Genomic DNA, 72,089 nt, shown 5'->3' with positions numbered 1-72,089 from the left:
TAACGCTTGCATTACAACACACTTTTAGCCCAAAAATTCATTGTTCCAAAAAAAAAAAGAAACAAGAAAAGAAAAAAAACCAGCAAGACCGCGAGACATTAACGAATGAAAAATGCAAGTAAGTTATTACCTGTTCGTGGTCAGTCAATAGCCGCGTGTGGTGTCCAAGTTTGTAAATAAAGACTAAATGATAGCTTCTGATATATTTGTATATATTTGTATTTATTTCATTCATCTCCCTCTTGCTGGTGTACCTTAATATTGTGTGACATAGTCCAGTGAAGGCGTGTTTAGAGCGTGTTTTACAGGAGTGCCGCGAGGCATGATTTCGGCCTCTGTGCTCGTGCTGGCCAGTGGAACAGTGGCTAATGGGTGAAGATGGCAGAAGAAGACTGTACATTCGCGAGATGGACGTATGTGCATTACTTATGCGCAACCTCCAATTGCACTTTATACTTCCTGAGAAAGCATAAGCTATGTTCATCATGCACACTTTGTTTTGTGTTGTGAACCTCTTAAATTCAAAGAGAGTAAAAGAATGGCAACAATAAGAAAAGAACAAATGTGCATCTTGTCATGGCATTAGAGTTTACATACAGTTCTGTTGTGTCTAATATGAATAGACCCAAGCTATTCCCAGATATTGCCAGATAAGCACTTTACCTCTACCATACTTTTAACAGACTTGGATCGTTTGTGATTCTGTCTGTCATCCTTTCTTGCATTGTCTTGAGCCTTCACTCTGTCAATTCTATGCTATATTGTTAGTAGCCTGGATAGCCCACAGTCATTATACTACATCATATCGCCTTCTACTGGATGTAAAATGCTCTGTAGTACATTTTTCATTTTAGACTTCTGTAGTTATTTTGGTGAAAGTTACTCAAAAGTAGACTATAATAAGTAACAAGTAATCTATAATGTATTACAGTTTGGAAGTAACTTGCACAACACTGTCCTTGGTACAGTACAGTAGGTGTGATAGAGACCCGAGCTGTCACAAGGAAAATAATGTAATACTTTAACCCTTACCCGGTCTTTTTGACCCCAAATTACTTTTATCCAAATGGCATGATGACAACTGCAAATGACAGTTGTCAACACTTTCTAGATCTACAGGGGGGAAAAAAAGGAATATCATGTTTTTATGTTAGTGTGAAAAAAAAGTCATTTTTTTATATATCAAAAGAGCGAGAGAGAGAGAAAAGTTATTGATTTATTTGTGCATTTGTTATTGCTGTTCAGTTCATTGCATTTTGATGTTCATGTTGTGTATTTGTTCTCAATATGTGATATAACTGTTCATTTCTGTTATTTTGTGTTCTGTTACAGTTAGTAACTGAAGTGTAGATTAAATTTGTACAATTATATGAAAAGCAGATTGAAATAAATGATAAACTGTAAAGACTCTAACTTTCCCTTTGTTCCCCAGGTTTGATTCTAATAATAATGTAACATTATTGAAAAACTTATTTTTTTCAGTACAAAAAAATGCTAAACTTTGACAAAAAATTATTTCATAATATTTAGATTTATCCCCATGAACGAAAGTAAGAAATATGGGTATTTTATAAAGTGAATTTTACATAAATTTTCTGTATAAAACCCATTTAAAAAAAGATTTATTTATTTATTCATATAAATTTAAAAGGTATCATAAATCCTCCAAAATCTGCACAAATGTGGAGTAAAAACATTAATAAAAAGAGTAAAATTACATTTTGTTGCCTGGGGTCTTGGAAGACCCCAAGACCCTGAGTATACACCCCAAACGAAGACTGCATAAGGCAAGGAAGATCAAAAGGTCCATAAAAACAATGGATAAGATCAAAAAATTAAACAAAGGTTACAAAAACAATCCAAAAACTAGAACTGTTGAGGTACTAAAACTAGCACCATCTTCTCTCACTAACTGTTGGAGACCGTAGTTTCTCATGCTCAAGCAGCATTAACAACCTTTGCATTAAGCTCCATCCCCGCCTCACTTCTGAACAACCTTAAATACAACCTTTTCCCGCCTTTAGTTAATTGGAACATACTATTTTCTGTAAAACGAACCCTTGACTCTATACATTTCAGCAAGTTCCCTAAATGATAGTCAAGACACGAATTTGTAAAAACAATCAATAAATACAACACACAAATATTGTCATTTGCACAAGTGATATTCCCTAAATTAGTTAAATCGAGCATTTCCCAGCTCACAGGGTGTGCACATCCCTAGAGGTTAGGCCCACTCTATGGGGTTAGAATTGTTGCATTATTCCAAATAAATAGATTGAGATTCACAAACAAATGTAAAGAGATTCACAAAAATGTATCAAATTCACATATAAATAGATTAAGATCCACAAATAAATTTAAAGAGTTTCAGAAAAAATTATGAAACTCACAAATAAATAAAATGAGATTTGCAAATAAAAAAATTAGAGGTGGGCATAGATTAATTTTTTTAATCTAGATTAATCTAGATTAATCTAGATTAAAATGGCTCATTTGAATTCTGCCGAAGGCATTCAGAGTATGTGTGCTACCCAAATAATGACTATAAAAGTAAGTCTTTGAGAACGGGTTTCTCAAGCCAGGTGGCGCATTAGACCAGGGGCTCATCTCCTGTTTCCACAATGCATCACAAACTGCTTGAGAAAGCTGTTCCACTCATAGACTTTAAAAGGTTACTACTGTACTGTTACCGTCCGTAGGCAACATTAGGTAGGCCTATGTTATTATCAACTACTATAGGCTATCAATTAGGGATGGGCGATATGGCCTAAAATCCATATTGTGATATACATTGCAGCCTCTTGCGATAACGATATTATAATAAAACCATTTCAGAACAGGTTACACAGACCCTGCTAAACAACTGCTAAATGTTTTTTTTTTTTTTTTTTTTTTTTTTAAAGGGTGTATGTAGTTTTGAGAACATATATTGTGCAAAACTGTAAGTATACAACATCATTTTGCAGATAAATCAAATTTAAGTACACTAGCTGCAGAGACTTAAGTAGGTCTAATGTTTATTATGGCTTGGAGCTTATGAAACCCCAAATTTAAAATTAGAATATTGTCTAACTGATGTCTTTTCAGTTAAAAAGAAACACAACAACGATTCTTAAAATCGGGCGCTTTTAATAAAAAGAGATTATGTGCTACACCACTCACTAAGATATATTGGGAATAATACGCGCGCGCTGGTATTCAGTGATATCATGTTTCGTTTTGAATTTGAGGTGGTAGAACGGATTAGTCGTGTGTTAACTTACCGAACTGTTACACCACACAGTCTACGTCGGACGGCTTAAATACAAACCAAGTCCAAATAATGGATGTTGCACGGATCTTTTACACCAGCTTTCACTTTCAGCCGTGTTTACTTAAGATGACGACGAATATGATGCGTTGCAGCCGGGTGTTCCTCGCGGCCGCGGGTAGATTGCGTCATCATAGCTTGTGTAGCTTGAGCCAGCTCCCAACGCTCCCAACCAGTGCCGTCGCAGGTGGGGTGCGAGGCCCTGTGCGAACTTGAAATGCGAGGCCCTGCTCTTTGATGTGGATGCTCAATTGCGCATGAATAACGGTGGACGTAGCTATTCTAGTTCTATTGCGCGCATAATCTCGCTGCAATAGGTTTTTATCAAGTAGTAGAATAATACAGCATAATCATGCACATGGTCTCACCTATGACTTTTTGATATTTATTTCAGAGGGAAAAAAATCAACTGTGCAAGGAGTGGCTTTACATCAAGTCAGCTCGATAATTTTCGTGTGAATACATAGATCCGCCTAATTAAACAACGTATCTTAATGGTCCAGTGGTAGAACTTTCGCCAAGCGTTTCAGAGGTTTTAGGTTCTAAACTGAATTCGTATAGTTTTTTTTCTCGAATGTTTTTTTTCTCATCAAAACCGATTATGTTCATCAGTGGTTGTATATCAAGCGGGGACACATTTGTGTGCATTATGTTTTGTGAGTAACCGCAACGGATTGAAGCGTGCGTCGAGTGAAGACACGAGAAAACACTGTATCCGCGCCACTGATCGCAGCGGCAACGAGCACTTTGATCACTTGATTTAAAAAACAACATTTCAGCGCTAGATCGTCTCTTATTTAAAAAACGAACGATATGAATGCTCTGCCAGTTAACTGGAGATGTTTTATTTATTTGTAGAATTGTTACATTCGTGCCGCGAGATGTTTTAAAAAGTGGTGGGGACAAAAAAACAAAAAACATTTATTTTTTTCAAGAAAACAAAAACAAAAAAGTAGGATTGCGAGGCCCCCTAGTGGCGCGAGGCCCTGTGCGGTTGCACAGTTCGCACAGCCTATGCAACGGCTCTGCTCCCAACCCAATTTGGAGAATAGATTAACGGCGATATTTTTTTTATCGCGCGATAAGATAATCGCAGCGCGTTAACGCCGATAACGGCCCACCACTAAAAAAAATATATTTACATGTTTTTTATGCCACAAACACAACTCTGCCTGGCATTTATTTGTGAACCGCTTTCTGTGCATTTGTAAATCGCTGCACGCATTTGTGGAATTTGAAACACTTCTAGCGTCGAGGTGCAGACAAATCCACAAATAAGTGGACTCCAACCACCGTTTACTCAAGCCAATCAGATAACGGCCACATTGAGCTTACCAATCGTAGCACGCTCTCGCTACAACCAATCACGTTAGGCTTTACAATCAGGCTGGTCTTGCCCTCAAAAAACTTTGCTCATTCATCTGCATTGGCTCAAATAGGAAGTGTAAGGCAAAGGCCCATACAATTGCTTCAGTAAAATATGTTTCAAATTTGGATTTCATTAGAGTTATGGATTTCGTTATACCATTAGACTGTGTATCAAGCCAAGACACATTTTTATGAGCCTTTGAAAATGCCGCTTAAATCTCTGTTATGAGAACAACACATTATGGAAGCGTCACGTTATTCATGATAGAACAGAAAAGCATCAATAAGTTGCCGACTAATGAATAACTGGATTCAACCTTGTGATAAATACGTGAGTTTGTGTAATATAGGTGAAATTACTGTCACAACAGCCAACAACTTTTCCCACTTATTTAGAAAAGTTGTAAATCTAAGCTCCATGGATCTAATGATCTATAGAGCATTAAATATGTTAAATGGTATTTTAAACATTAAATACCTGTACTACGATTCCCTTTGTCTGTAGAGAATATATAGGTGTGTTCTTTTTAAACATGTTGCCTTCCAAGATATATCATGCATTTAAAAGTGAAATGCCCAGCAGACAAGCGATTTGCATTTATTTATCCGTTAAAACACTTGATCACACAAATAATATTTCATATGAATCAGACTACATTTTTTTACTGTAAAAGTTACTTACAGCATCCAAAATAAATGCAAAGATGTATTTTTCAGCATTGCATTATCCACTCAAAACCCCAGTACAAGCTGTTGCTCATAATTACATCTTCATTGATGGTCATTTGGGCTGATGTCTGGTATTATAATATTTATGTCCTATAGCTAATTGTTATGAATTTTCATGTAGCCAGCACTAGTCAGTAAGGAAGATAATAGACATCATGGGCAACATTTGTTAACATTGCAAACATGTTAGTTTTACATTATTTGAAACTGCTACGGCAGCAGGGAAGATAATGGGGCTATTTGCGTTGTGTCACGCCCCTTGAGTCCGGTGTAGAGAGGGTGTTCTGATGCTCGGGATCTGTGATGATCATAATTTGTGTGTAATCCTGAGTTTATCTTGATAGAAATATGAAAGAAGCCTTAAACTCCAACAATCTTTTGGAAACAGGGTGTTTTAACCACACAAACAGTTCAATTTGAATGAAGCGCCCATAGATTACAGCTCCATTTCAAGGGTGCAAATATCTTCAAAATGAAACAGATTCAGTTATATATATATATATATATATATATATATATATATATATATATATATATATATATATATATATATATATATATATATATTTGCAAATCTCATTTTATTTATTTGTGAGTTTTATAAATTGTGAAACTCTTTACATTTATTTGTGGATCTTAATCTATTTATTTGTGAATTTGATATTTTTTTGTGAATCTCTTTACATTCGTTTGTGAATCTCAATCTATTTATTTGGAATAATGCAACAATTCCAACCCCAAACCACTCCTCTAACAACAGGAAATAGAACAGTGAAACCCCACATGAACAATTACAATATGTATGATCTAAAGAAAAATAAGGACACAGTTTTGAGGGATGGAGAAGCAACACTTGATCTCCATCACAGAAGGCAATATTGCTGCTGTTGTAGAGCACATTGTAGTGAATTGTTTGTTTTCAAATGAAACTCACTGATGGACAGAGGGTCCTATTTTGAGCATCTGTCTTTTTGTTTTATTTTCATTATTTTCTGTTTTGTTTAATTCATCAGTTATTATGTAGACCTGCGTTTGATTTGTTCTTGATAGTTCCCCTATTTAACTAGATGTACCGCATGGCGGTACAAAATATGACCGCCGCTCAGGCCTGCACTGGCTTTCCACAAAAAATATACTTATACATACTAAGTATGAAAAATCTGTGATTTTTTTTTCAAAGGACCCTCCCATTCAATTTCTACAAACCTCTACCAAACGGTTGAGGTACCTGTTGATGGTAAAAGTCAGTTATCTGACTTTGGCATGGGTTTGTTGTGTTTTACTGAAATAAAAAACATTTTTTCCCCAAAAAAGTGGTTTTATCTTGTAGCCCTGGTCCCAGAGTTTTAAAAAAAACAATGTTAACAAAATTAAACTCATTCCCACTGTACCTAGTAGAACACTTAAGTAAATGTCCCATTGAAATTAATGGGATTTTATGGATTTAGGTGAAGAAAGTGTACACATAATACATTTTGGTCTGTACCATGAAGAGAAAACTGATTCAACTATATAAACTATATATTTTCTGAAAGCGTAGACTCTCAGGATGTGATCTAACATGGCATGAAACATGTCCCACCCACCTCATTAGTATACTGCCCAAGCATAACACATTGGGTATTGGTAAACCGGGTATATGGCTGATACCTAAAAAAAAGTAGTAGTATGTGCATGTCTGTCTGTGTGTGTGTGTATGTGTGTGTGTTTGTGTATGTGTGTGTCTGTGTGTGTGTGTGTGTGTGTGTCTGTGCGTGTATGTGTGCGTGCGTACATGTGTGTGCGCGTGTGTGTTTGTGTGTGTGTGTCTGTGCGTGTGGATGTCAGTGTGTGTGCATGCTTGCGTTTGTTTGTATTCCTGCATGTGTGTGTGTGACAGTATCATCCTAAACCAGCAACCCTTCGCTCAACAGCACCATCTACAGGCCGATGAGTGTACAGTCACTAAATGTGCACATAAATGAATTTATTTTATACCCCCCCATGGATGAAATTCTACGAAACTTAGCATACCCCCAGAGGATGTCAAGTTAATCATACACATGAAATATGGTGCAGTTCTGAACATCTCAACTGAAGATAGGGGCGATTAAAGCAGAATAATATTGCATTTTCATTTTTTATGGGAGGGGAGCAAATCACAAATGAGTGATTATGGGCTAGATTGATGTGGGCCCTTAAGAGCAACATACCATAAAAATTTCTTCATCCTCGGTGCCACGGTTCAGGTAGTTATTTAGGAAAAACTGAATTTTTTGGGTTTGGGGGGGCCCAGTGCGGGGGGGGAGTGGCCCCCGGGGACCAAACGAAATTTTTCCGTAAAAGTCTAGTGGGGCTACATGCCCACCAAATGTCATGTTCCCCGGTGTTTCGGTGTCCCTGGTATCGTTGACAAAAAAATTCAGTAGATGACGGAAAAAAAAAAAAAAAAAAACTTTGACAATCGATTATGGGCTAGGTTGATGTGGGCCCTTAAGACCAACATACCATAAAAATTTCTTCATCCTCGGTGCCACGGTTCAGGTAGTTATTTAGGAAAAACTGCATTTTTTGGGTTTGGGGGGGCCCAGCGCGGGGGGGGGGAGTGGCCCCCGGGGACCAAACGAAATTTTTCCGTAAAAGTCTAGTGGGGCTACATGCCCACCAAATTTCATGTTCCCCGGTGTTTCGGTGTCCCTGGTATCGTTGACGAAAAATTCAGTAGATGACGAAAAAAAAAAAAAAAAAAAACTTTGACAATCCCTATATGACCGCTTTCGCTAGCTACGGTCATAATTACTCTTGGTTTGTTGGCTCACTACTCAGTCTTGAGTTTAATGTCCCTTTGCACACTATGATACTTGTTAGTAATCCCATTGTTATTATAGAAAACTTTTGTTGCCTGAACCTAACCAACCAAAACTGAAACTCAAGTTTGGTTTTTAAACTTAGGTAGGACTCAAGAACCAAATACACAGCATTAGAAGGTACTACAAGGCCAATCGGAGACTATTCCACAAATTTCACAAACCCTGACAGAGAAAAGTTGACAAAGACATCAAGACCCAACTCTCAGGTTCAAGGCTCACTACAGGTGCCTTACTACACAGCCAACTACATCCTTAAGGGTTTTGCAGTTACCAGTTCCAGAATGCTACTGTGAGGATCCAAGCAAGTGCAGGGACGTCCTAGTGCAATATAGTCTATTTCTTGTGAATGTTTCTCAACAACTGATCAACAGTTTGTATCATTTACTCACTGAGAATGACTGCATTTTGTAGTATTTAACCATGTTGAGTAGTTAACCACCCTCTTCAAGATCAGGAGGTCTCAAACGGTCTTCTCAAACTGCGTCAGAGGAGTTGCATTGTGGCTGAATCTGCAGTTAAGTTCCAGCCTTTGGCTGCGCAGCCACAAACACCACAGCTTACTTTCAAAAGCTGTTTGGTCATTTTGAAGGTTGATTTGACAGGTTCTCATTGATGTACAACCATGATCAAAAACCATGTAGGAAGATTCAGCATGGGCATATTCCAGAATGACAATGTCAAGATTCATCAGGCTCAAATTGTGAAAGAATGGTTGGGATGAATGTTTGAATGGTTGAAGAATAATTTTCACACATGAATTAGCACCTCTGAGTCCAGACCTTAAATTCATTGAAAGACTTGTGTGCTGGACGAGACTTTACAGAGTGCTGAACTCTTGCATTGTCAATACAAGATCTTGGACAAAAATGTATGCCCCTTTCGAAGGAAATAATGTTGCATCAATTTTTGGTCAATATCTAGTTTAATAATAATTTTTGTAATGATTTGTATTGTAGTTATTGTATAATGTTCTTCAGCCGAACAGATATTTAGTTCACTCTGGGTGTGAACAAACCATTTGTTTGTGATTTAGCATCACATTTGGTGTGAAAAGATCATCATTTTACTACGTTATTATAATATGTCTGAACTGTGCAGAGAATTGTATGAATGTTCACTGCATTGTTGGAGACATAATGATTCAGCTCTTTCATTTTTTAAAACCACATGGTTGGTTTTATGGCCCAAGTTGATTTGAATAGTTTCTGACAGTTAATGCAGTTCTTTGTTTCTTCATTACTTCTCTCCCTTTCTATTTTCTTTTTTTTTTTTTTTTTTTTACAAGGGAAAACAATTGCTGAACTTCTGTCTCTCACCTTCACCCACTCAAGAACTTGCACACTGAAATGTGTCTAGAGTGTGTGTGTGTGTGTGTGTGTGTGTGTGTGTGTGTGTGTGTGTGTGTGTGTGTGTGTGTGTGTGTGTGTGTGTGTGTGCGCGTGTGTTTAACCCTGCACCTCCTTGCATAAGCCTTTCCAGGTCTAAAGCCCTTCCAGCTGTGAACCTTCATACTGGATGGCTGTTTCCACAAGTGGAGCTCTATGATCTGCTTCAAATCAGTTTAAGTACAACAATGGCCCTATTCTGAATTCAAACTAGTCTTCTCTCCAGTGCTCTTCAAATGATCCAATCACAAACATTAACATGTGCTCTGAAGAGCTGTGACCCAGTTAACAAGTTAGGGCTTATGTTTTGTTTGTGTTGCTACGCAGTTGGCAAATTATCTCTTACTGTTGTTTTACATGATAAAGAATTTTTTTTTAACATTGTGGGCAGGGTGTAAAACTAACACTTGCCAAAATCCAAATGTGAGAAAAAATGGATTTAGTGAGGAAATAAACAGTTACTCACCAGGTGGCTGGAACTGGAACATAATTCAGCAACACAATTGCTTAAAATAAATCAGAGGATGCCTAAAGTTTTCTTTCTCAGGAACTTTATATGGTGACATAGTACATCAATTACTGCATTTCTGCACCAAAACACAAACAATAAACAAAATTACAATGTGACTTTTTCATGTTTTATGACAGGTGCAGGTTTAGAGATGTAAACGTACCCGGTTACTAATGTAACCTCTGTTCCCTGAGATAAAGGGACGAGTAATGCGTTGCTAGATGCAGTGGGAAAAGAAATGTATCTCCGATTTACCAAAGCTTATAGAATCACGCAGTGTAACATGAGCCAATGGTCGTGCCGCAGAGTTGGACGATCCAATGGCTGAGCAGCGTGGCTGCACGAACCTATGGCGTAAAAGCCTGCCAGAACCCGCCAAGATGGGCGGGGCTACCCCTCTATATAATGCGGGCATTCTGCCATAGGAAAGAAAACCAAGTCATGCAGCATGATTGCACGGCAAGTTACGCAGCCCTCGTTCCCGTTATCTCAGGGAACCGAGGTTATGTGAGTAACCGAGTATGTTCCCTTTTAACCCTTGAGTGGTGTTCATATTTTTGTTATTCAGCCATTGTTCATGGGTCTGGTGGACCCGCTGCATTTTTGGGTTTTTAATTCAACATAATCAAACAATTTATGTTAAAATACTCAACAGATGTTTACTTCATCCCAATTACAAGCAATATAAACAGCATATATGGTTAATATTTTCCCTTTATTCCCTTATTTTACCTTTGTTAGATCACATTTAAGAATTGCAACCTTGTGCGGGAACGGCAGGGGTAGAAACAAAACTCACTTTTGCACTCACACTCTCTCACACTCACGCACAATCTCTCTCTCACATGCACGCACGAACACACTCACGCACACACACATACACACAACACACACACACACTCACGCACACTCACACACACTCACGCACACTCACTAACACACACACACTTACACACACTCACTTGGATATGTGGTTTACAGGGACTCTCCATAGGCGTAATGGTTTTACTAATGTACAAACTGTATAATCTATCCCCCTACACTAACCCTACCCCTAAACCTACCAATCACAGAAAACTTTTTTTGAATTTCAAAAAACACCATTTAAGTATGTTTTTTAAGTCGTTCTGTTTATGAGGACACAGATGTCCTCATAAACCATGTTTACGTTGTAATACCCATGTCATTATACACATTTGTGTCCTCATAAACCATATACAAGAACACACACACACACACACACACACAATATAACAGCAAGCCCTGACAGGAGGAGGACAGAGTAAAGGTACACAGGACCTAAAATTTCCACACTTTTATTAGCCCCGGGTCCCGAACCATTAAGAGACTCAGACCGTATGTCGGAGCGACAAGGAAGGGTTCTAGTGGGTTGAGCTCATGTAGAGGTCAAAGCCCAGCTACACAGATAGGACCCATGCTTGTAGAGCAGGGACACCCAAGTTATAAAATCTGGCCAAAAGTGGATGGCGACTTTGTGAGTGCTTCTTGCCTTGAGTTTGGGCCTAACGACTGTAGAGAGCACTTGCAAGTCGCCCACTCGCATGACCGATGCTAGGGCAAGCAGAATGGCAGACTTTAGAGAAAGGGTTGCAGTTTGGCCGACTGGAGAGGCTCGAAAAGAGGGCCCTTGAGAGGCTTGAGGACCGTAGATAGGTTCCATGTATGAACCGTGAGGGGGCGAGGCGGGTTCAGCCTTCTGGACCACTTCAGAAAGCGAACCATCATGTTGTTCCTGCTTACGAAGTGGCCAGCCACAGGAGCGTGGAATGCTCCTATTGCCGCCACATAAACCTTGAGCATGGAAGGGGTATGACCCTTGGTTGAGCATTGGCTGAGGCGCAGGATCCAGCGTTATCTTAGGTCAGGGACCTTGCTGCTTCGGAAAGGGGTAGCGCTTGCCGGAGCAGGAACGCTGTCGAGGCTCATGCTCTGGCTTAGGCTGAGTGGTTGAGGGCACAATCTTCGCGGGCTGCTGAGCCGGCATACTCTTCTGGTGACTGGAAGCAGCTGCAGAACTGGAGCGATTGGGCAGGAAGTGGTGTAATGGAGCGCTTGGGCAGGAAGTGGTGTAATGCCCGCACTGACTTTTGAAACAATGCAGCTTGAAATTTGCTCAGAATTTGCTCTTTTAGAAATGCTGGAAAGCCGCAGGGGAGATCGCTGAATCAGCTTGCTTGGAGCGCGACAATATGCTAGCTTGCAGAGCGCCAATCAGTCAGCTTGATCCGCTGCGAGGCTCTTCGATGGCCAGCAAAGAGAAGATGTTCGTCACTGGAGGAAAATTAATCTTCTTCAGAGTTCCTGAGGCAGAATGCCCGCATTATATAGTGGGGTAGCCCCGCCCATCTTGGCGGGCTCTGGCAGGCTTTCATGCCATAGGTTCATGCAGCTACGCTGCTCAGCCATTGGTTCGTCCAACTCCGCAGCACAACCATTGGCTCATGCAGTTACACTGCGTAATTCTATAAGTTTCAGTAAATCGGAGTAAAAGGAGTTTACCCAATGCGTCTAATGACGCAGTATGAGTGAACCGTATCGATAGGGAACTGCAAATTACAACGTCGCCTGAACGGTTTAACTAGTAGTGGGAAGTTCGGATCATTTTACTGACTCGGATCTTTGAATCTCTTTCATCAAAATGAACGAATCTTTTTTCGAGTCATTTTCGTTAAGAAAAAACTTTAACACAGTCGTTAAGAAAAAACTTTGAATGCAAGGAATAGGCCAAATTATGATAAACAGAAATGATTAAGGTCTTCAGGCTATGCAGTCTGTTAGTTTATCTCGCCTCTTGATCTAAGTCGTTCGTTCATCTCGTGACATCCCAATAAACTGAGCTTTGCAGTAGTTTACTTCACCTCCCGATCTGAGCCGTTCGTTCATCCCGTGACATCCTCATAAACTGATCTACTGTATGCAGTCTGTAGTACCGAATACAGAATTGATTAGTTCATCTTTTGAGTCTTCGGGTTCAAGTCGTTCATTCATCACGTGACAGCCTCATAGGCTGAAGCTATGCAGTCGGTACCGGATACAGAATTGATCAGTTCATCTTTTGAGTCTCCGGGTTCGAGTCGTTCGTTCATCACGTGACAGCCCCATAGGCTGAAGCTATGCAGTCGGTACCGGATACAGAATTGATTAGTTCATCTTTTGAGTCTCCGGGTTCGAGTCGTTCGTTCATCACGTGACAGCCCCATAGGCTGAAGCTATGCAGTCGGTACCGGATACAGAATTGATTAGTTCATCTCTCGGGTTCGAGTCATTCGGTTTAATGTCACGTAACTGCATGTTGATATTGGGCTATATATAGGTATCTTTATCAAAGTGATTTTCCCCATCATAAATAAAGTTTAAAGCATTACCAACTCTTTAGTACCACCTTCATATGAAAAAGAACCATCATATAAATTGTAAGAAATTAAGAAGCTATAATTTGAGACCAAAAACGCAGCATGTAACTGAACCCGAAGACTCGAGAGTGGAACTAATCATTTCTGTTTCCAGTACAGAACCCATAGGATGTTGTGCATGCGCGGTCAACACAAAATGAACGAATCACTCTCTGAGACAACTCGGTTGTCCCGAGTCAAAATGAACAAATCGTTCATGACCGACCCATCACTATTACCAACATGAAAGGAAGAACAACCAAATGATCACATTCTCGCAACTGTCTCCACCTTATTGTGAGATGCTGAAGATAAAATTCTCACAAATTGTCAACTTAAAAGTAATTTTTTACATTTTCTACATACCTGTAACTACGAATATAAATATTTTAGTGCAAGATTGCAATCTTAACTTAACTAACCTTAACTAAAATATGCTTTCATATACTTTCTATTGAAACTTGTACGTCATGCACTTCTTTTTCACAAAGGTAAGAACTGTTCTGATAGCACACATACCTTGAGATGTCTTATTGATGTGCACATTTTCATCTGGAAGATATACTTTAATTTTTAGGGCCTTTTCTCATTTGCAGTACATTTCTAAAAGATTTTCTCTCAGATGTTAAATGAACATTAAGAAAATGTCTTTAAGATGTTCATGATTTAGAATGTATGTAAAACTGCTTTTTTTTTATAAACAGTAAATGTTTTCCAGATGAAGTGCTCTTTAACAGATGTCTTGTACAGTAGATGTATACGCTCTATCTGAGTCGGCTGCATTGGGCACGTGAAATGAATTAAAACATGAACGAGCGAGCTAAATCAACCACAAGACAAGGCATCAGGATTTCTCCCTGATACCAGGTGTGGCAAAGTAAACAAAACCTTAGACAAATCTCACCTTAATGGTTTTCATAAAGTTGTCCAAGCATGTTAGGCTGCACGCTGCCCATAAAGCACATTTAGAGTCACCATGAAACCAAAATTGACAATTATTTTTTTATGGAATATTGCATACTGTGTTTATTATAAATGATTTATTAGTACAGATCATTATTTTATTTTAATTGAATTCATGTGCCCTCATAATCTTTAATCAAAGTAACTTCCCCTCCCTCTTGCAGCAGCATCTTTACTCTTCTCTGATGATGCATTTTCTAGCGTGAGCATGGGGCAACCTGTCACTCACATGAGTTTCACAAATAGCAAACCACAACCCTCCAATCAATTCCCAATGGACAAAATCATGTCCCACCCAACATTTTAATCTTGTTCAAGAAGCCTTGAATCATTGTAATACAAAATTTGGCACAGGCAAGCACCATTTCCATTTCCAAATATATCAGTCTCCATATTTTACCTTAGAACCCCACATCAGACCCCTCAATGTAGGGATGGACGAGAGGATCTGGTAATATTCCATTCCTGTTTTGAAAGATTTTTGTTGACAACGCCACATAAAGAAGCTATTTCCTTGGCAACTGCCCAACCAGCAAATTCACCCAAGATGCCATTGGATTATCTATTTCTGCAGGGTATTTTGCTGTTGTTACTTGTTGTAAACATTGTTGACAAGAGTGTTATTGATGCTATTGCTTTGTTTGCAGTTGTTACTGTCATTTATAAATAAGGGAAAACATTGAGGCCATAAAGATTGCACCTTAAAAACAACGACTCAGATGCATTTTTGAGGCACATTGAATGGAAAACTCTTTCCAACATATTATAGTGTTCTTCATACAAAAGGAGTTATTGATCATGATCAAGTCATGATTTAGTTTATGATCATTTTCCAAACTCTCTCCGGGGTCACCCGTGTAAAAAAGAAGTGTGCTTAATTGCACAGTTGTGGTCAGAATTAATGGCACCCCTGGTAAATATGATCAAAAATAAATCTTCAGAATAAATAGATTTCTTTCATCTTTCATTAAAAAAAATAGCAAAAAAAAATCTAACCTTTCATTGAAGTAAAGGAATTGAAAGTGTGTGTGGGGGTGTGGGGGGGGGGGGGGGAATCACATTATGAAATAAATGTTTTTCTCCAAAACACATTGGCCACAATTATTGGCACCCCTAGATTTTTTTACGAGTAAATTATCTCTGAAGTATATTCCCATTAATATTTACCTTTTTTTTTAGCACACCAGGGTGACTAGGAACATGAAATTGTCTAGCTATGACTTTTTGTTTCAGAGGAGTTTAAATATGAGGAAACACAAAGGCCAAATTCCCTTAATCATCCATCACAATGAGTAAAACCAAAGAATATAGTTCTGATGTGCATCAAATATTGTTGAGCATCAAAAAAGAGAAAGTGGCTGTAAGAAAATAGTTAAAGAATTGGGGCAACATCAGGGCAATAATTAAGAAGTTCCAATCAACTAAAGATGTTACAAATCTGCCAGGAAGAGGACGTGTGTCTATATTGTCTTAATGCACAGTGGAAGGAACAGTGAGAAACAGGAGGAAAGTTTGAGTGGCCAAAGACTCTCCAAAGATCACAAATGGAGAATTGCAGAGATTACTTGAGTTTTGGGGGGTGAGAAAAAAAAAAAAAAAATCACACAACCCCTACATCACCACATGTTGTTTAGGAGGGTTTCGAGAAAAATCCTCCTCGCTCGTTCAAAAACAAACTCCAGCATATTCAGTTGTCAGACACAAATGGATCTTCAAAAGGGACTGGATTGTATGGTCAGATGAAACTTTAAAAAAGAGCTTTTTGGCAGCAAAGTCACCAGATGGGTTTGGTGCAAAAAGGGATAACAAGTACCCCATGTCCACGGTTAAATATACCGCTGGATCTTTAATGTTGTGGGCCTATTTTTTTGCTGGAGGTCCTGGACTTCTTGTTCAGATACATGGTATCATGGATTCTAGCAAATACCAACAGATAAAATATCCCAACTTTACGCCCTCAGCTAGAAATCTTATAATAGGCCGTGGTTGGATCTTCCATCAGAACAACGATCCAAAACAAACATCAAAATCAACACAAAAATGTGTTACGGAGCACAAAATGAAGCTTCTGCCATGGCCGTCTCAGTTCCCTGACCTGATGAGTGGAGTGAACTGAAGAGAAGAAGCACCAACATGGAGCTGGGAATCTGAAGGATCTGGAGAGATTCTGTTTGGAGGAATGGTCTCTGATCTCTGTCAGGTGTTCTCCAAACTCACCAGGCATTATAGGAGAAAACGTCTCGGTTACGTATGTAACCCTCGTTCCCTGAGTAGGGAACGGAGACGTTACGTCGGATGACGACGAATGGGGTTTCGCTTAGAAAGCCTCTCACCTTCGAGTATATAAAACGAGCCAATGGCCATAAAATGCCATGGGTCTGCAGAATTTGCATAGCGTATCTCCGCCCCACGCCGGGGGTATATAAGGAAGTACGCCGGCAACATGCAGATATGTTTCTTCGCTGAGGAGCCGAGACTGAACTCAGGCGTTCCAGCGGTACAGCGGAAGTGGCAGGGAGACGTAACCGAGACGTTCCCTTTCGTAGTCACTCCGAGTTACGTCGGATGACGACGAATGGGGTTCCCAGTGTAATCACGCCACCTCTCGACTGTCTTCCAGTGCCCTGCGTAAGTCTGAGCTCCCTGTCGTGAGACTGGCACGGACAAAGGACTCCTACTTAACACAGGAATACCAAGGTACACTGGGAAGCATATCTCAGTGGAAATATGCAATTATGCCCAGCCCGAAGGGGGGGGGAACTTGGAATACACCTATGACCCCGGGGGGCTGCATATGGAGTATCACTGGGGTGTCCAGCCGCAGGTGGAATATTTCAACCCCAGGGGTGGCAAGGTGGCTTGCCAAGGGAAAGACACATGCTCAGAGAGGCTTACAGTGGAAATACACATGTGGGGGTCGCCCGGAGGGGAACCATGCACATGGAGGCACCTAGCCAAGCGCGAAAGCTGCCGGTGGCATAACTCTGGCGTTGACGTCGTCAGTGCTGGAGGAGACTCAGGGCTTATTAGGCTCACCTGAGGAGAATATTGCACGTATCCCGTCCGTGGAGAGGAATGGCGAGCAAGCGAAGACACCTGAGCAGAATCTAGTACCGGCTAGTTGAAGCGAGTACATGAGAAGAAACTGGCTCCACTCGGAGATTGTAGAATCTCGCGAATGTGTTAGGTGTCGCCCAGCCTGCAGCTCTGCAGATGTCTGTTAGCGAGGCGCCATGCGCTAGAGCCCAAGAGGATGCCACACTCCGAGTGGAGTGGGCCGTCACACCAAGGGGGCATGGTCGACCTTGCTGCTGGTATGCCAAAGCAATGGCGTCCACTATCCAGTGTGACAACCTTTGCTTGGAGAGAGCCTTTCCCTTCAGCTTCTCACCATAACAGACAAAGAGCTGGTCTGAGGTCCTGAAACACTGCATTCTGTCGACGTAGGCACGGAGTGCGCGTACTGTGCCATGGCTGGGTCTGCCTCCTCCTCCAAGGGCAGCGCTTGCAGGTTCACTACCTGGTCTCGAAAGGGAGTGGTAGGAACCTTGGGCACATATCCAGGCCGGGGTCTCAGGATCACGTGAGAGTTAGCCGGCCCGAATTCCAGGCACGCTTCGTCAACCGAAAATGCCTGCAGGTCCCCTACCCTCTTGATGGAGGCCAATGCAACCAGAAGCGCTGTCTTAATTGACAGGAACTTATTTTTTTGCTCCACTGATTGCAGAGGCTCAAAGGGAGCACTCTGCAGGGCAGTTAAAACCACTGAGAGGTCCCAAGAGGGAACGAGAGGAGGGCGAGGAGGATTCAGTCTCCTCGCTCCTCTCAGGAACCTGATAATCAGGTTGTGCTTTCCCAGAGACTTACCATCAACTGCGTCGTGATGTGCGGCAATGGCGGCAACATACAATTTCAGGGTGGAGGGAGACAGCCTTCGCTCCAACCCTTCTTGCAGGAAGGAAAGCACGACACTGATCGGGCATTTTGTGGGTTCTTGATGTTTAGAAGAACACCAGTTGACGAAGAGGTTCCACTTCAACGCATAGGCATGTCTCGTGGACGATGCTCTAGCGGAAGTGATGGTAGCCACCACTGCTGGTGGTAGGGTACTCAAACCTGCCTCGTCCCGTCCAGGAGCCACACGTGGAGGTTCCAAAGATCGGGACGAGGGTGCCCCGTCTCTGAGAAAGCAGGTCCTTCCTCAGAGGGATTGGCCAGGGAGGTGCTGTCGCGAGGAGTATAAGTTCCGGAAACCAGGTGCGGTTGTGCCAATACGGGGCAACCAAAATTACCTGCTCCTCGTCCTCCCTGATTTTGCGCAAAGTCTGCGCAAGAAGGCTCACTGGGGGAAACGCATACTTGCGGAGGCCCCGCAGCCAGCTGTGCGCCAGTGCATCCGTGCCGAGCGTGCCCTAGGTCAGGGAATAAAACAGGTCGCAGTGGGACGAGTCGTGGGAGGCAAACAGGTCTACCTGTGCGTTCCCGAACTGATCCCAATCAGCTGAACCGTCTGGGGATGGAGTCTCCATTCTCCAGCGAGAGGCCGAAGCCGAGACAGCTCGTCGGCCGCCTGGTTCAGGTCTCCCGGGATATAAATGGCTCGAAGCGACCTCAGATGCTTCTGACTCCATATGAGGAGGTGGCAGGCGAGTTGTGACATACGGCGGGAGCGCAGACCACCTTGACGGTTGATGTACGCTACAGTCGCGGTATTGTCTGATCGGACTAGTACGTGTTGACCCCTGAGCAATGCACGGAAGCGGTGCAGGGCAAGACGTACAGCCAACAACTCGAGGCAATTGACATGCCAAAGGCACTGGGGTCCTGTCCAGGAGCCCGCGGCAGCATGTCCATTGCACATGGCGCCCCAACCCGTGGTGGAGGCATCTGTTGATACAACAACATGCCTGGAAACTCGTTCCAAGGGCACTCCGGCCCGAAGAAAACTGAGGTTCAACCACGGGGTGAAGTCGGAGTCACTGGAACTCGGAGCGTGCCGTGATGCCATGCCCACCTCGGGACTCGATCGCGAAGCCAAAGCTGAAGTGGTCTCATATGAAGCAATCCGAGCGGCGTGACTGCGGCTGCGGATGCCATATGCCCCAGGAGCCTCTGAAATAGTTTCAGTGGAACCGCACTCTTGCCCTCGAATTGGCGAAGACAAGTCAGCAGTGACTGCGCGCGCGCTCGCTCGTAAGCTGCGTGCACATGGTGACCGAGTCGATCTCCATACCGGGAAAAGAGATCCTCTGCACGGGGCAGAGTTTGCTCTTCTCCCAGTTGACCCGAAGGCCCAGACGAGCTAGGTGCCAGAGCACTAGGTCCCTGTGTTCACAAACCTGGTCTCGAGAGTGAGCTAGGATTAGCCAATCGTCGAGATAATTCAGGATGCGAACCCCGTGTCCCCGGAGGGGAACAAGGGCTGCCTCGACGACTTTTGTAAAGATGCGAGGAGACAGGGCTAGCCCAAATGGGAGAACCACGTACTGGTATGCCCACCCCTCGAAAGCAAACCGTAGGAACGGTCTGTGTCGAGGTAAAATGGAGACATAGAAGTAGGCGTCCTTCAGGTCGATCGCTGCAAACCAATCCTGCAGCCGCACACACTGGAGGATGCGTTTGGCTGTGAGCATCTTGAACGGCAGCCTGTGAAGGGAGCAGTTCAAAACGCGCAGATCGAGGATTGGCCGTAACCCACCGGATTTCTTCGGTACAATGAAGTAAGGGCTGTAGAAGCCGGACTTCATTTCGGCTGGAGGGACAATCTCGATCGCACCCTTCGCCAGTAGGGTGTCGACCTCCGCTCTCATGACAGGGGCATTGCCACTGACTATAGTGAATCGGGGAGTAGACCGCACGAACTGAATCGCGTTGCCGAGCCTGATGGTTCTCGCGACACAGCAGGACAGTCTGGAAAGCTCTAGCCAGGCTCCTAGAACTGCGCCAGCATGGTCATTCGAACCACAGACGTACCGTCGGTGGTGCAGCGAGGCGTAATGACCAGCCCAGGCTAGGGTGGCATAGCGGCTCTGTGCGGGGGCACGGTCATTAACCGCGTCCTGCCAGAGGAGGCCAGGGGAGGACCAGCGTCCCACGAGGGCGTGCTCTGGCAGGGGTCTGGCGACAGAGGGGGATGAGAAGAGCGTGGCCCGTGGGCGGCGCATTATTTGCTGTCATCCACAGCCTCTTGGGGCTTGGAGGAAGGGACATCAGTTCTTGAAACAAGAATTTTCCCCCGGCCCTCCACCGGGGGAAGGAGTGGCCCTGCTACCAGCTCCTGAGAAGAACTGAGCCCTAACCCCAAGCTGCCCGTCTCAGAAGTGCTGCTTAGCATGGCGTTTAGCCGGCTAAGGGGCGGAGACAGGCGGTGCCACCCTCCTGCGACCTCCTCGTGCTCTGGGCCAGTGAAGGCTCGAGGGGAGGAATCGCAGAGGGGCGGTGTCGGTGGGAAGCAGGCTAAGGAGACCGCACGGACAGATGACCGTCGGTGCAGAAGGTCCTCAGCCTGCTTATAGAGTGATCGAAGACTGTTGGGCGCAATTCTCAACCACACCGCCGACCAGGCTGCCCGTCTCAAGAGTGCTGCTTAGGCTGGCGTGGCAGTCTAAGGGGCGGAGACGGGCAGCCCCGCCCTCCTGCAACTTGCTCCTGCTCAGGGCCGGTGAAGACCCGAGGGGAGCAGCCGCATGGAGGGGGCCTTGGACGTGGACACGTGTCACGAGTCACGTGGACTCTCGCGGAGCGCAGGCGTCCTGATGCACGTCCGGGAGAAGCTTACAGCGCTCGGGGGGAGGGCGGGGCCACTCCAGCCGATGCTTTCAGCTGCCCGGGAAAGCATGGCTGACAGCTCTGGATCGGTCCCGGCAACGATGGCACTCCCATGGGAGGCAACGGTGTCGAAACTTAATTTCCAGAGGAATCAAGCCCGCCTTGTGATGCAGTGAGTGCATGACACCATCCGCCAGAGCCCCGAATGAAACACTGGGTCCCCGAAAGAAACCAGGCACACACGGAAGCTCCACGGTTTGCGATGTGGAGGGGGGTGTGGCCCGAGGAATTGACTCGTCGGTTGTTGTGCCACACCGAACCCTCAGATCACCCTGGCCACCAGCCAAAGTATCCCTTCTCGAGGAAGAGATAAATTGGGGTGTGGCAGAGGGGACTCTACTCACATGGAGATCATTGAGTCTCGATCTATAAACATTGCGATGGTCATGTTCCCGCAATGAAAACATGACTCATCAACGAGCGCTGCCGAGCGTGATTAAGCCCAACACGCAAAACAGCGCTCGCGACCGTTAGGCAGATGAATCACGCACACACATCCAGGAAATAGAAAATACACGGGCGAACCGTCTTGAAAAAGACGTGCCACGTGCAGCTCTTTTAGAGAGTGGAAAAGCTCAGCAGAGTGCTGAAGCGCCCAGGGAGAAACACACTCACTGTCGGCAGATTACTGCACAAATCAGCAGCAGGAAATGCGATCTCGCTAGAACACGCCGTCACACCAACACACTGAAGAGCCGCTCGTCTCGAAGAGATTTGAGATGACACTCAGAAGGCTTGTGGAGTGAAGTACTGGACTTGGCTCCGAAGCGAAAACATATCTGCATGTTGCTGGCATACTTCCTTATATACCCCCGGCGTGGGGCGGAGATACGCTATGCAAATTCCGCAGACCCATGGCATTTCATGGCCATTGGCTCGTTTTATATACTCGAAGGTGAGAGGCTTTCTAAGCGAAACCCCATTCGTCGTCATCCGACGTAACTCGGAGTGACTACGAAAGGGAACTCAAGATCTGTTATCTTGGCAAAAGGAGATTGCAAAAAGTATTTAATAAAAGGGTGGCAATATTTGTGGCCAACATGTTTTGGAGATAAACATTTATTTCATAATGTGATTTCCCCCGCACTTTCAATTATTTTACTTCAAAGAAAGGTTCGATTTTTGCAAATTTTTTGAATGAAAGATCAAAAGGATAAACAATGCAGATTTATTTTTTATAGATATTTTTTTTATCATATTAGCAGGGGTGCCATTAATTCTGACCACAACTGTATATGTGCACTTGTATTGTTTTTTAAATCTTAAAAGTATACATTTTTGAAAACTGTACTTGCAGATAATATAATATTAATGAAATAAAAGGTCACTTAAGTGTAATTAAAGAGAGTATACACTTTCATCTTTTCTTAACACACTTATGCAAAAATGTCAAATTACATTTTATGTTTTAATAATATTTTGTCATGCTTTAAAGAAGTACACTTTTTTGATGCGTTGACTAAAATACTAAAGCACATGAAAAGTAGGTGACTTGATGATAATTTTAACTGTAGTGTGTTATTGGTTTTTACATTTAAAGATATTGTATTTTAATTGTACAAAACTGCAACTTCATCATTACAGATATATTTAAATACATGATATCCAACAGTACACTTTATGATGATTACATAAAGAATTGTAAACCTGCAATTAAAGGGGAACATGGCAACTCTAGCCATTTCTTCGCTGATTTTCCCTTTTGTTGTTTAGTGTTTTCTCAACGAGCTCCCCCTACAGCTGTGGGCCGTATATTTCACAACACTGTAGTAAAAAAATTTCACTTGCGGCACCCTCCTCCCCCTTTCTACCGCTGCTCATGTGCATTTGTTAATATCGGAGCCGGCCAACTTTATCGTGTGGAGCTATGTCTACCGAGGTGGGTAATACATCATACACAGTATCATATGGCGTGTGTTTTTATGTTGAATTGCCGTAAAGCAGTTTCTGTTTCTCGCTTCTCACGAGACTTCCTATTTCCAACTTACCGGGACGTTAGTCCCCATGTTGCAAGATTGGTTTTCCGCCGGGGAACGCTGGGGGGTGCGGGGAAAGTCACCATTCTCACCAGAACAGGTTATTTTACCATTCAAATGATTTCTAAACGGATTTATTAAGTTGAAATAGTTGCCAAGTTCCCCTTTAAGTGTCTGAAAACGTTACATTTATTTTGCACTTGAGTATATTCTATACTTATATTCTATAAGTACTACATTATATTTTTTTGAAAATTACATTTCAAGCAGTAATACCAATCACAACATACTGGGACATCTGACCAATCAGAGGAGAGTAGACCAATCACAACATACTGGGCCCTCTGACCAATCAGAGCAGAGTAGACCAATCACAACCACATTTTTCACAAATCCCTTCACTTGATTGGGATGTTCTCTTTTATTCTGGACGGCAAGGGCGGTGACTGTAACATTGAGTGTATTTTGCAGTATTAAACACATATTTAAACCAATTTCATCAGGCTCTGAAAATTCTTCAAAAACAACACAAAGAATGGCCTTCTCAGTTGCCATAGTTGCAACTCTTGCGTCATCAGAACAGGACGTTCAACGCACCACTTTTTCCGTTTAAAAAACGTTTTGCAACTTTTTGTCGGGGCTGAACGCAGCCCAGACTGGGCCAACTGACCAATCAGAGCAGAGTAGACCAATCACAACAGACTGGGCCATCTGACCAATCAAAGCAGAGTAGTCCACTCACAACAAACTGGGTCATCTGACCAATCAGAGCAGAGTAGACCAATCACAACAGACTGGGCCATCTGACCAATCAGAGGAGATGAAGCTCTCAGAAAAGAGGGGTTTAGAGAGACTGAATCTTTGAACTAACCATTTTTGGACGATTATTTCTGTAATAAGCATCCTTTTTAAAGTATGCTAAAGAGCATTATCCCTGTGACGGGAAGACTTTAGGTAGTGGGGAAATCATTGATAGCAGCACACACAGTATGTGAATGAGAACTCCCTATTTGCCCTGCAGGATTTGTGGGTTGACTAGGCATTTGAGGAATGCGTCTAATTGCTGTCACTTTGACTCGGCTTGTCTGTTCTGAAGCAGTTAAAAATGCAATAAACCCTGTATGTGACGCATTTAAATTCATAATTTAAAAACCGGTAATAACTAGTGCTTCACAATTTATGGTATACAATAATTTTAGGATTCATAATTGACTATCAGTAAAGTGCTGCCTTCTTGAATAAACTAACATCATTGCTAGGCTATACTTTATTGGATCCATAGCATACTTTTTTTAAATTATTATTGGTTACCTTTAAAATCTTGATGTCACTGAGCACAACAGTGATGCTCCACATGTTTCTTGGTTTTGGAAATATTCTATCCATTAATTTTCTCCATAGGCATTTTAAAAATTATTCCGTAAACTGTTATAAACCTTTAACCAAACAAGATGGAACAACATTGCAAGCATTTGATTTGAAGCAAAAAGTATATCATAACTAAATTAATTAATTATTAAATTAATAAATATTATGTTTTTGCTCAAAAAATAAAAATAAAATAAATAATATATATATATATATATATATATATATATATATATATATATATATATATATATATATATATATATATATATATGTATGTATATTTATGTAAAAAAAATGTATGTATATTTATGTATGTATATATATATATATATATATATATATATATATGAAAAAAGAAAAAAATGTAAAAGGACAAAGGAAAAAGGAAAAGACTACAATTTAAAAATATGGAGTCTTGTACTGAAGCCATATACAATTGACTAACAACTCATGGTCTCACCATGATCTCATGGTAGTTCTGTAACGAAAGGTGTAATACATATTAATAAGGGTCTATACTTAATTTCTCTGTGGAAAATAATATGATTTTTATTCTCTTGGTTGTATTTGTTTATTTTGCCTAATCCCTCTATCCGGCAGTGTCTGGAGAGCAGGCGAATATGAAGAGCTCAATGGGAGTGTGGAGGAGGGTGTTTGTTCTCTGCTGCCGGCCTTGACGGGACAATAGCGAGCTTCTGAAGCGCAGAGTGGTGGGATGAAGAAGATGAGGAGTCAATGAGTGAAGAGGAGGCAGCAATATGTCAGCTCTTGACATAGCCATGAATGTAGGAGGCATGACTCAATTACACAGTACAGCCCAGGAATGGAATATGGGATACATGTCCTGGTCATTATTTTACAACAAATATTAGTTTCCTGTTTGGCTGTTTTGTTGCTATTGATTCCTCTGAAAAGTGTAACACTTTGGCACTGTGGTAAGAAATTACTCACACTTAAAATTTGTGCATTATTAAAGGGATAGTTAACACATTTTTTTTTATTAATTTATCATTTACTCACCCTGGTGTTGTTCTAATGCAGTATGCCCTTATTTCTTTTTCAGACCACAAAAATACAAATAATAAAAATAAAAAACGCTTGGCCATGTAATGTGAATAGCGACATCAAGCTTTAAAAAAGATGTTAAGCTAATCATTAAGCCTAGATAATTAGGTCCAAAACCGAATTAAACTTATATTTGTCAATATAAGTTTTCCTTAATCACAATTAATCTCAAAAAAATGTTTTAAGTAAGCATTGGGGCACATTCTGCTTCTTTTTAAGGAAAGAAAACTAAGCCATTATTAACTTCAGCGATTTTTCTAGATGACATTCATAGGCAACTGTGACTGTGAATTTAGGCAACAGTGCTCTTTACTACCACAACAAAAAAAGAAAATAAAAACTGATACATGTATGTCTTTAACTGCCAAAAAAATAATAATAATAGGGCACCAAAGTGTGGAAAAGGCATTTTACCTAAATTTTTTTTTTTTTTGTAAATTTAGATCAGACAGCACTATTTCTCATGCCATGCTCACAGGATGTCTGTCAAGCATTTGCAGAAACTAGTGTTGTGTTCGAGTCCACCCGTTGAGTCCAAGTTGAGTACTTTAACCAATCGAGTCTGAGTCAAGTCAGAGTCCAACTAAACAACATTGTATTTCATTAAGTCATTTTTTTTTTACATTAAAGGGGGGGTGAAATGCTCATTTTCACTCAATCTCCTGTTAATCTTGAGTACCTATAGAGTAATATTGCATCCTTCATATCTCCAAAAAGTATTTTGTTTTATTATATTAATAACAGAAAGATAGACTGTACCGAGTCTTTCCGGAAAAAACCGAGCGGCTGGAGGCGGGCCCTGTGGGCGAAGCTTAGCTGTGCTAACGCGCCGAGCTAGTGACAACACACAGAGACATTTATTCAGTTCAACAGTTTTACTCACCGTCCGGTTCCAACGCACGACCGCGAATCTTTATCATTGCGACTGCTCGATCCTTAAGCATTAGACGATCTGCAAATCCGTAGATCTGGGCTTTGTTTATAAAACAATCATCGTCGAAATGCAGGGAACAAACAGTCTTACACAACTCCGTTTATGCTCAGGAAAACAAACTCCATCCACGGGTTCCTTAATGCAGGGTTGTCTTGCCCTGGCAACCAAAAACACACTTCTTTGGTGACATTGACTTCCCAAAAGCCGGGCAAGGCGCTTTGATGGCGAACTGCTTTCACTCTCTTGCTCTGGTCTAAGAGTGCGCGCGCGGCCGCGATCTTACCGGAGAAGTGCCCTTAGGACCCATATAAGGAAATTCCGTTACATCTGACGTCACACATACCCATACTCGAAAAAAACTTTCCGAAACTTGTGACAAACCGGAAGGAGTATTTTTGGAACAAAAATACTCCTTCAAACGTACAACTTAGTTTTTGAAACTTTGTCCATGTTTAGCATGGGAATCCAACTCTTTACCAGTGTAAAAAACTCAGTATGCATGAAATAGCATTTCACCCCCCCCTTTAACTTATAAAAAAAACTTACATTTTAAATGTAACAAAAGCAAACCTCTATTGCATCTTGCCATTTTGATTTTTGACTTCACATCATCTCATAATTAGTATCCAGCTCAGCAAATTTAAAGTTGACTTGATTTCTGTATTATGGCATATTCCTGAGCAAAACACATTTCGAATGTAAAATGCTGACTTGTCTTATCCATAAATATAAATGTATAAATTCAAGCCTTCATGAGAACAGACTATTGGGATCTGAAGAGCCGAAAATACACCTCCTTTCTCTCTGTTTGAGGCTTTGCAATTTGCACAGGTTTTATATGACATGTGGTTAGACCTTAGTTAGGGTAGATGCCATATTGAATTTTTTCATGGATGAAAATGAGGCTGTGAGGGGACATACCAACAGTCTTTACAAAGGCATGCTCTGTGTATAAAGTTCCTACGTGTAATTTCCATAACACAGGGCCAACTCAAAACTGTTTCATTTTTAAATGCATATATAATTAATAAATTACATTATTGGAAGTTTATTGTATGCATCTATGTTTTCAAGTTGATGGCTTTGGCCTGCCTGCCTATATACTCAAGCCACACCTGATTACTGTAGCCTATTTACCATAGTAAAAAGCTATAGTAATAAAGCTATTGTAATAACAAGTATATACAAAATTATAACTATGGATTTTGTTGTTGTTTTTGAATTTTGACCCACGTAAACTACTGAAACATTATTTTCCTATGAAATTAGAAGCTGCTACTGTTTTAAAACAATAACTTTTCTACAAACAACAAAAACAAATACTAGCTTTACAAGTGTATGTAAAAAGTTCTCAAGCCCACTGAACACAGGTAAACAGTCTAATATTCTATTACAAGCAAAAGGAAAAATAAATATATTATTCAGAAATACAAATTAAGTAACCCATTTTTCATTTAGGTCTATAGAATACTACAGAAATAGCAACTGTATTTAATTTAATAAGTAATAAATGTTTTTAAAAAATCATATAATAAGAAGTTACTCAGTCATGAGCAGTAAGTCATTCTCACTTTTTCTTTTGTTGTTTGAGGTTTATTGGCTGCTGTCACTTTAAGATATAATGCACGGATCCAATATACACATCCAATTTTCTCCTAACTGTTTACATTCACTTAAGATGTAGCTGAATGTGTTTACGTGAATACTCACTGAGAGGTTTTTTTTTTTTTTTTTTTTTTTTTTTTGTGTGTATTTAAGTGTGTAGAAGCACAATAAGACTCGAAAGAGAATTTGATTCGCTATTCGCGTGCTGACTGATAAGCGCTTCCTGTGAGTGTGTGCACACAGAAACTGATCTTAGACAGCTTGAAAGTATGTAATTAATTGTATAAACAGGCAAGACTTTTATTGACATATGCAAATTATTGACTTTTGTGACAATACAGTACTGACCCGATCTGGCCAGTGACTGACATCAAAGCCAAGAAAGAACTGCAGGAGATCTGATAGAGCATGAAAGATCTTCATCACAAGTTCATCTTTTTCTCAGAATCTTCCTTTCGTTGCCTCCAGCTCTCTGGGCACAGAGCCAGCGCATGGAAGCGATAAACATGAAAACACCTTGGGCCTCTCCCTCTGCCTTGATCCTTGAATCAGAGGGCTTGTGCCTCCACGCCCCACTGACGTTACAAACCGCTCCAACCTCAGCCAGTGACTCAACCTTATGGCCCTACCGGAGTTACACACTGTAAAAAAAAAACTGTTGTTTTTACGGGAAAACTCTGGCAGCTGTGGTTACCAGAGAATTCCTGTAAAAAATACAGCAGCACCGTAGATAACTTTACGGACGAAATATGTAAATTGATTTACAGTGAATGAAATGACGGCTGAATCACATTAAAAAACTGTTAAGTCTACAATTTTTGTTTGTTAATTTCACATAACTGTGTTGTATATAAATAGACAATTTTCTGTATTTTTTACATGTAATAATTGCTTATTGTGCATCAATAAATGATGAAATTAACAGGGAAATATCAAACAAAAAACTAATTTAAACTGGTAAAACAACAGTAAAACTTTGCATTCTAAATGGAGATGTCCTGTATATTATACATAAAATATCCATAATATGCAGTATTTTTATGTTTTAATAATGCAGTTATGTTGTGGTAAATTTCAAAAATACACCTTGAAATAAGACAAGAGAGGAAAATATCACTTTTGCAAAATTTATTTAACAGCCATCAAAATAGTTGTAAACAATTGGATGCATTTTTTTTTTTTTTCAAACTAAGTTTGAAAAGTTTTGTATTTTTTTTTTTTAAACAAAGTTTAAGTGCCAGGCGCACAACAACAACTCAGTTCACAACAACCCACACTCTCCCTGTCTGGAATGTTCAACAGTATGGCATACAACTAATCTATCTACATAGAGACAATCAGGTGATGCCAATAGATCAAGTTACAGGTCAGATCTGTGGAGAGGCGAGCCCCCTTACAGTAAGAATGCACGTTTAAGGTATTTTTTGGACATTAAAAACAGTTCTAATTGAATAAATGCAAGATACCTACGTACCCTCTAACAGACAAAGTTACAGTGCACCTTCAAGAGTTTAAAACAAAATTACATAGTGCCTTACTTAACCATAATACACATTGTGGATTTAAAGTGAAAACAGTACCTCTTCTCAAACAAACAGTCAGAGTCAACAGAAAGAGTCCACATTTAGGCTTAACACCACTTGTGATCGGAGAGTTGCTGTATCAGGGTGAGGACTCGAGGGTTCAAGTTGAGAGGGCGCTTGGAGTTTTTATTCTGTACTTTGGTTCCCTTTTCTGGGTTTATTGAGAAAAAACACCTGTAGAATAAAAGCATATTAAGCATTTTAGTTGATCAATAAAAAAACTACAGTATGTATGTGTGTGTATATATACAGTGGTGTGAAAATGTGCTTGCCCCCTTTGTAAATATGATCAAATATGTCTGTAAAAAATAAATCTGCTTTTTTAATCCTTTTGATATTTTATTCTAAAAATGTGCAAAAATCTGTGTATGTGTGTGTCTGTCTGCATACATGTGTGTCTGTGTGCATGCGTGCATGCCTTTCTGTTTGAGTGTGTGTCTCTGTCTGTGCGTCTGTATTAGGGCTGAACGATATATCGTTATCGTATCTATATCGAGATATGAACTTTCAAGATATTACTATCGAAAAAAGCAACGATATAGACGATATATTTCCCCTCTCCGCGCTCGCCCTGCATACAACTCTGGCAGTCACAACAAACATCAGTTTTACGAGTGCCCTTGAATGCACCGCTAAAGCCAGCGCGCGCACACTACCAGGGACGTGGGAACTATATTGTGAGAGGGGGGACGGCGTTTCCATGGTGACGCGTCATTGCTTGTCACGTGACACACCGCAGCAGCAACAGCGCTGAATGAATGATGATCTGCTTTTATGTCATTTTTCCTTTTTTATTCAGAATATTCACAAATGTGTTAGCTATGGCATGAAATATCTGATATTCCGATTGTCAAATACATGCAAGTGGAAGTGTTTTGTTGTTTAAACACCTATATAACGATCGCGTTAGTTGAGCTGTATGCACGATGGGCGCCGCCGTGTTAGTTTGTGCCGCAGACGCAGTTCAGAGAATCGGATCTGTTGGATTTACAACCTCTATGTTTACAACACGTGAATTCATCCACTTCTCCCGAAATACTTAAAAGTAAGTGGCTGGTGAACTGGGAATAGAATAGAGTAAACATTGAAGTTACTTACACAATGTGTATCTGATATGAATAAAACGTGTCGAATTATAATGGAAAGGATTATTATTACCTCTTCCATAGACATCAGTGTGTATTTTACAAACTCTAAATGTATTGTTTTTTTAGTACTTACGTAGTCATATCGTATTGTATCGATATCGAGATATCTGGCATGAAAATCGAGATATGAAATTTTGTCCATATCGTTCAGCCCTAGTCTGTATGCACGTGTCTGTGTATGCACGCATGTATGCGTATGTCTATCTATGCATGTCTGTGTCTGTCTGTTTGTATAAATGTGTGTGTTAATGTGTGAATGTATGTGTCTGTCTGCATGCATACATGTGTCTGTATGCACGTATGTATGTGTATGTCTATGTATGCATGTATGTCTGTCTGTCTCTGTGTGTGTGTGCGCGCGTGTGTGTATGTATGTGTGTCTGTCTGTCTGTATATATGTGTGTCTGTCAGTAATCTGTATATATATATATATGTGTGTGTCAATGTGTAAATGTGTGTGTCTGTCGGCATGCGTGTGTATGTATGTGTGTGTGTGTATACACATATGTATGTCTATGTATGTGTGTATGCATGTATGTGCATGTGTGTCTGTCTGTCTGTATGCGTGTGTGTGTGTGTGTGTATGCGTGTCTGTCTGTATGTATATATGTGTGTGAATGTGTTTATCTATCGGTCTGCATGCATACAGTACATGTGTCTGTATGCATGCGTGTATGTGTGTGTGTGTGTGTGTGTGTATATGCGTGTCTGTCTGTATGTATATATGTGTGTAAATGTGTTTATCTATCGGTCTGCATGCATACATGTGTCTGTATGCATGCGTGTATGTCTCTGTCTGTATGCGTGTGCGTGTGTGTGCACGTATGTGTGTGTCTATGTATGCATGTGCAATGCATGCGTGTCTGTCTCTCTCTCTCTCTCTCTCTCTCTGTGTGTCAGACTAGACCAGGGAAAGTAGTAATAAGAAAGCCATGATTTACTCACCTTTGAAGAAACTCCAGAGTTGAAGCCAGCTCAGATGGATAATGGATGTTAAAACAGTAGTAGCTCCCGAACATGAGGCACAATGCAGAAATGAATGAGGAGATGTTTGTGTTGATTAGGATCTGATCCAGACTCAGCATGCAGCTACCTTGTTGTGGAATAGCTAGCAGGACTGTCCTATGAACAAATTATTTAACAGGTTTTATCAATAAGCTCTGCACTTCAATCTGCAATTCTATAAACAGTGGGAAAAAAAAGAAAACTTACCACAGACAATAACAGTGGGTGTTAGAGGCACTTGCTCCAGTTGGACCTCTTCTGCCAGACATCCATCTTCTACATGGAAGAATATACATTCATTCCTATGCACTCTGCAATGTAGTACATAACCTCTTAATGTAACGTTATCCAAATTCTTTTTACAAAAGACGCAGGTGATCATTTTTAGGATTTCAAGTGTTTGCCTGTGGTTTTCAGCTGAACTAAGTTATCACAAACTGATCTAGCTAGCGATCTTAAATATCAACTAGTGCTAGCTTAACTGTTAACGTAACTTAGCCTAACGTTACATCATTATGGGCTTTCAGCACACATTTTCACTTGGTCTCAAAAAAACATTTTCACTTGGTCTCAAAAAAAGTAGACTTAAAATGTGAAGCTTACCGTGCAAACTTTAAATTTTCTGGATGAACAGCAGCAGATCCTCCAAAAAACTTGTGTTGAAATCGTAGATTTGTCCTAAAAACTTTTAAAATGATTTTGTCCAAAGATTTTCTGCTGCGCTTGTTTATTGTCTAGCTAGCAGCTAACGTTAAATGCAGCTCTATCGTCTCGTGCTTCTCCCGCTCTCCTCCCGTGATTATCCAATCAGAGACGAGCTTCATATGCGCTATGAAATTCAAAATTAGGTGGACTCAGAGCACAATGAGAGGCACTGTTAGGTTGTTAAAAAAAGAAAAAGAAAACGTATATTAAAATTTAAAGACTAAAAGAAAAATAAAGTGTTCCGAAGATTTCTGCTGCCTCTGTTTTTTTCTCTAGCTCTGGCTCGCTCGTTATTGACGTCACTCCTCCCGCTCTCCTCACGCGATTATCCAATCAGAGACGAGCTTCAGCTGCGCACTATGAAATTCAAAATTAGGCTGAAAAGAAGTGTTACTTTGCACAGGCCTCAATAATTTTAATTCCTTATACACATAGGCTATAAATACAGTATGCTGTCGTTCAGTATGCATACAATATGCAGCGATGTAAGTGAAGGCACTGTTCGGTTGTTTAGCCTGTGATAATGACACGATGCTCAAATTATTACACATAGCATACAGGGATTACTGAACAGAAGTATTGCATATCAATAATTTTAATTTATTACACACACACACACACACACACACACACACACACACACACACACACACACACACACATACAGTAGGCTACAATATGCTACAAATAGCCTAAATTATAAAAACAATATTATAATTGTAGTCATATTTTATATAGATAGGCAACCTCTCAGGTTCACAATTATTTTATTTTTGTGGAAAAAAAAATATTACCTCAATTTTCTAAGTTTCATTAATCATGCTAAAAATAGCCTGCAGCATAAACTTGTAAAGTGACATACATACTTTATTTGTATTTTTAAAAACAACAGACTAAAACTTTAGTTTTTACAATATTAGCATGTCAAATTATCAAAATTGTTTTGTTATGAGTATTACAGTATTTCTCTGTTTTTGATACCAATATTTGTAATTTTAACAAATAATTTTGATCATAATCACATATTGTTATTGTAAATATAACAAAATATTATGTTAAATAGTTTACAAAATTTCACTGTGATTTAAACAAAACAAATACGTTTTGGGGTTTACAATGCTTTTCTGTAGGGATTTTACATAGTTTTTCTGTAAATTTCACGGTCATTTTTTACAGTGCAGTATTTGACAATCAATGACTTACTGAGGTAAACCCCCTAGAAAGAACTCCAGGCTTGAGAGTAATTACTGGCAGGTTGTCAAATTCACATGCTCGACTACATTGCGACAAAAAAAAAGTGTGCATTCAGGTTCACATACCCTTAACACTATAATGTGCATCACCCACGTCATTTGGGGAAAACTCGTCCAGCCACTTTCATAAACCACAACCCTCATTGTAGTGAATGTAGTATATGCTCCTTGTGGTATAGCAGTTAAGTGGATGATAAGACTTTGGACAATAAAAGCTACTGTGTAGTGAATCCCCATCCATGTTGTGATGGACCATGTGCATGTAAGGCTGTTTTTACACTTAGTTTGATTGATTTCTCCAAACCCAAGTTCATTTCCACCCCCTCCACCAGTCCCACAGGTCTTGTTTTTTACACTGTACTTTTGGGTCCAAATCACTATATTGCAAAAGAATGCAAAGAATTTGAGCTGCTCTGTAAGGGCAATTTATTCTGAGATATTCTTCTATGAAAAATGCATTATTATACTATAATGCAAATATGCAATTTAAAGATCATCAATATGTACATTTTGCGATTTAAGACATATTGCATTTATAAAAACTGTGACTTGCACTTGAGTTCACATGAACTGTGCTCAGACCACCTCCTTTAGTGCACATCACAATTCCTGTAGTTCGAACACTAAAGCATGTGCTACTGTAGCAATTGCCAAAGTTATGGGTTTGATTCCCATGGAATGCATGAACTAATATAAGCACAACTTTGAAGTGTACTTCGGATAAAAGCATCTGCATAAATGTAACCAACCAATCTCTAAGGAATAATAGACTTGGGTCCTTGCCAAATGTGAAAGTAACATTAGATTAGCATAGGATTGAAAGTCAGTCACATGGGAGTGTCAATTTATTTCAAGCATGCTTGCTAAGCTAAATATAGTGTGTGTTTTGCCATTTTGGGTCCATTACCATGGAGACAGACCTTGGAAATACTTGGACGGCTAAAGAATTTTGGTTCTCAAAGTTTAGTACTATATCATCGTCCATAATGTGAAAACACTCCTGGTGGGAAGTCTTCAACCCCAGCTGCCACACTGCACACAATTATGGCTTCAGCAAAACTTAAATCCAGAGACACTTGACCTGTGATGACTTTGCTGTCTCCAACCACCCCTCCAACCATGAACCAGTGGGAAGGGTCAAGGGGTCTGCACGGCTACTGGGTCACATTCCAACTCAACACTACTAAAACTGGTCTTGTAAAGACAGCTCGCAGTTGACACATCTTTGAAAGCTTTGGTCTATTGCCCGAACACAATAACGGTTCTCCTACATTGCCATGGACTAGCGAAGAGCAAAGAGTGCACAGATGCTGCACAAAGCAAGTGGTCATGCAGCTCCGGTGCAATAATTGTCAAGTTTTGAAAGTTTTACTCACTGTTGCTTTAAGTGCTTGTTCTAGTAGATTTGCTACTAATTGACTTCATCAACGTTTCATAGTCTTGGAGAGCAGCACCTTTTGTGTCATGTTTACAGTAGCACCATTCACATTCCAGGCAACACCATATCTACTCCAGACGTGGCGCTTGTCATGTCGCGCTGCGCTACAACGTCTTGAGACTATCTACACCGAACGCGTCAAAAGCAAAAGTTCCAAACCAATTTGTACTGCCATCGGAAGTAGTGCATGTTTTTGTTGTACTTAAAGGGATAGTTCACCCAAAAATGAAAACTAGCCTTTTTATATGGTATGTATATGAGCTCTTCCAATCTTCCGCCGGAACTCGACTCGCATACAGCCGTTCCCAGAAGCCAGTGATTATAGTTTATAAAGTTATAAATATGGATATTTTTCTAACAAAAATGCACCGCTTCGCTTCAAAAGGTAACCCCCCTGGAGCTACTTGGATTACTTTTATGACAGATGGATGTGCTTTTTTTTTAAAAAAATCTACTCTACTCACTCCCATTATAAAGCTTGGAAGACTCAGGATATTTTTAAATATAACTCTAATTATGTTTGCCTGAAAGAAGAAAGTCATACACCGTATCCTAATCAGATGCGATGCAATAAAATTCAAGTGACAAATAATTTGTCTGTCCACACTAGACGCGTCGCGACTGCGAGATGCATCAAAATCAATCAAAACCCACAGCCAATCAGAACAGCATGTGGGCGGGCTCTCGCGGCAAGTGCACAGCACCACAGAATAATCTTGACGGCAATCGCAAGAAAATGGATAAGTAGGCTACATAATCAAATTCACAAATATTACACCATTTAAACATTATTAAATATACATGGGCTACTGAGTTACTAAAACAATCTTTGTCAAAGAATACACTTGTTTGTTCACAGTTTGGACGTTCTTGTTTCCATTTGTTTAATTTCAAGATCTGAGGTGAATTATCCATTGTTGCTTTTACAGCCACAAAGCTGGAGCTCTAAATGATATTCAAAGTCACATTGCATGCTTTTAAAGTACATAAACAGTACCTGAGATTATCATTGCCACACTTTGTGTTTGTTGTTCCAGCGCGACGTCACAGAAAAATAGAAACCGTTTCTAAAATAGAATCGCCGTGTGTCGCCGTCGCGGCTGGTTAAGACAAAAACTCTGATTAACATAAAAGATACCTTTTATCGCACGTTGCGGCGTCGCACGTAGTTAGAACACGGTGATATACACCTATGGCTTGAGGGTGAGTAAATTAAGGGATAATTTTCATTTTTGGGTAAACTATCCCTTTAAGAACAGTATCACTGATTATAATGGGTTTTCTCTGATTTTGTTGCGTTGCGTTCCACTGCTTGTGTCCAGTGTCAACATGGTGCAAGACTTAAATGGTATAAGATAGTTTATTTAGCTGGTTTCCCAAGCTACCCAAGCTGGTATTCAGTTGGTACTAGGGCTGAACGATATTCTGTTTTAACATCGACATCGCGATGTGCGAATGAGCGACAGTCACATCGCCGGAACATGCGATGTGAAGGGTAGTAGCACCCATGGTGTATTAAGAGAATGGTAGCACCAGGGTAGCACACAGTAAACACGAGTTTGTTGTATGACTTTTTGCTGGGGTGACTTGCACGTTCCGCGTGCTTGCACAGTGATTGGATCGCTGTGCCGCAGCTCACCGCGCTCACAGCCAACATTCACTGGCATAGCATCCTATAGCTAAAAATGGGCGACGAAGAGGATCCGCCGCAAAAAAAAAAAAAAAAAAGATTTCGTACCAAAAAGAAAGTCAAAATCAGCTATTTGGGACTATTTCGTCTACAAAAAGGAGGATGTTGACCAAAAAGAGGTACTTTGCTGAAGTGTTATAAAGTTGTGGATGGTTGTCTTTTTTAAAAAGTATTTTATTTTTCGTGTTCGCATTTATGAGGAAAAAACAATGTTACGTGACAGTTCTCCATTACGGATGCGACCGTTATGAAAGCGGCTCTAAAAGACTGCTTTAAAACTTTCACAGAGACCTCAAACAGAAAGCACAAAGCCTTTCTTTAAAGCGAATTTCGTTTTGTATTTAATTGTATCTTAATTTTAATCAGTGTTTCATTATCCAATTTCCTGGATTCAATAAATAAAAAGTAAATATAGCAGACATAATCACGACACGGAGGCGCCAGCGCCTGAATCCATGAAACGAAACTCAGCGTATAAGGTAGCCTACTCGCCTCACACACCTAAAAAATATATATAAATATATCTATTATCTACAGAAATATCTACTTTTAAACCTCTACTTTTAAACAGAACCATTCAAAACAAAATAAAACTATGTAATCCGTATGAAAAGTGCATTTCTCTCCCACGCGATCACTACTGCGAAGATGAAGATCGTCAACTTCATCTTTACAGAAAACACTTGTTTATTAATAAACAATTAAAATGTCTCATTGTAATATTTTACATATTCATAATCATTACTTTTGCTGGTTCTTTGTGACAGCTTTTAAGTGCCGTTTACATGAACGCGTCACTGCATCAGCACCGAAAACATAGAGACACAGAAAGATTTTTTGACAGAAATATTTTTTTTCGAATTCTGACAGAAATATGTTCTAATTTTGGAATAAAATATTAAGTGGCCTTTTTGTCACTTGTAATGAAGCTTGCTTAGTGAAATTATTAATATCATGGAATGGTAGGCTAATTTTTTACTTTAGCCTGGATTGATGGCACGCAATATCGCAATATATATCATTGGGAAAAAAATATCGCAATGTATTTTTTTTTCCAATATCGTGCAGCCCTAGTTGGTACAGTATAGCTGGTCTTACAGCCTGAAATGCCTAAATCACCACTAAATGTATCATACCAGACCAGTCAGACCAGTGGAAACAGCTCGGTTGGACACAAAAAAACTGTTTAGGGCTGTTTGAACAGGGTTCTATTGTTTAATGTTAGCAACTAGCTATGTCAATTCATATTTTAGCTAAACTGTGGTAATACCAATCCCAAAATCATTTTTCAACCCTTTGGTTGATTAAAACTGATATTTCAGCTAAGGACATAATTATTTGCATTGAAGAGGCCATGAATGTTTGAACCTGGTTTACTTAAAGTCAGAGAGCTAAAGGGAAGACACAGTGGTAAAAAATGAGATGAGATATGTTATGATATATGAGTGAACTGGCCCAGTTCAAAGCTGGGTGTGTGCTGGGTATCGAATTGCATTATATATGCTTTTAAGTTGAACACCCAAAAGGGACATGAATAAAACAATGGAACCACTGGATGAACTTTAATTTGAAGAGATGTACATTTTTGTGTGGGAATTTCCAATCCAAAATTATTAATGCCAGGTTTTTGTTCACTGTGAGAAAACTCTTCATGTCATACTCACTTAGTACAATCGGCCAACTCCACTTCCTGTGAGCGTAATTCTTCTTTAAATTCAATTCAACGCAGGGCCTCTGAACTATCGTTGGAGACCCTATCAAAGCGGTTCCATCTGCTGGCTTTTATTCTCCTTCGTGGTTTTGATTGTGGGAGTTGTACTAAAAAAAGAAACGTCATTTCTATCATTCCTTTATTATGTTTCTCATTTTCTGCATCTGCAATACACTGCCTCATTTTTCTCATGCAAATTCATGAGGCGCTTTTGAAATTATAGAGCAAAATGGATCGTGACTGAATGACTCAAGAAAAGAGTTTGAAACAACTATTGAGGTAAGTAATTCCAACGATGACTAACAGGACTAGGGAAATGTCAAGATCTGAATGGCTGATATGGGCCAAGCAAATCACAACAGTGAATCGTCTTGTGAACGGGGCCTAAACAAAGCTCTACTTACCTCTTATTCTCAGCGCTACACAACGGATTCTGCAGCCTATAGACGTGACGAGAGAAAGGAGGGGCAGAGAGGGAGGGAAAGGGGAGGCACTAGGACCTGTTGGCTCCTGCAGTGGAGGTCAGGGGAGTAGCTATGGGACTCCAACTTTCAGAACAATCAATTTCCCTTAAGAGAGAGTGGGAGCAGGGCTGGAGTGGATGGCACAGGACCTGGATACTCGCATTTTGTAATGTTGAACAAGACCGGGCTTTGGGGATAAACCTGTGAAGAGTGTGAGATCTGGAATACAACTAACTTGGGGTTTTGACGTCTCACAAACTTGAGAGGAGAGCAGCTGTGAGGTAAGCAGCACTGGGTGCTGATGTCTGATATTATGAGTTTTGTGGAATGCTTGTGAATGGACTTGCTACCTGTCAACAAGCAAAGGGGAAGCTTTTAATCTGAAATGAGCCCGTATCCTATGACAGGAAGACTCAAGGTGCTGTTGACAAGAAAAGCAATGCATGCATTGAAAAGAAATAACTTGAGTGATATACTAGATGGTATCTAGAGGGGAGAGGACAAGCAAAAGTGGGGCTTAATTCATCAACTTCAAAAAGTTAATGGATTTATAAAAAAAAAATAAAAAGAAGAAAAAAAAGAAGAGAAAAAGGAAACCCCAAGCTGTTTCTGAATGAATTCCAAACTAAATTGTGTGGTTTGGAAAAGAATAACATGTGGTTTTATGAAACCTCGAGTGTTTTGGGGTGTTCATCTCGCATGAAGAGATGAACAAGGAGGTCTGATAGGTGATGGGGGACCTCTACACTTTGGAAAAGTATTCTTTTCTAAACTAGAGACCCCTAAAACATAAAACCTCTCACTTCTTCTTTCTCTGTTTATTTCCATCTATCCATCATGCCACTCATGTTACACAACCAGAGGGTCTCGCTGTCGTTGCCTCATTCCTCTCTGAGACATGGAACATTTTTTTATCATTTTCATCTGGGCAGGAGCTGTGGTTAGCATGTCAGCCGGCTTGAGGACCGCAGTTGAAGTCTGAATACGAGAACAGCAGGAAAAAATCAACACAGACATGCTTCCCAGGCAGAGGAATTTTATGAATATTTTGGCAGAATGATGTAATAGATCAGTTAAGTTGGAACATACAAATACGACGTGTCTCTTTAATACATAAGGAACTGAAAACCATACCGTCCAGAACAGGTTGGGCAATTCAGTCAACATCTGTAAAAGATAAAGTCCCGCTTGAATCCAGCAGAAAAATAATAAAACAATAGGTGTTATTATGTACTGTATATAATGTATCTCTTGATATTATCCCAGAACTGCTTGCCTTGGTATCTCGGTCCAAATGCAAGCTGACGGCCCTCTTGAAATCGGCTTGGATAGAACCCAACGTTTACTTGACACTGAGTGAGTGAAGCCTTTCAAATTCCCAGATGCTCTCTTGTCCCGAGGCAGATGGACAGTGCTATTTTCCTTCCATACAATGATGTTGGCTATTATTATTCATGAGCAGGGTCAGGTTTCCCATTGAGCCTGAATTAAAGGTTTCTCTCTGTAGATCTGTGCTCACATAGCGTAGCGTGCCGCTGTGGTAATGAGAGGTAATGAGGGCTTCTAATGAGGCAGGTGGGCCACTGCCAGCAACTCCCCTGGGTGTTTAAGTTACCCAGGCTGACGACTCGAGCCTATAGTTTAGTACCAGCAATGGCCGTGTGTATATAAAATAACCCATTGACTATATAGCCTGATAAGACCACACTGACCATCTGGCCAAACAAAATAGATGAGGTGGATCTAGTTCTACTCACCCAACATTCCATGTTCACACACAAAATACTTTTGCAGACCAATAGCTGTGCTCAGCCTAAAAACATGACTCTGGGGTCCTGTTTGACTCTCCCAGGCACCCGGCTGAAATGGTCTGGAATATATAGAATCTTCTGATGGATTTCAGAGTTTGGACAGCCCTAGAACTCTTGTGTGCACTGCCAAGACAGTTTTATGAGTTTTTTAGAGCTTGCTTTGGAGCGCTTCTGTTTAGGATAAGCTGTGTTTGTTTGTGCAGAGAAGGCCGACCTCCGACAGAGAGCAAAATTTAATGCCCCTTATGGCCACACAAGAGCTTGAAAATTGTTCCCATGGTGATTCACGCAACATTCGAGTAGGGAGGTGAAAGTGATAAATGAATAGAATGACTGTATAATGAGGTACGAAGCTGGAATCCATCAATGTCAGTAAAGAAGTGCTGAAAGATAAAAAAACGTGCTTTACAAGCATGACTGTTGGTACAGGTTAAGTCAGACGAATTCTGCAAATTAGCATTACAAGTTTATGCATAATTATTAATAGATCGTTGCAATGCCAGAATTCATATATCTTTGAAAGAGCCGTTCAACCTCAATGTTTTCTCTGTTGGGAGGGTTCTTTGGATAAAACTAAATAAATTAGATCATGCAATGACATCTAAATGTAAAAAAATCTTTGTACGAAGAAGAGGATTGTTTACATGCCCAGACAGATGCTAGAATGTATTCATGAAATCATTCGCGAGAAGCCTATAAGTTCACTCCAAAAATCTGTGTCTCATTTAGAACCCTGATGCGATTTCAGTCAACATGTTCATAGGATATTATTCCTTTGTTCCAATTTCATCATACAATTCTTTGTCAAGCTATGAATTTCATCCCAAGTGCTTGACAATACTTAGTTTACTTTTTTTTGCAGGAATTACACAATTAAAATGTGCCGCAGATTTGTTTCTCTCCATATTTGTATTCAAGACAACAGCTGTTTTTTTAAATGATTTCATATTTTTGCCTTTCAAATGACATTGGCACTGAAAAGTTTGAAATTATAGTGCAAAGATTTCTATTTTGTTTTTTTCAATGTAAACTATATTATTAGTCAGCACAGACAATTCAGAGAAGTTTCAGTAAATTCAATGAGGAGAAACTGTTGTTGCTACCTATTTTACATATTGTTTCACATTTCGTTTTATTATTGAATAGAATATCACATCGCATTGTTTTGAACATTAAAATGAAAGTTTTTCTATATATATTTTTTTAGACTCTTTGTTCTTTTGGTTTAAAGTTGAGGCAATGTCACAGAATGTGACATGTTGGTGTAAATTCTGTGAATTTTGAATCTCCACATTATTTATTACATGGAATTCCCTCTGATTTTCATCCAGTTGCTGTGCTGGCTGATACAATTCTGTAAATAACGCCTATAGTTTTGCTGTGGTGTAGGGTGGTATTTGATTTTATTCATCACTACTTTAAAAAAAACAAAAAAAACAAGAACATACTGTATATTCGTCTGTAAATCGTCCGTTATTGTCTCTGTGTAAACTACAAAAACGCAAATTTGTTAAAACAGTGATGGCCTGGCATGGATAATACAGCGATTTTAGTCATTTTCGCGGATCCGTGAATGGGATTCGATTTGATAACGTTGTCGTCTGTATGTGAAAAACGCAAAAAGAAAACATTTTCCATTTTTAGTACATCGCTGTCATGTAAATGTACTTATTCTTGAATCCACTGTTTGTACTTCATATTTTGCCATTTTCTTTGTACTGTATGTTAAAGTTTACATCTATGCAAGCATGTTTCATCTGATCCTTGAGAGCTGAGGATGTGCACAAGTGACTAATGATTCATTTTCGGGTCGACAATCTGCACTAAAATAACAATTGGGAGAAGTTTGCTTAACAGATGATATATGCCCTAATTTGACATACAGTATAACAACCGCAGAGCATGATGCCCTTACCTGCACCCCACCCACTGCATTTCTGTTTTTATTTCATGGACAGATGACATGTTTTGCAGTGCTTGTCTCTACATGAGATTGTCTCCAAAACATACACTGAACTGGCACACACAATCTGCAGGCTTTGAACCAGCCGCAACCACTTTCCCCTTGTGGGCCCTGACTTTACATTACTACTTTGTCTTTTGCTACTGCAGGTGGGTGAGTAGACATGTACTTTCATGTTTAAGATTAACAGATGATTCAGACAGCTGTGAGAATATTTACTGTTATCGTGTAGCTTAATGAATTGCTCACCAAATGCGTACATTGGTAGTTGGTGCAAAACGTGTCCATGGGAGTTATCAACATGAAGATTTTAGGTTATATAGTATGTGAATGAATACGGATATATTGAGTCTCGTAACTGGTCACTATTTCCATTTTTAATCACCTTGACTTAATTTTAAACTTAAAGTACAAATATGTCACGGTCATTCAACTAAAATGGACACAAAAGTTGAATACATATAATTATTTTAAAAATATATAGCAAAATGTAGTTACACCACAGATCACATCAACTACCCACATTAAAAGCATTCCTGTGTTTCACACAAATTCAAATCACTTCAATAAGAAAATATACGTATGCCACTAAGCAGAACACAATAACTACTTCCTATACAAAAGCTCCTATCACACTTTTCATGAAATTAGATCTTGTGGATGATTCAGTTCATTCAAATCAATGCAACAACTAATATAATAATGCTTTTAGTAGTTTTATATGTTTCATAAATAGTAATAAAAAGGAAAATTGCAGACAATCCCAATTTTGACAATTGCAAACTAAGGAGCGAATTCACTAAACTGCTGCGTCACTTTCGTGCAGCAGTTATTACATTTTCAAAAGTGTTTCTTCAAATTTGGGAACTTTTATATCACAGTGGGTTGGATTAATTAAAACTAACAGATTTTAGATTTTCATTTTGCTACATTAAGTTTACATAAATAAAAAAAAAAACTTGGCAACTTTTTACAATTCCTTCATTTATATTTTCAAATGTATAGTTCATGAATTTTGGAAAAATGTGCACAAATGACAGAAAACGCCTGTAATGTCTGTTGGGTATTAAATCAGTCAGAGTGTGTTTTAGGGAGTTTATTTTCTAAATCTTCTAAATGAACTGCATTTGGCTCAGTTTGTGTGAGTTTGTTTGTGCAAGATTTTGCTCAGATTGTTTGCTCTGTTACAATTTGTGATTCCTTTAGTCTACGTGTGCACTGGTTACGGATAGATTGCACTAGTAGATTTCCTTAATATTGTCTGACAATATGTGTGACTTCTTGCTAACTTCTCACAAAATGAGTTCCACATTGGATTCACAGCCTTGAGATCTATGGGATATACTGCAACCTCCCACATTTCCGCTATGTGTGGCCTAAGAAGAATTATCACGCACCTTTACAGAGCATGTCTGGCCATTCGTGTCTGTGTGAACCTTCTAGCCTGAGTCATTCTGTTGGCACTCACAGCTGCTCAGCATGATTGGTTGTATGGCTTTAGAGCTCATTTCCTGCAGTCATAAACGCTCACTAGCAACAACCTGTAGACGGTTGTGTGAAGCCTTCTTACCTGCTTACACCTCCAGGCTATTTGAAGAGATGTCGATGTAGATCTTGCAAATAGATAAAAGTTTGCAAAAACGTTTTGCTGACCCATAGAACATAGTTAGTCATGCTATCCAATGGATCACTGGTTTTCACTAGCTGAAACAGCTCCTCATTACAATAAGCCTAATTTTGTGTTTGCATTGAGATGGTATCTTTCTAACAACAGCGTTTCTATGCATTATCTAAGGCCAGAAATCTCACAGAACAGGTCTCTGGCTCATAACATAACAATGCAGACGTATAGCTTGACTTCTACTTTAGAAGCACCAACGATCCTAGATTACAGTCTCAACATCAACACTTGTTTATTAGGTGGCTCTCTGGAATACTTGATTCTGATTGGTCAATCCTGGAACTATATAACGAGTTAGATTTAATTGCAGAGGATTTAACTAAATCATGAATTTTTATAACCAAATCACAGGGAAGCTAATGAATTACAGTACATGATGCACTCAAACAAACCAATTCACAAAATCATGATTCCCCAAATCATGCAATATACAACTGAATATTGTTGCGTTTTGCAACACTACACTGGTACACAGCAGAGCTAGTTAAGCATCTGGGAAAAATACTCAATACTTTTAGTTACTCATTTAATTTAATCATATACTGTATATATATATAAAAAAAAATTCTTATCACTCATTTTGAGTACCTTTTCATGAGAATGCAATTATCTTAGACAACTCAATCCAACTATTCTAATCAAATTTATATGTGCATAAGGAGATAAGAATTAGCCAAGAAGGAATAAGCACATCTGTCGCACATCACTTTATCTCATATTTGTTGAGGAACGTATCAACAGCTGGGCCCAATCCTGGTGAAAAAGATCCGGTCTTAATTGTATCAAATGTGCACTTGTAATGTACTTTAAATCTTAAAAGTATATTTACTGCAGATAATACAATAGTAATGAAATAGTAATTTAAGTGAACTTAAATAGAGTACGCTTTCTTAACACACTTATGCACGCTTTTGTCGTGTTTTAAAGAAGTGCACTCATTTTGATGTGTTGACTAACATACTAAAGCACAAGTACTTTCAACTGTAGTGTGTGATTTAATATCACATTTTAAGGTAATATATGTTAAATGTAGTAAATTGCCATTTTTAATGTGTAATTACAAATATATTTAAACACATGGCATACAAGTTTCAATAGAACTGACAAGAGAAATTTTAGTTTACCACAAATGCTTCAACAGTACACTTTAACCATATTAGACAATAGAAGTAATCATGAAACTATAAGTCAAAAGCACTCTTAAGTTCAATTAATTGCATTTAATATCAATTTAAATGATTTAATACATTTTCATCAATTGTACATAACATGGAATTAAGTGTCCAAAAACATTACATTCAGTTTGCACTTTTTTATTGTATATTATTTCCATAATGAGTTCTCTTTTGAAAATATGCTTAAGTGTACTTTTTCAAAAACGTACAGAGGATGTCCAGTATGCTCACTATCTGTAAAGGGTTCAGTTGTTAGGAACTACAGATTTGCAGTGTAGTATTATGAAACTTTTCTTTCTGAAGTAACTAAAAAACTCTGTTAGATTACCAAACCCAGGAACCTTTGTGTCAGCCGTCTGGTTGAGGGCTGTACATGAAACCATATATATGTCTTGGCTGTCAGCTATGGTAAATCATGTTAAGATGAGTGCAGACAGCCGAAGGTCAAGTTTAAAGCAACTGTTTTGAACAGGAACGGCCACAATGAAAGATGTTAAACCCATTGAGACTAAGTCAAGAGGAACGAACACCGCTCTCCTCCCCACAGCGTAACGACAAGAATTCCTGCTTGGCAAGCCTGTCTCCAATTCCAGAGTGAACAATCAAATTCTCACCAACTGAGGGGAAATATGGCGTAGCATTAACTAAAACATAGCCATGTGTCATGCAGAAACTGTTGAATGTCAAGGCTGTAAAACTCTGGCGTTATGGAAAAGACGTTAGTCTGACGTTCAAGGTCTTCCCACCAACAATCATACAGGAATTGAAAAAACAGTGGAACAATTATGAATGTCGAACAGTGAGAAAAGTGATTCCTGGTCAACTTTATAGCTCATTTGAGGCCGACTGGATGGCTCTTGCAATGACAGTATGTGAGAGTTCATTAGGAGAACATTCAACACTGTCACACTTTTGAAATTCACAGGCCATTGAGATGTTATGGGCCTCGTGAGACATGAGAGACAAACAAATGTGTTCCCAAAGAACATGAGCCAGGAACTTACAGTTCAGAAGTCTCTAGCAATGGTAGGCTGAAGGATCAGGAATTTTTGTGTAAGAAAATTGAAGCAACTCAATGGGTTGAACTTACTTAACAGCTCTTTTACACATGGTTTTGCACCTGCATCTTATTCAATAGCCACTTGAAATCCAGTTTAACAGGGCACTAAAAATGAAGCCATAGTTCTGCGTCATTTTCAATGGCTATTACTAGTCTGCCTAATCTTTGTAATTGCAAATATATGATGTTATCATCAGGTGCGATTCATTCTTAGTGAATTCCTCCAGTTTTGAGTGTTTAGGGCCTGGTGTAGGTCCATAAATTGTGGCTTTATAATATTATCTCATGGATGTGTAGTTTTCTCTAAAGCAACTTAATCTCCTATGGAACTCAAAAGTGGTGTTAAAACACCATTAAATCAAGCTTGAAACTAAATATCATGGCTCATTTGAGATTGATGTTGAAGTTGTACAAGTTAGATTGAATGTCTTGTACAGTGTGAACAGATAATCTAACCATTAGCAATCAGCCACCATTTGAATAATCTTTTAAATTGTGCCGTATTAGCTCATCTTCTTTTCATAATACCTCTGAATGTTATATTCATTGAGATGTCATTGAAAATTGATTCCCACTTCCTCATGCCACCATACAATTTTAACCTCACTCAGACTTCAATTAGTGCCATAACAGCCTCTTAACGAGACATGCCAAAATCTCCTGAAACAAACTGATAAAACATTCGCCTTGGGCTTAAAATGTCTATCATTACGAGTTTGAATCAGCTGCTACTTTTCACCCTGGCTGTATTTGCTAATTACAGCTTCCTCTCAGAGCTTTGGTGAATAGGATAGTCAGGTCTGTTCATTCAGAAGACTTGCTGCTCTACAAGTCAACTTTCTTTCTTTAAATGGAAAATGTTATTTTTATATAGCTGATAGCTGATAATGCTAAATGTTTAACATAAGCACCACATTTCCTCTTGTAATGAGATCGTTATGGTATGCACACAGTGACGGTATGACATTTCGCCAACCATAACATTTATTTAAAAAATATATGCATGGAATTTAATTTGCCAGATAGGAATTAGCAATTTTTCCGAAACTGGTTAAAGGAGTTCTGTTTTATCCACTAGTGAACAATGTTGAATAACCAGTCAATACCTTTCCACTTAATAGTTCTTGAGAACACCGGAATAACATTCAGTAAAGGAATGCTGTATTTAGTAAACAAACTTTTGGAACACTACCCTTATTTGTTATTGGTTGATAAACATCTAGCTCCGCACAAAAATCACACCATTGGTTTGATTCTTGAACTAATCGCTCTTTTAAGCCAGTTTACCTGTCAAACCAGTTCACAGAATCAAACCAAAGACTTTAGATGTACAAATACAGTGCACTCATATTTTTATGAATGGGAGAAAGTGCAATGCGCAATAAGACAGAATAAATCACACTCTCTAAATAAAAGAGCCAATCATCAATTGGTAAAGTCATTGCATCACTGCAGCTACCGTTGTTCTGAGACACGCACAAGCACATTGGCTGGTCCACCCTGAAAAAAATCTGTTTTTGTTTGAGCGTTTAGAAACAAAATGTATTAAACAGTTGTTGTCAGATTTAATTGGTGATTTCAAATCTGAAATTTAATCGTAAGCTTGGTGAACAGCTTTGGAGAATTTGACGTTCCCCCATTCAAAGAGATAGAAGCTGCACTTGCATGACTGAAATATCTGCAGAGAGGCGTTTAAAAGATGGCCACTGAGTGAAACTACTCGCCTTAAGGGACTTTGATCGAACTGAATCGAACTTTACTGCAGTTCCGTAATGATGATGCAAGACGCACATCCGAAGTAGCACGGAATGAAACAATGAGCATGTCCGGACGGGTTATTGAACCAAAGAACCGTTTTGAAATAAACAAATTAAAAAGAACCAAATGAAAAAAAGATGACTTTCAAATCGGACTTTTCAGCTTAGTTTGTAGGTTTGATACGTTAATTTATGAACATGCTTAATGGCTCATTAAGTGCATACAAGGAGCATGCGTGCTACTTTGGATGTGCGCCTTGCATCATTAATGAGGTCATTAACAGATGTCAGATTGCTAACACACTAAGGTTACATTTACATGACAACAATATGCTTAAAACAGACAAGCTTTTCCTTTGAGTTTTCCGTGTACAGACGAGACCATTGTCAAAAGGATCCCCATTCACACAGATCAGCGAAAACGGCTAAAGCGCTGTATTCTGCTGCCAGGCCATTAGATGGCGATATAACACTATAGACTGAACGCGTAATACACGTGCATGATGTCATCGTCTTCAGAGATTTGCGTTTTTGTTGTTTACATGGAGACTGTTTTCAAAAACCTCCACTTTTAAACCCGTTTTCAAAAGTTTGCGTTTTCAGGAACCCAAAATGCAGTTTTCGTGTAAATGAACAGCCAAAACGCATAAAACGTTTTACGTTTTAGTTGAAAACGGTGTCGTGTAAACAACCCCTAAAATATATAGATTGAAATGTTAATAGATATAGAATTTATTACATGTAAGCTTGCTTATTTTTCCCAAGAGCAAGATCTATTTATCCTAACAAGAAACTGCTAACAACAGGTTGAGAGCTGTAGTTCCAACCACACAAACTTGAGATGCTATTTGCGAATTATTCATTGGAACTACAGTTTTGGGAAACACCAAATCTTTGAACTATGCTAGCAATGATAGATCTTGCGCCCATAGTTGGCTAACAACGTTTTTGGGAAACACACCCCTGGTTGGGATACTCAAACAAACAGACCGATGTTTTGATAGCACCACAGTGTTTACACTTTTTAGGTAGTCAACTTACCAGTGACTTATTTAAAGACCTCTCTGCATTTTAAGCTGGGATATGAGAACAAATTTTAACACTGAAGGAAATTGCATCACTTTTGAGCAATGTTCCAACCTTCTTTAGACATTGCTACTTCAGTGTTATTTTAATTATTACTGAAGGTGCATTTGCTCATCTTTGTTTTTTTTTCCAAAATGCTTTTTTCCCTCTAGCAATCAGAAGTATTCTGTAACAAATAGCTCACAGTGAAATCGGAAACACTTCAATTTTCTCAAAAAGCAGGGAGTCGATTTGGCTGCATCACAATGTGAAAACAAATGAACTAATGTTCCCATCATTTAGTGTTGGCACCAAACACAAGGCTCAAAGCCATATCAAATCAACTGTTCAGAGTAGGAGTTGTGCATTGCAGCAGTGCTTAGATTTAATCAAGAAACACTTATTAAAGTCTAAAAGCAGTACTCTTGAGTTCTGACCAAGACTTGACTTGACCAAGGGACACAAATGATGTACAATGCTCGCTTACAGCCCCTGTCCTCTCGTCTCCATCTGTTTAAATTGTTTGGAGGAAAGGCTCTAAATGATCTTAGCTGTCGGCCTATCCAGGAAGTCGTCAGGTTTGTTTGGGAAACATTTGGCTGTCCTGTGAGCTATTAGAGAGCTCACCTCAAGTGATTTCTCATGCCTGAGAGCTTTGAGAAAGACAACAGCCTGTACAATCATCACTGACCCAAAGAATGTGCTGTATTTAAAAACAATGTATATATCGCCTTCAAAATTCTATATATTCTTATACATATATATATATATATTTATATATATATATATATATTTATATATATATATATATATATATATATATATATATATATATATAAAACTTTGGTTCCATGTTTTCTTTTCTTGTGTGTTATCAAATAATGATTTCTATCAAATAATAAGAATTAAAAAAAGCAATGGTACAAGTTTGTAATTTTTCGACTTAATGCATCTGAATAGATTTTCAGGTATTCGTTTTTATGATAATTTTTGGACAAAAGTGGTCGAAAGGTAGATTTTTACCACAATGCTCTCACATATTAAACAAATTTCACGCTACTTCCTGTTCACTGTTGTACTGTCTACAAAACAGCAGCTGTGTTTAAAATACAATTTCACAGCTGTCCCAATGGTCGCTTTGTCTTCTGCCAAATTTACGATGTACAGACATCCATGTGTGTGTATGCACTATATGTATCTGTGTCCATATGTGTTTGTGCAACTCATCATTAACATAATAATGTTGGTATTCCATCTGGACGGTCCGATGATATTCTTCAGCTCTTCAACATAAATGCATACAATCATTCGTCAAATTCAGTGCAGCTTTTTGGACACATCCTCTGCTGAATTCTGTGTGCGGAAGTCTCGTTTTCATGCGTATTCCCCAAAGATAACCGTGAAAGATTTACTTTATGCAGTGTTTGATGGATGCCTTAGATCGTGGTGCAGATACAGGTCAGGGTAACATTTTTCTGCTGTCAATTTTACTGTGGTATTTTCCACAGATTAAATTATTATTACTATGAAATGAGTTTGAAATCACTAAACCAAGTGATTTTAAAATGTCCTGATGTTGAAGATATTTTTATCTTCACTGCTCATAATTTATTCACTTTCATGATTTTTAAACCAGTATGCTGTTATTTTTCTGTGGAACACAAAAGAGAGACATTCTTAAGAATATCCACGTAGCTCTTTTCCATATATACTAGTGGTCGACCGATATATCGCCGAGGCCGATATATCGGCCGATATTTGGAATTTTTTAGATATCGGCATCGGTCGATAAATCTTTCCGTTTGGCCGATATATTTCAAAACAGTTTGTGACTGTGCATTAGCGCTTTTTTCCACTGACGCTCTGCTCCGCCCAGCACCGTAAAACAAGCCACTAGTGAAGCAGACATCTGACAGACACAGTAAATGACCATTCGCGTTCGCTTTCTAACCTGACGCTACATTGTGTTACACACAAAAACACTCCGGCGTGCAGCAGAGTCTGTTCAAACAGTACCGTGATATGTCAGATCCGCAGCCCAACGGTAGCTCCAGTGGGGGTCACAGATGTGATATAAACGAATTCAAACAAAACTGAAAACATTTTACCTCACAAACAGTCAAAAATCCTGTGACTGGCTGTTCCTCAGATACGCGTGTTGTTCTCGGGTTACATTTAAACTAGACGCTGTTTTCCAACGGACTCGCGTGCACGGAAAAGCTGGGTCGGTCGCGTCGCGTGCATTACAGATCAGTTGGTCGCGTGAGGTGGATGAGAGGAGAACACTATGTAATAATATTACGTTTGAAAATAAATCCTTGAAAATGTTATTCACTATCTACTGTATTTATGTATCCATGATTGGCGTAATATCGTGTGTAGTATACATTTTCATATGTTCATGTATGTCATGCAAATACATGTGACGGCTTGCAACGTTTTAAAGAAACAAACAAGCAAAACTAAACACATAAATCATTATTATTTAAATATACTTGAAGTAAAACAACCTTAAAAAAAGGTTGAACTATTTAAACTATTTTAAAGTAAATAGTGTAAATAAACTATGTGAGATTTATATTTTGTATTGTACATAAAATGTATGTAATTTCACATACTATTTTGTCATTAATTTATGAATATTGTTTCGATTTGTTCATTAATGATAAATGTTATTTGTAACCTGCAGTAAGCAGCAGTAATTATTTATGTGACTGAAAAAATGACTGTAAATATTAAAGCAGACAAGAAGCTGCACTAAAACTTTATTTATTGAAGTGTTACCTTACCTTTTTGTTTACATTTTAATTTCTTATTAAATATTTTCTATTGCAAAAAGAATTTTGCATAAATAGTATGTACAATAAATGTTCATTTAGTTTCACCAATATTCTTTATGTCTCTCATTTACTGTATTCACATGTATTGTATCGGCCTCATATCGGCCAATCGGCCAGATTGTTTTCTCAATATCGGCATCGGCATCGGCCATTAAAAATCCCATATCGGTCGACCACTAATATATACATTGTAAAAAGTGATCAGAAACGTGTTGCCTTAAAATTACTAAATAAATAAACCATGCGTAATTGAAAAAAATTAAGTTATGTGGAATTGTCAAGTTCACGTAACTTAATTTGTTCAATTACGCATGAAGCCTATACTTAACTTACAATTTTTTTTTAGGAAACCCATTGCTTTAAAATTAAGTCAACTTTGTACAGTATAATAACAGGTCACTATGGCCACATCTTTCAAGCTAAAAAAAACAACATAAATGTAACAAAATGGGTACATTCAACATTTATTGTTTATTTTTGTCCATTTTAATCTTGACAGATGGTTACTATGAACTATCATTCTGGAGTAAAAATTAAAAATAAAATTATAAATAAAAATAAAAAGTAAAAATTATCCAATTATTGCTAAACCTTTTCATTGAAGTAAAGACTGTTATAACAGTGCATCAGGCTTTTACACAGTCTATGTTGTGCTGTCACTCTGTTTACTTATTGTCAGTAAATACATTTTAAGGTACAGCAAGCATCATTTGAGATACGAGACGACTAGATTTTGGAAATAAGTGCTGTGCTAAATTAAGAGTATGTACGTTAATTGTCTGTGTACTGTACATGTGCATATGTATATCTTATTTATATTTACAATTATTCAAAGTACAAAATACAATTATTCCTTTAATTTAAAGGACTTTTGTTGTGCTAAGGCTTTTTACTGGAACCATTTCCAACAAAAACAATTCATAGTCTTTAATGTTTAAAGGGAATTAATATGTTGTCATTATATTTGCTCATCCTCAAACTTGTATGGAATACAAAAGTAGAATATTAATGTCCTGAATGTCTTTGCCACTTTTTTCAATACAGCAAAACTGAATATGGACATAAAAGTTTCTTAAAAATTACTATTTTCCAAGTCATAAGCTTTGTGTGACAAGAAGTTTAGGTCTTAGGTAAAATCTTCCCATCCTCTGTCCACATGCATACAAATACGGTGCCTCATTACGCAGAGGTAAATTTTGTCAGTGAATATGCTGGAAAATAGTAATATGAACTATGATTTTTTGTCACAATTGAAAAGTCATATGGGTTTGAACATCATGAATGTGTGTAAATGATGACAGAATTTTCATTTTTGGCTGAACTATCTATCCCTTTAAAAGCAGTTCTGGCGTGTATCAGTCTCTGTTGAGTTCAAAACAGCTGTGAAATGCTGTTATAATGATTACAAAAGATTGAGAGAATTATATATCAAAATAGCAATCAGATGAGTTTACATTCACATAGATTAGCATAATTAACTATGCGTATTCCAGCTATGATGCATTAAGTGTGAAACTGCTAATGCATTGCAAAGCACATACTGCTGTTGCGACACAATCTAAACACACTTACATTGTTCTAAAAGCACATTCAGTTCATTTTGCTGTTGTGTTTTCTGGATTTCTTTATATAGCAGTATATTAAACACTTGATCACATGCAACACTTAGTCAGGAGAGAGGCAACATTCTGTACCAACAAGAGCTCAAATTATTTGGTATTTGTGTAAGAGAATAACTCTGTGAAGTCTGTCAGACAAATGATCAGCCATTTCTCATTCTCTCCCTTGCTTCTCTTTGTCTTATTCTCTTTCCTTTTGTCATTTGTTGATAAAAGAGGCCATCTGTCTTTAGCACTGCTGTATTATCTCTGATGTGCTGTCAGCACCTCAGAAGAGCTGTGCGCTTTGACAAAATACACTGTTGACACTCACAACCAAATCTTTTAACAGGTCGCTAAACCTTCTGACATGCATTCAGTCAGAAATGAAATTGCATGTGTCTGTTCTGCTCTTGATGTTACATTACATCATTTGTGTTAAAGTGCACACGTGCAAATAATGTAAAATGTTTTTTTTTTTTTTTTCAATTTACAAATTCATGTTGTACTTTTAATGTTTTCCTTTTTTTATTTTTTTTTTATTACTTACGGGTAGGTTTAGGACAGGTTTGGTGGCATGGGTAAGTTTAAGACAGGTTTGGTGGCATGGGTAAGTTTAAGACAGGTTTGGTGGCATGGGTAAGTTAAAGACAGGTTTGGTGGCATGGGTAAGTTTAGGACAGGTTTGGTGGTATGGGTAAGTTTAAGACAGGTTTGGTGGCATGGGTAAGTTTAAGACAGGTTTGGTGGTATGGGTAAAAAGTTTAAAACAGGTTTGGTGACAAAACGTTTAAGACAGGTTTGGTGGATACGGGTAAGTTTAAGACAGGTTTGGTGGTATGGGTATGGGTAAGTTTAAGGGCAATTCCACGCAAAACTGTCACATCCATAACGCCAGCACAATGCCATTGTATTTAGTTGGCGTTATGGATGTGACAGTTTTGCGTGGAATTGCCCTTAAGGCAGGTTTGGTGGTATGGGTATGGGTAAGTTTAAGGCAGGTTTGGTGGATACGGGTAAGTTTAAGGCAGGTTTGGTGGCATGGGTAAGTTTAAGACAGGTTTGGTGGTATAGGTATGGGTAAGTTTAAGGCAGGTTTGGTGGTATAGGTATGGGTAAGTTTAAGGCAGGTTTGGTGGTATAGGTATGGGTAAGTTTAAGACAGGTTTGGCGGCATGGGTAAGTTTAAGACAGGTTTGGTGGTATGGGTAAAAAGTTTAAAACAGGTTTGGTGACAAAACGTTTAAGACAGGTTTGGTGGATACGGGTAAGTTTAAGACAGGTTTGGTGGTATGGGTATGGGTAAGTTTAAGGCAGGTTTGGTGGATACGGGTAAGTTTAAGGCAGGTTTGGTGGCATGGGTAAGTTTAAGACAGGTTTGGTGGTATAGGTATGGGTAAGTTTAAGGCAGGTTTGGTGGTATAGGTATGGGTAAGTTTAAGGCAGGTTTGGTGGTATAGGTATGGGTAAGTTTAAGGCAGGTTTGGTGGTATGGGTATGGGTAAGTTTAAGACAGGTTTGGTGGCATGGGTAAGTTTAAGACAGGTTTGGTGGCATGGGTAAGTTAAAGACAGGTTTGGTGGCATGGGTAAGTTTAGGACAGGTTTGGTGGTATGGGTAAGTTTAAGACAGGTTTGGTGGCATGGGTAAGTTTAAGACAGGTTTGGTGGTATGGGTAAAAAGTTTAAAACAGGTTTGGTGACAAAACGTTTAAGACAGGTTTGGTGGATACGGGTAAGTTTAAGACAGGTTTGGTGGTATGGGTATGGGTAAGTTTAAGGCAGGTTTGGTGGTATGGGTATGGGTAAGTTTAAGGCAGGTTTGGTGGATACGGGTAAGTTTAAGGCAGGTTTGGTGGTATGGGTATGGGTAAGTTTAAGGCAGGTTTGGTGGTATGGGTATGGGTAAGTTTAAGACAGATTTGGTGGTATGGGTATGGGTAAGTTTAAGACAGGTTTGGTGGTATGGGTATGGGTAAGTTTAAGGCAGGTTTGGTGGCATGGGTAAGTTTAAGACAGGTTTGGTGGTATGGGTAAGTTTAAGACAGGTTTGGTGGTATAGGTATGGGTAAGTTTAAGGCAGGTTTGGTGGTATAGGTATGGGTAAGTTTAAGGCAGGTTTGGTGGTATGGGTAAGTTTAAGGCAGGTTTGGTGGTATGGGTAAGTTTAGGACAGGTTTGGTGGCATGGGTAAGTTTAGGAAAGGTTTGGTGGCATGGGTAAGTTTAGGACAGGTTTGGTGGCATGGGTAAGTTTAAGACAGGTTTGGTGGTATGGGTAAGATTAAGACAGGTTTGGTGGATACGGGTAAGTTTAAGACAGGTTTGGTGACAAAACGTTTAAGACAGGTTAGGTGGATACGGGTAAGTTTAAGACAGTTTTGGTGGACACGGGTAAGTTTGACAGGTTTGGTGGCATGGGTAAGTTTAGGACAGGTTTGGTGACAAAACGTTTAAGACAGGTTTGGTGGATACGGGTAAGTTTAAGACAGGTTTGGTGGTATGGGTAAGTTTAAGACAGGTTTGGTGGTATGGGTAAGTTTAAGACAGGTTTGGTTGTATGGGTAAGTTTAGGACAGGTTTGGTGGTATGGGTAAGTTTGAGGATGGGTTAAGATGTAATACATAATTACATGCAGGTTTAATTAAAATATAAGTACAATGTAATAACATGTATGGACACAATAAATGAACTGTATCAAATGACTAATTAAAATGGTATTACATTTGACATAAATACACTTAATATAACGTGGGACCTACTATATTTTTTAAACAGTATGCAGAACAATACACATTATGTAACGCTACACATTTCAAACAGTACATGTTGGTCACATGACTTACTGCATTAATTCTTTGTGTCCAGTAATCATCTTGGAAATAAAAAGAGGTATTTTTAGTAGGGATGCACGATATATCAGCCATCAGCGGTATCAGTATATGTTCATTTTTAATGTTATCGTTATCAGCCCGATAAGAAAATATGGCCGATATATTAAAGCCGATAGATAATGGATTATTTCCTTCAGCTGAGACACTTCAGATGCGCATTTTTCAACATGATGGTTTTGAATTGCTTGAAATATGATTGACTTCAAAAAGGAAAATACAGTTAAGTGCAACATGTGCAGCGCAAGTCTGTCATATCACCTACATAAAATTATAATGAGAACATCATTATACTTGTGTTTTGGACATAGTTTTTAATAAATAGTTTTGTTTTGTTTTTGTAATAAGGCTCTCAAAATTACATAAAACTTTGGATATAAATTTATCTAAATTTAGCCAATATATCAGTTATCGTCTTTCAAATATAAAGAATTATCGGTTATCGGTATCAGCCAAAATTTTCATATCGGTGCATCCCTAATTTTTTGTCAGACAAATAACAAGTCAACAAAAAGTTGTGGTGGATTTGTGTTCATCAATAAGTTGCATTGCATTGTGGGATACTGTACTCAGTGCAGTTTAATACTGTACATTTTGGCAAGTGTAGAAAGTAATTCAGATATTATGTGCTTAGTGAAAAATTGCATACTATAAAGTTTTTAAACCTGAAGTGAAGGGAATGAATTTACTAATTTTCACTAATGCTTAAAGGCAAATGCAAACAGGGGTATGTGGTACCAAGATGCAATTTGATGGCGTAGTGTAATACACTTTCCTTTCACCAGCAAATACATACTTTTAGGACAGAATATACATACTTTTGCCATATAGCATAGTACCATTATACATGGCAGAAATTTTAACATCAGACTGTAGCTATGAACATAACCTCAATATTATATGGCATTTAATATAGCAAAGTGTTACTAAAACAGACATATTATTGGAGAACTATGATGTCAAAATACTCAAAACAATAATTAGCACAAAGTGTACGCTCGTAAAAGAAAATGAATTGAACAACGTTTGCCTCAGCATTGCTGGTTATTAAAGGAGAATCGCTCATTGGAGATTTAAGAGGCTTGTTTTACAAGGCTCATTTGTGGTTTTTCCCATGTCATTAAGCATAAATTAAACCTCATATGAAAACATGCGTTATTGTAGTTAAGTGGTGATGGGAATGATTTCAGGAATTCAGGTTAAAGGGGAGTTTGGGAAATGGAAAGTGGATATTTTATGGTGTTTAACTGGTCACCATTACTTTTAAGTTTTTTTTAATCAGCTCCTTTTTTTAACTTTATTTCAAGGGGCTACTTTAGTCTTTCAATTGACTATAAGTAACTTTGCAACTACACGTCAACTAGAAATTATTAGAGTATTAGTTGACAGTCTGCTTAATATCTGCTGACTCTTTATTTTGATGCCCCTTCAACAAACATTCCACTGACTAGAAGTAACTTTGCAACTACATGTCAACTTATTCTACAAACCCGAATCCTAACACCTAACCGTAACCTAACAGTCTACTAACAGTCTTGCTACAGTCTACTAATACTCTAATGAGAGTTAGTTGAATGTCTAAAGTGGACCATTGGAAATAACCTTTGAAGTGTAACCTTATTTTTGCTTTCACTAGTTTAATGTGAATGGTTGTACAGTGTCATTTTAATGGTAAATCTTTATTTCGATGGTCCACTTTAACCATTTTACTGACTATAAGTAACTTTGCAACTACATGTCAACTAGCAGTCATTAGAATATTAGGACTTGTCCACAATAATAAGCTTTCATTTGAAAACATCTTTTTCTCTCCGGTTTGGTCTTCTATTCACACTGAGATGGAGTTTTTGTCAATGAAGATGGAGCTTTTTGAAAACACTCCCTCAAATGGATAAATCTGAAAACACTGTTTTCACGTTGTAGTGTGGACTGTGAAAACGGAGGCTTTTGAAACCGATGATTAATGTTTAGTCATGTGATGCATATTGTACCCATAATATCTATGGTTATACCAGTATTGTTGTGCCTGCTATTTACTTTCATAGTGTTGCTAAAGATAAATGTTCCTTTGTAGAATCTTCATATTACAGTCCTGTAAATATGACAGGACGTTGTGAGTGTCTGTTAGAAATCAGGAATGGTGAGAGAACATTGTGCTTGGTACGTTTTTCACTTGGGTCTCCAGCCCGTCTGGCTAGAGCTCTTCTCATAATGTTTACTCATCAGGTCAGTTACGGAGAGAAGACGGTCTTATGTGGCTGTTCGAAAGCATTCATCCACATGAGCGTTTACACTACGAAAGCAATCCGGTCGAATGGGTTTTCAACTACCTCTGGAAGTGATAGAAAGTGGACAAGCTCAAAACGTCCCAGCTTGAGCAATATGACTGTGATTGAAGCCCAGTTATTTAATTTTTCACGAGTGGCGCGCCACGTTCACCAGCGTGCTCCAAAAGATTTGCGCGAGCCTTTCCTATCGTGGCGCTGATTATAAAATGTGCGTTCCATTTGAATTCTATTGAGAATGTATCACTTTAAAAAGCTTTGGAGAAATTCAAACATGATCTAAAACAGCCACATAAACTAAAAAGGCCGATCTCCAACTTAAATCAGACAGCTTTTTAAATTACTCATGACCACCTTTAAAAGAATTTAGCACATTCCATTGTATTTATTATGGAAATTTTTGACTAACTTGTAGAATTTACAATATCTGTTAAGGGAATAGACATTTCACTAAAGATTTATGTTACAACTGTGGCATATTGAAGCAATAGTTTCTAACTGTGTAGGAGGCTATTTTTCATAAATGCTATAGTTAAAAAAGAAAGAAAAAAGTTAGCATTGGCCTTACCATGGTGATGAGGAGCAATGGTCTTACTTGTAATTATATTCTTATTGTAACAAATGCTACAGTTAAACATTACAAGAACTATGTTACTTTTCATAAGGCCAAGAAAGAGCTTTAAATTATGAACCTTTTTGAATTATTGACTTGATTGATTTCCCCCATGTGTAAAATGTTTTCTGCTAATAATGACAGATATTAGGAAAAACCTGCTCTCAGATATATCAAGAGATGACAGGAAATTAACATTTTCAGTATAAGAAAATCTTAAGTAAAGATAGTTTGACTTCCCATGGCACTTTGTGAACAAGTGATTGTTAACTATAGGCTACTTTATTGCAGTTATGTCATAAACCAACTTTGCATGTTTGGAGCATTTTGCAGGACAATTGCAATGAAACTTAACTGATTTCTAAGTACAAATATTCAGCGCCTCATAAAAAAAAAAAAAGAATGTTTTGAGGGGAAAAAAAACATTTAAGTATTTTTTAAAATGTTTATTTGCACTGAAAACTAAAAGTAAATATCTGCATTTACACGTGCAGATCAGCTTCCCTCTTGCCTCCTTTTTTCTTTTCCTCTACAGGAAGGTAGGCCATGATGGCTTGTGTTATTTTTAACATTAAAATAAACAGAATGGATAACAACCACAAACCTCAAACCACTTTAATCTCTCACAAAACCCCTCCTGTCATCACCAATTTCTGGCAAAGACTGATTCAGGTGCCAGCCTGTGTTTTAAAGTCATGTGATGAATGTTAGACGTTAGGAAAGTCTGTGAGAGAAGAAAAAGTGCATTCTGAGCAGCGCGGGTTGGAGGTCTTCAGTAAACCATTTTGACCCTCGGTGGCTGCGCCGCGCGGTGTGTTTATATAGGTTTCGCCAAAGGGAGTTCGGAGCTAATTTATGTAGCATTCGAATACAAAGTGTACTCAGCGCTACAGGACTAGAGGGCTAGTCGTTGTGTATCAGTTTGATGAGTGTGTGTTTATACATGCTGCACATGTGCTGGTGGGGGTTTCTGAACCGGTACAAGAGAGCAGCCGCTCCATAACTTTCGAAATAAGAATCATAACATTTTATAATCAGGTTACTTAAAATGTGTTGGGGTCAAAAGTGTCGGTCAGAGCCATAATGTTTCTTCAAACTGTGACAAAGGTTATGAAAGAAGTTGACAACTTTTCAGGTTTAAAACAAATTAAGCAACATCTGTGACACACTTATAATGGCAGGGAATGGGGCCAATTTTTGGAGAGCAGAAATGTGTAGCTTATAATTTTATAAAAGCACTACCATTAATATTCGGTTAAAACGTGTGTATTATTTGAGCTGTAAAATTGTTCTCGTCATTTTTATGGTTGTTTTAAGGGGGTTTAGTTGTTGTCATGGCAAAGAAGTACTTTTAAAGTACTGATATGAAATGCATTAAGTTTTTTGACTTAAAAAATTATATGATCAGTAAGTTATAACAACATATATTTTTACATTGCTTTAACTCACTAAAATAAGTTACGCAATTTTTTTTTTTTTTACTTTTTTATTAGTTATACAAGATTCAAATAATTTTTTAAGTCAGTTTAATGTAATTGAAGTTGAAATTACTTACACATCCACGTTGATTGTACTTGTGGGAAAGTGGGGCATTTGTACATCTTTAAATGTATTTCCGAATTATCTTCTATTGTCTTTGAAACATTAATATACGTTAAATACGCTTTAATGTAACTTCTATTGTGCCTTGTTTAATATATTTGGAATTACACATTTGTTGGATGAAGTTGCAATTTAGTCCATTTTATATATAATATTGAATAACACACTTTTAGTTAAAGTTATAATCAAGCGCTTTAGATGTGCTTTAGTATGTTAGTCTTTACATGTGCTTTAGTATGTTAGTCAACACATCAAAAAAGTGCACTTAAAACACGACAGAATATTATTAAAACAATGTTTTAAAATGTGCTTTAAAGTCAAACTTTTAATTACAAATTGAACTTTAAAAGTGCACTTAAGTGTGTAAAGAAACAGTCATGAAAGTGAACTCTCTCTAAGTGCCCTTACTGTAAGTGGCATTTCATTTCATTAATATTATCTGCAAGTAAAGATGTACATTAAGCAATGAAAAAATTTGGAGTACACTACAAGCGCACATTCAATACAATTAAGCGCACTCCCTTTCACATGGGCTTCACTGTTTATTAAAAGATTATGATTATTAAAAATGAAATGAAATGAATACAGTTAGATGTATTAAATGAACTTTTATGGTAATCAACCTTATGCCACAAATGCTGCTGATTGAACCTGAAAAATTCCTCAACAGGTTTGAGTTCAAACTTAAACAAATGATCAAACACAAAGAACAGCCCACACAATGTGTTTACAGCATTTGATGTAAACAAGAGTTTTTGTTAATCTTATCATGACACTACAAACTACATTAAATTGTCATGTTCTATTATTTAGATGCTGGCGTTCATACACTGTGCAATCCAGACACTTAAGACCTTCTCCTCTCTTGTGTGACAGACTTCTCACTGAAAGCAAGGTTAGGTGACATCTGGGCAACATCATGTGTGTGAGAGCAGCCCCAGACGCAAAACAATGGGTGCGGCCTCAGTCTGTGAGCCGAATCCCTCAGCTGCAAAACGTATACAGCGAAACATATACAGCCAGTATGTGCGGCTGTATCGCTTTATTGTTTTAAGTTCTGGTTCCGGCCTGTTTGTTTGCTGGAAAGTTTAGTCTATGCCTTGCTGCCATGTGCAGAGTTGAACTAGTGACAATGAATGCCTCCATTTACTCCCCAGATGTGTGGATGAAATGTTAGTGCAGTTTTGCCCTCTAGTGGTGACTGTGAATAAAGCACATCTATCTATCTATCTATCTATCTATCTATCTATCTATCTATCTATCTATCTATCTATCTATCTATCTATCTATCTATCTATCTATCTATCTATCCATCTATCTCTCCATCTATCTATCTATCTATCTATCTATCTATCTATCTATCCATCTGTCTATCTATCTATCCTTCTATCTATCTATCTATCCATCCATCCATCCGTCCGTCCGTCCGTCCATCCATCTATATGTCTGTCTATCTATCTATCCGTCTGTCCATCTATCTGTCTGTCTCTGTCTGTCTATCTATCTATCTATCTATCTATCTATCTATCTATCTATCTATCTATCTGTTTATCTATCTATCTATCTATCTATCTATCTATCTATCTATCCTTCTATCTATCTTTCTCTGTCTATCTGTTTGTCTATCCATCCATCCGTCCGTCCGTCTGTCTATCTCTCCGTCTATCTATCTATCTATCTATCTATCTATCTATCTATCTATCTATCTATCTATCTATCTATCTATCTGTCTGTTTATCTATCTATATATCTATCTATCTATTTATCTATCCATCCATCCATCCGTCCGTTCGTCCGTCTGTCTATCTCTCCATCTATCTCTCAGTCTATCCATCTATCTATCTATCTATCTATCTGTCTGTTTATCTATCTATCTATCTATCTATCTATCTATCTATCTATCTATCTATCTATCTATCCATCCATCCGTCCGTCCATCCATCTATGTCTGTCTATCTATCTGTCTGTCCATCTATCTATCTATCTATCTATCTATCTATCTATCTATCTATCTATCTATCTATCTATCTTTCTCTGTCTATCTGTTTGTCTATCCATCCATCCGTCCGTCCGTCCGTCCGTTCCATCCGTCCGTCCGTCTGTCTATCTCTCCGTCTATCTCTCAGTCTATCCATCTATCTATCTATCTGTTTGTCTCTGTCTGTCTATCTATCTATCTATCTATCTATCTATCTATCTATCTATCTGTCTGTTTATCTATCTATCTATCTATCTATCTATCTATCTATCTATCCATCCATCCGTCAGTCCATCCATCTATCCGTCTGTCCATCTATCTGTCTGTCTCTGTCTGTCTATCTATCTATCTATCTATCCATCTATCCATCCATCTATCCACCTATCTATCTATCTATCTATCTATCTATCTATCTATCTATCTATCTATCTACAGCAGGGGTGCCCAACCCTGCTCCTGCCGATCGACTGTCCTGCACAGTTCATCTCCAACCCTAATCAAACACACCTGCCTTTAATTTTCAAGCGATCCTGAAGATGTTAATTGGTTGCTTCAGGTGTGTTTGATTAGGGTTGGAGATAAACTGTGCAGGACAGTCGATCGGCAGGAGCAGGGTTGGGCACCCCTGATCTACAATATCTATCTAACTGTCTATCAGTCCATCCATCTATCTGTCTGTATGTCTGTCACACACACACACACACACACACACACACACACACATATTTACACTGTGCGTGTTTCTTGAGCAGAAACTCATCATATTAGAATGATTTCTGAAGGATCATGTGACACTGAAGTAATGATGCTGATTCTGGTTAAGAAAAAAAACTTTTTTTTCAGTGCAAACAGCCTGTTTCTGTTTTTTTACTCAAGTACAGTACATACACACATAGTCACGCAGTCACACACAAAGTGTGATCAGCTGAAAGCAACGGTGTGCAGATTGCAGACCATCTGCTCACTATTCTCCCGATTATCAAAGTTGAGGGTTGCATTTTCAGTTCATGCTTATGATTTGATTGTGAGCATTGCACATTATTAAAAATATCCCACCATCAAACCTTTATGAATCCTGCATAGATGCTGTGCAATGAATTTTGATCATTATTACTATTATTGCACAATAACCATTACAAGTCTGCACACTAGGAAGCCTAGAGATTATGCCAGCACAGATTTGGCATTACGCCTGTTCTTTGGCTTCACCTTATATAAATAGAGTGGCAGTGTTTGAAAACAGGCTCGTCTCTCTGTGTTCAATCCGTGACTGTTTTACAGTACACTAGATTGTGCTGGGACTCTCTCTCTCTTTTTCTTTTTCTTTTTCAAAATATATTGACTTTAAATGAACCCGTTTACTTGGTTCCTTTTGTCACAATACATTTTGTGTGGAAGTTTCTTATTTGTGGTGTAAATATGGAAGAGGCTGATGATGTTTGCAGGGGCTAGAACTAAATTGCTTTGGATTGCTTTTGGAAATTTTGCTTATAAGCTGTGCAGGTAATATTAATCATAATCCAATTTAGTTGGATTGTACTGAATTTAACATTATGTATTGTTGTTGACGCAATAATAAGGTATGTTGGTTATTGAGTTCTCTTTTTAATGAATTCCTTGTTTTTGCTAACTCTATTAAAGCTTCCATATGTGGCGATTTTAATGTCAATTCAGAAAGCTCAGCCTGATGGATGGTTTCTAATGAAACACGTTCTAGTGTGTGGTTCAGATGGGGCAGAGGTCTCATTATGAAGTGTAAAATTTCACACTTTTAATGACACTTCAGGTGGTTGCACGTTGCAGGCAGCTGAAGTGGCTCATGGCCCGGGTGAGCATATGGGTAGATAAAGCTTAACCCTGACCTTTTTGTGAAGTATTTTCCTCATTTATTTTGTCCTTTTCAAAAATAAAAAAGACAAGAAACAAACCAATCAGCCCCAAGATGAATAAGTACAATATAGAAAAAGTTAAGTTAAAAACTTGTTCACTTAGAATTATTGCATTGCAAATAAAAACAAATTATAAATTGATTATAAATATAAAAACAATATATTTTTAAGTTCATTGCAAAATCAATATATCAGTTTTTTAAGAGTATGGGGTATTTGTGGGGTATTGTATTTTTTTTACATTTATTTTAGACATTTAGACATAGCTTTTATTGTTAAAAATCGATTTCTCTGTGAAGACCTTACTGTTGCACACTGAGTTCATGCAGCCACATCATTTCTGATGTGAATACTGAGAGAAAATTATGTTTGCAGGTTCAATTTAGACTGTAAACACTTCAGAATATGTATAACTCACTCCTCATTGACCGTATGCAGATTTGAAGAATATATCAGACCACTGAACGGATGTACTTGCATGTTATTGTACCTAACGAGCCACTCTCTGTGTGTTTGTGTGTTTTACAGAATAAAAGCAGACACACAGGCCAGTCCTGATGGCAGGCGCTTGGGGGTCAGCCTGCACTGGACTCTGGCTCTAGCAGCCCATTGGGCCCTCACTTCAACTCTGAACATTTCACAGGTCAGTGAGCACACACACACACACACAATATTGTTTCACAATATTAGTGATGGCATTGGATAGACTTCATTGACTTTATCTCAACATAATGATATTTTCTATTGCCTAACCGCACCCCTACCTACCAATCACAGAAATATGCGCAAAACACTATATTTGAATACAAATTCAAATATGATTTATATGCTTTTTAATTAGCGGTGACCAGTAAAATGTCCTCACTAGTCGAGTCGGGTGTCATAATTGGGTGTCATATACATTTGGCCATCAAAAGTAGTTAAACAAGTACACACTCACACACACATACATACACACAGAGAGAGAGAGAGAGAGAGAGAGAGAGAGAGAGAGAGAGAGAGAGAGAGAGAGAGAGAGAGAGAGAGAGAGAGAGAGAGAGAGAGAGAGAGAGAGAGAGAGAGAGAGAGAATGGAATGCATAATGTTAAAAAATTATTATAATTTTATTAAAAGACATGGTAATACTTTATTTTAAGGTGACGTAGTTACACATTACTACATGTAGTTCCTACAGTAATAACAGTAAATTATGCATAATTATAAGTAACTAACCCCAAAACAAACCCTTACCATAACTCTTTAACAAGTACATGTAGTTAATTATTATTACTCTGTACTTCTTTGAGTAAGTACAATGCAACTACGTCACCTTAAAATAAAGTGCAACCAAAGACATTAATACTATTATCCAGCCACATTGACCAAAGTGAAAGTAAAGACATTTATATTGTTACAAAAAAATTTTATTTTAAACAATGCTATTCTTTAGAACAACAACATAATAAATGTTTCTTGAGCATCAAATCATCATATCAGAGTGATTTCTGAAGGATCATGTGACACTGAAGACTGGAGTAATGATGCTGAAAATTATGCTTTGATCACAGGAATAAATTACATTTTAACATATATTCACATAAAAAACAGCCATTTTAGATTGTAATTATTTTTCACAATATAATTTTTTTAGTGTATGTTTGAGCGAATAAATGCAGCCTTGGTAAATCTTCTTTCAAAAACCCTACCAACCGCCAATATTGAATGGTAGTGTAATTAAGTAATTTAATTTATTTAATCTGATTTTCTTAATAAACATTAAAATTGCAAAACGAAAAAAAAAAAAAAAAATTATTGATGGCCTTAAAACATTTTTTCATTTCTCATTTTCTTTATTCAAAATATTTCCTATTTTTTCCTCTCGATTTTAGGGTGAAATATGCCCTAGACACGTTCTCGACAGGTTTCGTGAAAATTACACCGATGCCAGATTCTTCCATGCATAGCTCAGTAATATCTTCAATATGAGCAGTTATTTTTTCCTGCTGCCCTTTTAACCAGCCAGGAATCCAGGCCTCCTTACAGACAGAAACTGTTTCTAATAACTTGAGAAATGAATATGCACACTTCCATGACAATGATTGTTTTTGTCTCTTTGCCAGCAGGACGAGTGCCCATGAGGTCGTTGACGCTGGTCCTGCTCGTCCTGATCAGCATCCAGGCTGCACTCATCATGGGAGGCCACACCCAGGCGCAGGGGCCAGCCAATCAGCACGCAGCAGCACGACACTCCCCCAGGCCTCACGGCCAATCCAAGCAGGACTCGCATTATGAAGACCAAATCCCCACCGTGGACCCCAAACTCTTCAACAAGCGCCGCTACCGCTCACCTCGCGTGCTGTTCAGCGACGTGGTCCCTACGGAAAATGAAACGGGAGGCCCCAAACGCCCACGTGTCCGGCGGAAGGCTAACGACTTCTTGCATCGCGGCGAGTACTCGGTGTGCGACAGCGAAGAGCACTGGGTCAGCAACCTGACCCGTGCCACAGACTTAGCGGGCAATGAAGTCACGGTGCTGCCACACGTTCGCATCAACAACGTCGTGAAGAAGCAACTCTTCTACGAGACCACATGCCGCGTGTCGAAACCCGTCGGGGCCCCCAAGCCAGGTCAAGGAGCCAGCGGCGTTAAAGCTGGAACCTCTAGCTGTCGTGGGATTGACAACCGGCACTGGAACTCGTATTGCACCAACACGCACACCTATGTGCGCGCGCTAACAACCTACAAAAACCAGATCGCCTGGAGGTTCATCCGAATCAACGCCGCTTGCGTGTGCGTGCTCAGCCGCAACTCATGGAGGCATTGAGTGATGTATTGACTGGTGTCTCAGCCAACCCACTGCAGCCTCCTGTCGCAAGCCCCTCCCACCCGTCAATGATAACATCGGTACTGGTGATCCGAGACTCCGCCCCTTTTCTGTTCTGCTCATGACATCACAACCCACTCCCCTCCTACCCTACCTCACTCTGTAAATTATTGGTTGTTTAAGTTATGAGGACTGCATGACATATTTATATAGTTTATACGGTCAGAATATAAATATAAATATATATATATATATATATATATATATATGTGTATATACAGTATACATAAAGCAAGCTTTTGTTGTGTTGTTGATGCTCTTATTTATTAAAACACCTCACTACAGTATGTCAATGCAAGACTGCTTCTGTCGTAATCTCATTCAATGATCATTCAAACTTAGTTTTTGAACAAAAGCAGTTAACTAAGCCTAACTATTTTACGAGATACAAATTTCTTATGAATTTGTATGAAAAAGCATGAAGGTCCATCCATAAACAACCGTCAGCAAAGGCATAAGCGGATTTTTGTGCAAATGTACAAATGAGATTATGCAAATTCATATGAATTAGCCACCAATTCATCAAAACGTAAAGATAGTTCAGAATTACTATGAGATTGTGTTGGATATGGAAGCTTGTTTCCGCCACAGAATAAAACAGTATAAAAGATAATTGTGACTTTATCTCACAATTCAGACTTCTTTTCTCAGAATTGCAAGTTTATATTTCGCAATTGCAAGTTATAAAGTCACAATTGCAGGATATAAAGTCAGAATTGTGAGATGTAAACTCGCAATTGCGAGAAAAAGAAGTCAGAATTGTGAGTTAAAAAGTCGCAATTACCTTTTTTTAATTCAGTGGCGGCAGAAAGCTTCCATAGTTTGAAGAGTTGCATACAGACTCAATTTAACCGTCATTTTGTGAATAACTTAAGTCTTGAGTGTGCTATTTATTTTCAGTTTTTATAAATGTTATACTTTTTATTAAATCTATGATTAAAGATTAAAGTGTTGCAGTGTTTCACAAGTAGGATGCTTTATTATTAAAGTGTGGAAAGAGTCGATGTTTTTACTGAAGGCAAATTAGATAAATGCTGGTTCTAGCAGAGTTAGTCTCTGTTTGAAGAAAACCATCATATATTGTTTTTCTTGAGCTCAAATCACGTAGCTACTCTAATCCATAGAGTATACTCTAATACTCTAATGCCTATAGTCTTCCATTGTGAGCGTGATTTCAAATATTCTCTGCATGCTACAGTATCCCTTTGTGAAAAAGAAATGCACATAATTCTAAACATTTGTGCATTTTAAACCTTAAAAGTATATTTGGGGAGGGGGGGGGGGTACTTAAGATAATATAATATTACTCAAATAAAAGCCCAAATAATGTTCATTTTGTTTTTCAACACACTTAAGTACACTTTTAAGTAAGTACACTTTGAAATAATGTCAAATTAATTAATGTTTTGTTTTAAAGCACATTTTAAATTATGTTTTAATAATCTTTACTCCTGCTTTAAAGAAGTACACTTATTTTGATGTGTTGACTAACATACTAAAGCACGGGTAAAGCACCAGCATTTAGCTGTGTTATTAAATATTACATTTAAAGTAAATATATTTTAAATGTACTAAATTGCACTTTCATCATTACAACTGTGCAATTACAAATATATTTAAACACATGACATAAAGGTTTCAATAGAAATTACATTAAAGTATATTTGTTTACCATACATGCTTGTCAGTAGCCTGACTACGTCAGACTTCGTACTTCCGCTCAATTTCATTTCGCTTCTGTACTCAGTCTGAGACAGCTTCAGAGCTTTCTGTTTGCCACCGGTCTGGAAACAGCCGGGCCAATCAACGAACAGAGGGCGGGCTGAGAGCCGTGACGTAGACGCTGATTGTACCGTGGATGCGTAGATTTACTTCACTTAACCTGCAAAAGTCGTTCACAGCCATGTTCACTCCGGTATTTCGCTCGATGGTTTTGTTTTTGCATCATACATGTGTTTACAGTGAAAGTTAAATGCGGCTGAGCATGCGCATAACACACGCCATAACCAAACGTTATGTGATTGGCTTACGGGTAACCAATGATTTTAAACTTCAGACAAGCGCCCCCTAGCAAGAGAGAAAACACTTCTCTGTTATGCCATTCCAGACTCTGTCTACGAAGCAAAGTGAAGTAGCAGAGTCTGGTATTACCAGGCTAGCTTGTCAGTACATTCAGCAGTAACTTTAACCATATTTCAAAAATAACTAATTATGAAAATACATATAAAGATGTACTTATGTCCTTAAGTGGGACAAAAAAGAACTAAAGTTCAACTAATTGCAGTTGATATAAATTTAAATTTAAATTAAATGCAATTAAAATGCAATTAAGTGTCCAAAAACATTACATTCAGTTCCTCCTTTTAAAAAGTATGATAAATGGTACTTCTCTTTCACAAGGGTTTAGTTTGAAGCAGGAAAACAATTCCACAAATCCTTGTATTTTTTTTTCCCTCTACATCTTTGCACTGAACCCTCCAACTGATCCAGGTTGTCTGGTTACTTTTAGCAGTTAGTCCCTATAAGCTAATCGGTTACATCGTACGGATAGCAGAATTCAGGTCACATACTTCCAGAACCGTTGGTGTTTGCCAAGAAAAACACAGATGAGATGAATGAGAATGGCAACAGGTAGCTTTTCGGTAACAAACTTTAGCTACCTTTAAACAGCTTAGCTTTAACACTATTCATTTGAGTATACTGCAAAAAAAAAATGTTGCTGCCTTAAATTAAGTACAATCAACTTGGATGCTTAAGTAATTTCAACATAAATTGCATTAAACTGACCAAAAAAAAAATGTGCAAAAAAAGCTGAAAATTGCTTAACTTATTTTGATGAGTTAAAGTAATGTAAAACCATATGCTGTCATAACTTATTGATTATATAATGTTTTACATGCAAATCTAGTTTTGGGATATGAAGAATCTCATTTGGAAAACTATTACAGACTTTTGGCAATGTCCCTTTTTAAAGCTGATGAAAGCAATTTAATGCATTGTCAAATTTTTACTAAGGTAAAATTGAAGTGAGAAGCTGTTTATAACCCATAGCAACAACTGTTTTTCTTATACAGTACTGACAGATGTGCAAGGGTGTATCATAAGTTCATCCACTGACGTAGAGTTGGCACTCAAAAAAAGCATCTCCCTGACCCCGTCTGTTTCCAGCTCAGAAATGAATGTATTGCCTGGAATAGGCTACTAAGGGACTATCTGGGATCCCTCGTGTTCTTTCCTTTCCAATCCATGTTGGATCATAAAAATGAGCTCAAATAAATGAGACAAAACTTGCACTCATAGTGCAATCTGCCATGCAAGATGACCTGGAACGTCTAGCTGACATTTCAGGCTAGAATCTCACTCTGGATCCTTGGGTCACGTCAAGAAGATATACAATGGGAAAAACAGATCGGCATTAATAGTGCATCTCCAGCTATAAAGGAGATCACATGTAAAGCAAAGCGGTCTAGCCGTTGGTGAGGAGCACGCGCTGAACGGCATCTGGAATCGTGCATGGGCATCGTGAATTAATGAAGGTCCTGGCAGCAGTCTGTGAGAGACTGTCCCAACAAGAACATGTTTATGTTTTCTGATTACAGAGTTTAGACAGAGAGAGAAGAAGAGCATGGGAGAGAATATGTATGTGGGTCAGGTGGAGACCAAATGTCACCTTAATGATGATAATAAAACCTGAACTCGCCTACATTGTGGAG

General features: G+C 38.7%; 1 protein-coding gene and 1 long non-coding RNA gene across 3 annotated transcripts; one reads left to right on the top strand and one right to left on the bottom strand.

Annotated features, from left to right (window-relative positions):
• Positions 1-29,431: 29,431 nt before the first annotated feature.
• Positions 29,432-33,929, bottom strand: LOC307146027. The gene is made up of 3 exons (XR_013819041.1): positions 32,254-33,929; positions 31,987-32,163; positions 29,432-30,067 (listed from the first exon to the last, which is right to left on the bottom strand). It is a non-coding gene; the product is annotated as an uncharacterized lncRNA (long non-coding RNA).
• Positions 33,930-66,039: 32,110 nt separating this feature from the next.
• On the top strand, positions 66,040-68,394 carry ngfa (nerve growth factor a (beta polypeptide)). Of its 2 annotated transcripts, none has more exons than XM_079848608.1 (2): positions 66,040-66,156; positions 67,613-68,394. In XM_079848608.1, exon 2 carries the CDS (start codon positions 67,627-67,629, stop codon positions 68,314-68,316), a length of 690 nt encoding a protein of 229 aa, XP_079704734.1. In that variant the 5' UTR covers positions 66,040-66,156; positions 67,613-67,626; the 3' UTR covers positions 68,317-68,394. The 2 variants fall into 2 exon arrangements, with proteins under 2 accessions (XP_079704734.1, XP_079704735.1); XM_079848609.1 differs by having other exon boundaries at positions 66,058-66,156; positions 67,616-68,394.
• Positions 68,395-72,089: the final 3,695 nt, after the last annotated feature.

This window comes from Squalius cephalus (genome assembly GCF_949319135.1).
Source record: "Squalius cephalus genome assembly, chromosome: 18".
NCBI classification, from domain to species: domain Eukaryota; kingdom Metazoa; phylum Chordata; class Actinopteri; order Cypriniformes; family Leuciscidae; genus Squalius; species Squalius cephalus.
The sequence above is the reverse complement of the archived record's forward strand: the minus strand, read 5'-3'. Positions and strand labels throughout refer to the sequence as shown.

What these genes read in the sequence shown, in the direction of transcription:
- ngfa (XM_079848608.1), top strand. Translation starts at nt 67,627, where the DNA reads ATGAGGTCGTTGACGCTGGTCCTGCTCGTCCTGATCAGCATCCAGGCT.